Source organism: Cervus elaphus, chromosome 22, assembly GCF_910594005.1.
Source record: "Cervus elaphus chromosome 22, mCerEla1.1, whole genome shotgun sequence".
NCBI classification, from domain to species: Eukaryota; Metazoa; Chordata; class Mammalia; order Artiodactyla; family Cervidae; genus Cervus; species Cervus elaphus.
Window position 1 is genome coordinate 63,450,169 of NC_057836.1, and position 72,089 is coordinate 63,522,257.

A 72,089-nucleotide genomic window follows, 5' to 3' on the forward strand; every position below is an offset into this window, starting at 1 on the left:
AGAGGAATACGACCTTACCACAAGCACCTCAAGAGGAGGCTTCTCTCAGCTCTAGATATGTGAGAGGGACCCTGAGTTTGCGGGCTCAAGTGGAATGGACACCGCGACGCCCTGACTCGAAATAAGGCCGGATATCCCTGCAGTGACTTGAATGCAGGCTCGTCTTGCCTCTCCCAAGATGAAAGGATGACTGAATCCCCTGTGGAGACCACAGAGAAAGACCTAGTTCCCCACCTCATCTCGACCGGAAGCCTTACATCCTTTGAAAACTCCAGAGGTACGCGGAGATCAGTGCCTCCAAAGGAGACGATGCCTGCCTCCTCGTGAAACTTGATAGGAGTCCCAGGATTCCTGTGGCACGTGGAAAGGGACCCTTGGTCTCCCGCCTCAGCTGGAGAGGCGTCCCAATTGCCCTGCTAAGCCTCGAGGAGAATCCCGAGTTGTCCCTCGCAACTAGGCAGTAGTGCTCACGTCGCTGAACAAAAAAGTGGGTGGAAGGGCCATCCCCGTCGTAACTCGAGAATATACCCCATGTTCCCGCCGCAACTCGAGAAAAACCATGAGACTTCCCCCTCGCCGCGAGATGAGGCCCGATTCCCCTGCACTGCCTGCAGAGCAATTCCGTGTTGCACATCACACATGAAAGGAGCCTTGATTTCCTTGATGGCACTCCAGAGAAACCCCAAGAACACTGTTTCAAGGCTAGAGGGATCCTGAGGTCACTCTAGCAACACGAAAAAGCTCCGTGGACCACAAATCAACTCGAGATGAGAGGTTAGTCCCTGGCTTCGACTCCAGAGGAATACCACCTTACCACAAGCACCTCAAGAGGAGGCTTCTCTCAGCTCTAGCTATGTGAGAGGGACCCTGAGTTTGCGGCCTCAAGTGGAATGGAAACCACGATGCCCTCACTCGAAATAATGCCGGATATCCCTGCAGTGACTTGAATGCAGGCTCGTCTTGTATCTCCCAAGATGAAAGGATGTCTGAATCACCTGTGTAGACCACAGAGAAAGACCTAGTTCCCCACCTCATCGCGACCGGAGGCCTCATATCCTTTGACAACTCCAGAGGTACGCGGAGATCAGTGCCTCCAAAGGAGACGATGCCTGACTCCTCGTGAAACTTGATAGGAGTCCCAGGATTCCTGTCGCACGTGGATAGGGACACTTGGTCTCCCGCCTCAGCTGGAGAGGCGTCCCAATTGCCCTGCCAAGCCTCGAGGAGAATCCCGAGTTGTCCCTCGCAACTAGGCAGGAGTCCTGCCGTCGCTGAACAAACACGTGGGTGGAAGGGCCATCCCCGTCGTAACTCGAGAATATACCCCAGGTTCCCGCCGCAACTCGAGAAAAACCATGAGACTTCCCCCTCGCAGCGAGATGAGGCCCGATTCCCCTGCACTGTGTGCAGAGCAATTCCGTGTTGCACATCACACATGAAAGGAGCCTTGATTTCCTTGATGGCACTCCAGAGAAACCCCAAGAACACTGTTTCAAGGCTAGAGGGATCCTGAGGTCACTGTAGCAACACGAAAGAGCTCCGTGGACCAAAAATCAACTCGAGATGAGAGGTTAGTCGCTGGCTTCAACTCCAGAGGAATACCACCTTACCACAAGCACCTCAAGAGGAGGCTTCTCTCAGCTCTAGGTATGTGAGAGGGACCCTGAGTTTGCGGCCTCAAGTGGAATGGACACCGCGATGCCCTGACTCGAAATAAGGCCGGATATCCCTGCAGTGACTTGAATGCAGGCTCGTCTTGCATCTCCCAAGATGAAAGGATGTCTGAATCCCCTGTGGAGGCCACAGAGAAGACTTAGTTCCCCACCTCATGGCGACCGGAGGCCTCACATCCTTTGAAAACTCCAGAGGTACGCGGAGATCAGTGCCTCCAAAGGTGACGATGCCTCACTCCTCGTGAATCTTGATAGGAGTCCCAGGATTCCTGTGGCACGTGGAAAGGGACCCTTGGTCTCCCGCCTCAGCTGGAGAGGCGTCCCAATTGCCCTGCCAAGCCTCGAGGAGAATCCCGAGTTGTCCCTCGCAACTAGGCAGGAGTCCTGATGTCGCTGAACTAACACGTGTGTGGAAGGGCCATCCCCGTCGTAACTCGAGAATATACCCCAGGTTCCCGCCGCAACTCGAGAAAAACCATGAGACTTCCCCCTCGCCGCGAGATGAGGCCCGATTCCCCTGCACTGCATGCAGAGCAATTCCGTGTTTCACATCAAACATGAAAGGAGCCTTGATTTCCTTGATGGCACTCCAGAGAAACCCCAAGAACACTGTTTCAAGGTTGAGGGATCCTGAGGTCACTGTAGCAACGCGAAAGAGATCCGTGGACCAAAAATCAACTCGAGATGAGAGGTTAGTCCCTGGCTTCGACTCCAGAGGAATACCACCTTACCACAAGCACCTCAAGAGGAGGCTTCTCTCAGCTCTAGCTATGTGAGAGGGACCCTGAATTTGTGGCCTCAAGTGGAATGGACACCGCGACGCCCTGACTCAAAATAAGGCCAGATATCCCTGCAGTGACTTGAATGCAGGCTCGTCTTGCATCTCCCAAGACGAAAGGGTGTTTGATTCCCCTGTGGAGACCACAGAGAAAGACCTAGCTCCCCACCTCATCGCGACCGGAGGCCTCACATCCTTTGAAAACTCCAGAGGTACGCGGAGATCAGTGCCTCCAAAGGAGACGATGCCTGACTCCTCGTGAAACTTGATAGGAGTCCCAGGATTCCTGTGGCACGTGGAAAGGGACCCTTGGTCTCCCGCCTCAGCTGGAGAGGCGTCCCAATTGCCCTGCCAAGCCTCGAGGAGAATCCCGAGTTGTCCCTCGCAACTAGGCAGGAGTCCTGACGTCGCTGAACAAACACGTGGGTGGAAGGGCCATCCCCGTCGTAACTCGAGAATATACCCCAGGTTCCCGCCGCAACTCGAGAAAAACCATGAGACTTCCCCCTCGCCGTGAGATGAGGCCCGATTCCCCTGCACTGCGTGCAGAGCAATTCCTTCTTGCACATCACACATGAAAGGAGCCTTGATTTCCTTGATGGCACTCCAGAGAAAACCCAAGAACACTGTTTCAAGGCTAGAGGGATCCTGAGGTCACTGTAGCAAAACGAAAGAGCTCCGTGGACCAAAAATCAACTCGAGATGAGAGGTTATTCCCTGGCTTCGACTCCTGGGGAATACCACCTTACCACAAGCACCTCAAGAGGAGGCTTCTCTCAGCTCTATGTATGTGAGAGGGACCCTGAGTTTGTGGCCTCAGGTGGAATGGAGACCGTGATGCCCTGACTCGAAATAAGGCCTGATATCCCTGCAGTGACTTGAATGCAGGCTCGTCTTGCATTTCCCAAGACGAAAGGATGTCTGAATCCCCTGTGGAGACCACAGAGAAAGACCTAGTTCCCCACCTCATCGCGACCAGAGGCCTCACATTCTTTGAAAACTCCAGAGGTACGCGGAGATCAGTGCCTCCAAAGGAGACGATGCCTGACTCCTCGTGAAACTTGATTGGAGTCCCAGGATTCCTGTGGCACGTGGAAAGGGACCCTTGGTCTCCCGCCTCAGCTGGAGAGGCGTCCCAATTGCCCTGCCAAGCCTCGAGGAGAATCCCGAGTTGTCCCTCGCAACTAGGCAAGAGTCCTGACGTGGCTGAACAAACACGTGTGTAGAAGGGCCATCCCTGTCGTAACTCGAGAATATACCCCAGGTTCCAGCCGCAACTCGAGAAAAACCATGAGACTTCCCCCTCGCCGCGAGATGAGGCCCGATTCCCCTGCACTGCGTGCAAAGCAATTCCGTGTTGCACATCACACATGAAAGGAGCCTTGATTTCCTTGATGGCACTCCAGAGAAACCCCAAGAACACTGTTTCAAGGTTGAGGGATCCTGAGGTCACTGTAGCAACATGAAAGAGCTCCGTGGACCAAAATTCAACTCGAGATGAGAGGTTAGTCCCTGGCTTCGACTCCAGAGGAATACCACCTTACCACAAGCACCTCAAGAGGAGGCTTCTCTCAGCTCTATGTATGTGAGAGGGACCCTGAGATTGCGGCCTCAAGTGGAATGGACACCGCGATGCCCTGACTCGAAATAAGGCCGGATATCCCTGCAGTGACTTGAATGCAGGCTCGTCTTGCATTTCCCAAGACGAAAGGATGTCTGAATCCCCTGTGGAGACCACAGAGAAAGACCTAGTTCCCCACCTCATCGCGACCGGAGGCCTCACATCCTTTGAAAACTCCAGAGGTACGCGGAGATCAGTGCCTCCAAAGGAGACGATGCCTGACTCCTCGTGAAACTTGATAGGAGTCCCAGGATTCCTGTGGCACGTGGAAAGGGACCCTTGGTCTCCCACCTCAGCTGGAGAGGCGTCCCAATTGCCCTGCCAAGCCTCGAGGAGAATCCCGAGTTGTCCCTCCCAACTAGGCAGGAGTCCTGACGTCGCTGAAGAAACACGTGTGTGGAAGGGCCATCCCCGTCGTAACTCGAGAATATACCCCAGGTTCCCGCCGCAACTCGAGAAAAACCATGAGACTTCCCCCTCGCCGCGAGATGAGGCACGATTCCCCTGCACTGCGTGCAGAGCAATTCCGTGTTGCACATCACACTTGAATGGAGCCTTGATTTCCTTGATGGCACTCCAGAGAAAACCCAAGAACACTGTTTCAAGGCTAGAGGGATCCTGAGGTCACTGTAGCAACACGAAAGAGCTCCGTGGACCAAAAATGAGCTCGAGATGAGAGGTTAGTCCCTGGCTTCAATTCCAGAGGAATACCACCTTACCACAGGCACCTCAAGAGGAGGCTTCTCTCAGCTCTAGGTATGTGAGAGGGACCCTGAGTTTGCGGCCTCAAGTGGAATGGAGACCGCGATGCCCTGACTCGAAATAAGGCCGGATATCCCTGCAGTGACTTGAATGCAGGCTGGTCTTGCATCTCCCAAGACGAAAGGATGTCTGAGTCCCCTGTGGAGACCACAGAGAAAGACCTAGTTCACCACCTCATCGCGACCGGAGGCCTCACATCCTTTGAAAACTCCAGAGGTATGCGGAGATCAGTGCCTCCAAAGGAGACGATGCCTGACTCCTCGTGAAACTTGATAGGAGTCCCAGGATTCCTGTGGCACGTGGAAAGGGACCCTTGGTCTCCCACCTCAGCTGTAGAGGCGTCCCAGTTGCCCTGCCAAGCCTCGCGGAGAATCCCGAGTTGTCCCTCGCAACTAGGCAGGAGTCCTGACGTCGCTGAACAAACACGTGGGTGGAAGGGCCATCCCCGTCTTAACTCGAGAATATACCCCAGGTTCCCGCCGCAACTCGAGAAAAACCATGAGAATTCCCCCTCGCCGCGAGATGAGGCCTGATTCCCCTGCACTGCGTGCAGAGCATTTCCGTGTTGCACATCACACATGAAAGGAGCCTTGATTTCCTTGATGGCACTCCAGAGAAACCCCAAGAACACTGTTTCAAGGCTAGAGGGATCCTGAGGTCAATGTAGCACCACGAAAGAGCTCCGTGGACCAAAAATCAACTCGAGATGAGAGGTTAGTCCCTGGCTTCGACTCCAGAGGAATACCACCTTACCACAAGCACCACAAGAGGAGGCTTCTCTCAGCTCTAGCTATGTGAGAGGGACCCTGAGATTGCGGCCTCAAGTGGAATGGACACCGCGATGACCTGACGCGAAATAAGGCCGGATATCCATGCAGTGACTTGAATGCAGGCTCGTCTTGCATCTCCCAAGACCAAAGGATGTCTGAATCCCCTGTGGAGACCACAGAGAAAGACCTAGTTCCCCACCTCATCGCGACCGGAGGCCTCACATCCTTGAAAAGTCCAGAGGTACGCGGAGATCAGGGCCTCCAAAGGAGACGATGCCTGACTCCTCGTGAAACTTGATAGGAGTCCCAGGATTCCTGTGGCACGTGGAAAGGGACCCTTGGTCTCCCGCCTCAGCTGGAGGGGCGTCCCAATTGCCCTGCCAAGCCTCGAGGATATTCCCGAGTTGTCCCTCGCACCTAGGCAGGAGTCCTGACGTGGCTGAACAAACACGTGGGTGGAAGGGCCATCCCCGTCGTAACTCGAGAATATACCCCAGGTTCCCGCCGCAACTCGAGAAAAACCATGAGACTTCCCACTCGCCGTGAGATGAGGCCCGATTCCCCTGCACTGCGTGCAGAGCAATTCTTGTTGCACATCACACATGAAAGGAGCCTTGATTTCCTTGATGGCACTCCAGAGAATCCCCAAGAACACTGTTTCAAGGCTGGAGGGATCCTGAGGTCACTGTAGCAACACGAAAGAGCTCCGTGGACCAAAAATCAACTCGAGATGAGAGGTTATTCCCTGGCTTCGACTCCAGGGGAATACCACCTTACCACAAGCACCTCAAGAGGAGGCTTCTCTCAGCTCTATGTATGTGAGAGGGACCCTGAGTTTGTGGCCTCAAGTGGAATGGAGACCGTGATGCCCTGACTCAAAATAAGGCCGGATATCCCTGCAGTGACTTGAATGCAGGCTCGTCTTGCATCTCCCAAGACGAAAGGATGTCTGAATCCCCTGTGGAGACCACAGAGAAAGACCTAGTTCCCCACCTCATCGCGACCGGAGGCCTCACATCCTTTGAAAACTCCAGAGGTACGGGGACATCAGTGCCTGCAAAGGAGACGATGCCTGACTCCTCGTGAAACTTGACAGGAGTCCCAGGATTCCTGTGGCACGTGGAAATGGACCCTTGGTCTCCCACCTCAGCTGGAGAGGCGTCCCAATTGCCCTGCCAAGCCTCGAGGAGAATCCCGAGTTGTCCCTCGCAAATAGGCAGGAGTCCTGACGTCGCTGAACAAACACGTGGATGGAAGGGCCATCCCCGTCGTAACTCGAGAATATACCCCAGGTTCCAGCCGCAACCCGAGAAAAACCATGAGACTTCCCCCTCGCAGCAAAATGAGGCCCGATTCCCCTGCACTGCGTGCAGAGCAATTCCGTGTTGCACATCACACATGAAAGGAGCCTTGATTTCCTTGATGGCACTCCAGAGAAACCCCAAGAACACTGTTTCAAGGTTGAGGGATCCTGAGGTCACTGTAGCAACACGAAAGAGCTCCGTGGACCAAAAATCAACTCGAGATGAGAGGTTAGTCCCTGGCTTCGACTCCAGAGGAATACCACCTTACCACAAGCACCTCAAGAGGAGGCTTCTCTCAGCTCTAGGTATGTGAGAGGGACCCTGAGTTTGCGGCCTCAAGTGGAATGGAGACCGCGATGCCCTGACTCGAAATAAGGCCGGATATCCCTGCAGTGACTTGAATGCACGCTCGTCTTGCATCTCCCAAGATGAACGGATGTCTGAATCCCCTTTGGAGACCGCAAAGAAAGACCTAGTTCCCCACCTCATCGCGACCGGAGGCCTCACATCCTTTGAAAACTCCAGAGGTACGCGGAGATCAGTGCCTCCAAAGGAGACGATAGCTGACTCCTCGTGAAACTTGATTGGAGTCCCAGGATTCCTGTGGCACGTGGAAAGGGACCCTTGGTCTCCCACCTCAGCTGGAGAGGCGTCCCAATTGCCCTGCCAAGCCTCGAGGAGAATCCCGAGTTGTCCCTCGCAACTAGGCAGGAGTCCTGACGTCGCTGAACAAACACGTGGGTGGAAGGGCCATCCCTGTCATAACTCGAGAATATAGCCAGGTTCCCGCCGCAACTCGAGAAAAACCATGAGACTTCCCCCTCGCCGCGAGATGAGGCTCGATTCGCCTGCACTGCGTGCAGAGCAATTCCGTGTTGCACATCACACATGAAAGGAGCCTTGATTTCCTTGATGGCACTCCAGAGAAACCCCAAGAACACTGTTTCAAGGCTGGAGGGATCCTGCGGTCCCTGTAGCAGCACGAAAGAACTCCGTGGACCATGAATCAACTCGAGATGAGAGGTTAGTCCCTGGCTTCGACTCCAGAGGAATACCACCTTACCACAATCACCTCAAGAGGAGGCTTCTCTCAGCTCTATGTATGTGAGAGGGACCATGAGGTTGCGGCCTCAAGTGGAATGAACACCGCGATGCCCTGACTCGAAATAAGGCCGGATATCCCTGCAGTGACTGGAATGCAGGCTCGTCTTGCATCTCCCAAGACGAAAGGATGTCTGAATCCCCTGTGGAGACCACAGAGAAAGACCTAGTTCCCACTTCATGGCGACCGGAGGCCTCACATGCTTTGAAAACTCCAGAGGTATGCGGAGATCAGTGCCTCCAAAGGAGACGATGCCTGACTCCTCGTGAAACTTGATAGGAGTCCCAGGATTCCTGTGGCACGAGGAAAGGGAACCTTGGTCTCCCGCCTCAGCTGGAGAGGCGTCCCAATTGCCCTGCCAAGCCTCGAGGAGAATCCCGAGTTGTCCCTCCCAACTAGGCAGGAGTCCTGACGTCGCTGAACAAACACGTGGGTGGAAGGGCCATCCCCGGCGTAACTCGAGATTATACCCCAGGTTCCCACCGCACTCGAGAAAAACCATGAGACTTCCCCCTCGCCGCAAGATGAGGCCCGATTCCCCTGCACTGCATTCAAAGCAGTTCCGTATTGCACATCAAACATGAAAGGAGCCTTGATTTCCTTGATGGCACTCCAGAGAAAGCCCAAGAACAGTGTTTCAAGGCTAGAGGGATCCTGAGGTCACTGTAGCAACACGAAAGAGCTTCGTGGACCAAAAATCAACTCGAGATGAGAGGTTAGTCCCTGGCTTCGACACCAGAGGAATACCACGTTTCCACAAGCACCTCAAGAGGAGGCTTCTGTCAGCTCTAGGTATGTGAGAGGGACCCTGAGTTTGCGGCCTCAAGTGGAATGGACACTGCGATGCCCTGACGTGAAATAACGCCGGATATCCCTGAAGTGCCTTGAATGCAGGCTCGTCTTGCATCTCCCAAGACGAAATGATGTCTGAATCCCCTGTGGAGACCACAGAGAAAGACCTAGTTCCCCACCTTATCGCGACCGGAGGCCTCACATCCTTTGAAAATTGCAGAGGTACGCGGAGATCAGTGCCTCCAAAGGAGACGATGCCTGACTCCTCGTGAAACTTGATAGGAGTCCCAGGATTCCTGTGGCACGTGGAAAGGAACCCTTGGTCTCCCGCCTCAGCTGGAGAGGCGTCCCAATTGCCCTGCCAGCCTCGAGGAGAATCCCGAGTTGTCCCTCGCAACTAGGCAGGAGTCCTGACATCGCTGAAGAAACACGTGGGTGGAAGGGCCATCCCCGTTTTAACTCGAGAATATACCCCAGGTTCCCGCCGCAACTCGAGTAAAACCATGAGACTTCCCCCTCGCCGCAAGATGAGGCCCGATTCCCCTGTACTGCATTCAAAGCAATTCCTGGTTGCACATGAAACATGAAAGGAGCCTTGATTTCCTGGATGGCACTCCAGAGAAACCCCAAAAACACTGTTTCAAGGCTAGAGGGACCCTGAGGTCACTGTACCAACACGAAAGAGCTCCGTGGACCAAAAATCAACTCGAGATGAGAGGTTAGTCCCTGGCTTCGACTCCAGAGGAATACCACCTTACCACAAGCACCTCAAGAGGAGGCTTCTCTCAGCTCTAGGTATGTGAGAGGGACCCTGAGTTAGCAGCCTTAAGTGGAATGGACACTGCGATGCCCTGACGTGAAATAAGGCCGGATATCCCTGCAGTGACTGGAATGCAGGCTCGTCTTGCATCTCCGAAGACGAAAGGATGTCTGAATCCCCTGTGGAGACCACAGAGAAACACCTAGTTCCCCACCTCATCGCGTCCGGAGGCCTCACTTCCTTTGAAAACTCCAGATGTACGCGGAGATCAGTGCCTCCAAGGGAGACCATGACTGACTCCTAGTGAAACTTGATAGGAGTCCCAGGATTCCTGTGGCACGTGGAAAGGGACACTTGGTCTCCCGCCTCAGCTAGAGAGGTGTCCCAATTGACCTGCAAAGCCTCGAAGAGAATCCCGAGTTTTCCCTCGCAACTAGGCAGGAGTCCTGACGTCGCTGAACAAACAAGTGGGTGGAAGGGCCATCCCCGTCGTAACTCGAGAATATACCCCAGGTTCCCGCCGCAACTCGAGAAAAACCATGAGACGTCCCCCTCGCCGCGAGATGAGGCCAGATTCCCCTGCAGTGCGTGCAGAGCAATTCCGTGCTGCACAACACACATGAAAGGAGCCTTGATTTCCTTGATGGCACTCCAGAGAAACCCCAAGAACACTGTTTCAAGGCTAGAGGGATCCTGAGGTCACTGTAGCAACAGGAAAGAGCTTCGTGGACCAAAAATCAACTCGAGATGAGAGGTTAGTCCCTGGCTTCGACTCCAGAGGAATACCACCTTACCACAAGCACCTCAAGAGGAGGCTTCTCTCAGCTCTAGGTATATGAGAGGGACCCTGAGTTTGCGGCCTCAAGTGGAATGGACACTGCGATGACCTGATTCGAAATAAGGCCGGATATCCCTGCAGTGACTTGAATGCAGGCTCGTCTTGCATCTCCCAAGACGAAAGCAAGTCTGAATCCCCTGTGGAGACCACAGAGAAAGACCTAGTTCCCCACCTCATCGCGACCGGAGGCCTCACATACTTTGAAAACTGCAGAGGTACACAGAGATCAGTGCCTCCAAAGGAGACGATGCCTGACTCCTCGTGAAACTTGATAGGAGTCCAGGGATTCCTGTGGCAAGTGGAAAGGGACCCTTGGTCTCCTGCCTCAGCTGGAGAGGCGTCCCAATTGCTCAGCCCAGCCTCGAGGAGAATCCCGAGTTGTCCCTCGAAACTAGGCAGGAGTCCTGACGTCGCTGAAAAAACACGTGGGTGGAAGGGCCATCCCCGTCGTAACTCGAGAATATACCCCAGGTTCCCTCCGCAACTCGAGAAAAACCATGAGACTTCCCCGTTGCCGCAAGATGAGGACCGATTCCCCTGCACTGCATTCAAAGCAATTCCGTATTGCACATCACACATGAAAGGAGCCTTGATTTCCTTGATGGCACTCCAGAGAAACCCCAAGAACACTGTATCAAGGCTAGAGGGATCCTGAGGTCACTGTAGCAACACGAAAGAGATCCGAGGACCAAAAATCAACTCGAGATGAGAGGTTAGTCCCTGGCTTCGACTCCAGAGGAATACCACCTTACCACAAGCACCTCAAGAGGAGGCTTCTCTCAGCTCTAGGTATATGAGAGGGACCCTGAGTTTGCGGCCTCAATTGGAATGGACACTGCGATGCCCTGACTCGAAATAAGGCCGGATATCCCTGCAGTGACTTGAATGCAGGCTCGTCTTGCATCTCCCAAGATGAAAGGATGTCTGAATCCCCTGTGGAGACCACAGAGAAAGACCTAGTTCCCCACTTCATCGCGACCGGAGGCCTCACATACTTTGAAAATTCCAGAGGTACACTGAGATCAGTGCCTCCAATGGAGACGAAGCCTGACTCCTCGTGAAATTTGATAGGAGTCCCAGGATTCCTGTGGCACGTGGAAAGGGACCCTTGGTCTCCCGCCTCAGCTGGAGACGCGTCCCAATTGCCCTGCCAGCCTCGAGGAGAATCCCGAGTTGTCCCTCGCAACTAGGCAGGAGTCCTGACGTCGCTGAAGAAACACGTGGGTGGAAGGGCCATCCCCGTCGTAACTCGAGATTATACCCCAGGTTCCCGCCGCAACTTCAGAAAAACCATGAGACTTCCACCTCGCCGCAAGATGAGGCCCGATTCCCCTGCACTGCATTCAAAGCAATTCCGTATTGCACATCAAACATGAAAGGAGCCTTGATTTCCTTGATGGCACTCCAGAGAAAGCCCAAGAACAGTGTTTCAAGGCTAGAGGGATCCTGAGGTCACTCTAGCAACACGAAAGAGCTCCGTGGACCAAAAATCAACTCGAGATGAGAGGTTAGTCCCTGGCTTCGACTCCAGAGGAATACCACCTTACCACAAGCACCTCAAGAGGAGGCTTCTCTCAGGTCTAGGTATGTGAGAGGGACGCTGAGTTTGCGGCCTCAAGTGGAATGGACACCGCGATGCCCTGTTGCGAAATAAGGCCGGATATCCCTGCAGTGACTGGAATGCAGGCTCGTCTTGCATCTCCCAAGACAAAAGGATGTCTGAATCCCCTGTGGAGACCACAGAGAAATACCTAGTTCCCCACCTCATTGCGACCGGAGGCCTCACATCCTTTGAAAACTCCAGAGGTATGCGGAGATCAGTGCCTCCAAAGGAGACGATGCCTGACTCCTCGTGAAACTTGATAGGAGTCCCAGGATTCCTGTGGCACGTGGAAAGGGACCCTTGGTCTCGCACCTCAGCTGCAGAGGCGTCCCAATTGCCCTGCCAAGCCTCGAGGAGAATCCCGAGTTTTCCCTCGCAACTAGGCAGGAGTCCTGACGTGACTGAACAAACACGTGGGTGGAAGGGCCATTCCCGTCGTAACTCGAGAATATACCCCAGGTTCCCGCCGCAACTCGAGAAAAACCATGAGACGTCCCCCTCGCCGCGAGATGAGGCCCGATTCCCCTGCACTGCGTGCAGAGCAATTCCGTGTTGCACATCACACATGAAAGGAGTCTTGATTTCCTTGATGGCACTCCAGAGAAACCCCAAGAACACTGTTTCAAGGCTAGAGGGATCCTGAGGTCACTGTAGCAACACAAAAGAGCTCCGTGGACCAAAAATCAAATCGAGATGAGATGTTAGTCCCTGGATTCGACTCCAGAGGAATACCACCTTACCACAAGCACCTCAAGAGGAGGCTTCTCTCAGCTCTAGGTATGTGAGAGGGACCCTGAGTTTGCGGCCACAAGTGGAATGGACACCGCGATTCCCTGACTCGAAATAAGGCCGGATATCCCTGCAGTAACTTGAATGCAGGCTAGTCTTGCATCTCCCAAGACGAAAGGATGTCTGAATCCCCTGTGGAGACCACAGAGAAAGACCTAGTTCCCCACTTCATCGCGACCGGGGGCCTCACATACTTTGAAAATTCCAGAGGTACACTGAGATCAGTGCCTCCAAAGGAGACGATGCCTGACTCCTCGTGAAACTTGATAGGAGTCCCAGGATTCCTGTGGCACGTGGAAAGGGACCCTTGGTCTCCCGCCTCAGCTGGAGAGGCGTCCCAATTGCCCTGCCAGCCTCGAGGAGAATCCCGAGTTGTCCCTCGCAACTAGGCAGGAGTCCTGTCGTCGCTGAAGAAACACGTGGGTGGAAGGGCCATCCCCGTCGTAACTCGAGATTGTACCCCAGGTTCCCGCCGCAACTCGAGAAAAACCATGAGACTTCCCCTTCGCCGCAAGATGAGGACCGATTCCCCTGCACTGCATTCAAAGCAATTCCGTGTTGCACATCACACATGAAAGGAGCCTTGATTTCCTTGATGGCACTCCAGAGGAACCCCAAGAACACTGTTGCAAGGCTAGAGGGATCCTGAGGTCACTGTAGCAACACGAAAGAGCTCCGTGGACCAAAAATCAACTCGAGATGAGAGGTTAGTCCCTGGCTTCGACTCCAGAGGAATACCACCTTACCACAAGCACCTCAAGAGGAGGCTTCTCTCAGCTCTAGGTATGTGAGAGGGACGCTGAGTTTGCGGCCTCAAATGGAATAAACACCGCGATGCTCTGACGCGAAATAAGGCCGGATATCCCTGCAGCGACTGGAATGCAGGCTCGTCTTGCATCTCCCAAGATGAAAGGATGTCTGAATCCCCTGTGGAGACCACAGAGAAAGACCTAGTTCCCCACCTCATCGCGACCGGAGGCCTCACATCCTTTGAAAACTCCAGAGGTACGCGGAGATCAGTGCCTCCAAACGAACGATGCCTGACTCCTCGTGAAACTTGCTAGGAGTCCCAGGATTCCTGTGGCACGTGGAAAGGGACCCTTGGTATCCCGCCTCAGCTGGAGAGGCGTCCCAATTGCCCTGCCAAGCCTCAAGGAGAATCCCGAGTTGTCCCTTGCAACTAGGCAGAAGACCTGACGTGGCTGAACAAACACGTGTGTGGAAGGGCCATCCCCGTCGTAACTCGAGAATATACCCCAGGTTCCCGCCGCAACTCGAGAAAAACCATGAGACTTCCCGCTCGCCGAGAGATGAGGCCCGATTCCCCTGCACTGCGTGCAGAGCAATTCCGTGTTGCACATCACACATGAAAGGAGCCTTGATTTCCTTGATGGCACTCCAGAGAAACCCCAAGAACACTGTTTCAAGGCTAGAGGGATTCTGAGGTCACTGTAGCAACACGAAAGAGCTCCGTGGACCAAAAATCAACTCGAGATGAGAGGTTAGTCCCTGGCTTCGACTCCAAAGGAATTCCACCTTACCACAAGTACCTCAAGAGAAAGCTTCTCTCAGCTCTAGGTATGTGAGAGGGACCCTGATTGTGCGGCCTCAAGTGGAATGAACACCGCGATGCCCTGACTCGAAATAAGGCCGGATATCCCTGCAGTGACTTGAATGCAGGCTCGTCTTGCATCTCCCAAGTCGAAAGGATGTCTGAATCCCCTGTGGAGACCACAGAGAAAGACCTAGTTCCCCACCTCATCGCGACCGGAGGCCTCACATGCTTTGAAAACTCCAGAGGTACGCGGAGATCAGTGCCTCCAAAGGAGACGATGCCTGACTCCTCGTGAAACTTGCTAGGAGTCCCAGGATTCCTGTGGCACGTGGAAAGGGACCCTTGGTCTCCCGCCTCAGCTGGAGAGGCGTTCCAATTGCCCTGCCAAGCCTCGAGGAGAATCCCGAGTTGTCCCTCGGAAATAGGCAGGAGTCCTGACGTGGCTAAACAAACATGTGGGTGGAAGGGCCATCCCCGTCGTAACTCGAGAATAAACTCCAGGTTCCCGCCGCAACTCGAGAAAAACCAAGAGACTTCCCCCTCGCCGCGAGATGAGGCCCGATTCCCCTGCACTGCATGCAGAGCAATTCTGTGTTGCACATCACACATGAAAGGAGCCTTGATTTCCTTGATGGCACTCCAGAGAAACCCCAAGAACACTGTTTCAAGGCTCGAGGGATCCTGAGGTCACTGTAGCAACACGAAAGAGCTCCGTGGACCAAAAATCAACTCGAGATGAGAGGTTAGTCCCTGGCTTCGACTCCAGAGGAATACCACCTTACCACAAGCACATCAAGAGAAGGCTTCTCTCAGCTCTAGGTATGTGAGAGGGACCCTGAATTTGCGGCCTCAAGTGGAATGGACGCGGCGATGCCCTGACGCGAGATAAGGCTGCATATCCCTGCAGTGACTTGAATGCAGGCTCGTCTTGCATCTCCCAAGATGAAAGGATGTCTGAATCCCCGGTGGAGACCACAGAGAGAGACCTAGTTCCCCACCTCATCGCGACCGGAGGCCTCACATCCTTTGAAAACTCCAGAGGTACACGGAGATCAGTGCCTCCAAAGGAGATGATGCCTGACTCTTCGTGAAACTTGATAGGAGTCCCAGGATTTCTGTGGCACGTGGAAAGGGACCCTTGGTCTCCCGCCTCAGCTGGAGAGGCGTCCCAATTGCCCTGCCAAGCCTCGAGGAGAATCCCGAGTTGTCCCTCGCAACTATGCAGGAGTCCTCACGTCGCTGAACAAACACGTGGGTGGAAGGGCCATCCCCGTCGTAACTCGAGAATATAACCCAGGTTCCCTCCGCAACTCCAGAAAAACCATGAGACTTCCCCCTCGCCTCGAGATGAGGCCCGATTCCCCTGCACTGCGTGCAGTGCAATTATGTGTTGCACATCACACATGAAAGGAGCCTTGATTTCCTTGATGACACTCCAGAGAAACCCCAAGAACACTGTTTCAAGGCTCGAGGGATCCTGAGGTCACTGTAGCAACACGAAAGAGCTTCGTGGCCCAAAAATCAACTCGAGATGAGAGGTTAGTCCCAGGCTTCGACTCCAGAGGAAAACCACCATACCACAAGTACCTCAAGAGGAGGCTTCTCTCAGCTCTAGGTATGTGAGAGGGACCCTGAGTTTGCGGCCTCAAGTGGAATGAACACCGCGATGCCCTGACTCAAAATAAGGCCGGATATCCCTGCAGTGACTTGAATGCAGGCTCGTCTTGCATCTCCCAAGACGAAAGGATGTCTGAATCATCTGTGGAGACCACAGAGAAAGATTTAGTTTCCCACATCATTGCGACCGGAGGCCTCAAATCCTTTGAAAACTCCAGAGGTACGCGGAGATCAGTGCCTCCAAAGGAGACGGTGCCTGACTCCTCGTGAAACTTCTTAGGAGTCCCAGGATTCCTGTGGCACGTGGAAAGGGACACTTGGTCTCCCGCCTCAGCTGGAGAGGCGTCCCAATTGCCCTGCCAGGCCTGGAGAAGAAACCCAAGTTGTCCCTTGCAACTAGGAAGGAGTCCTGACGTCGCGGAACAAACACGTGGGTGGAAGGGCCATCCCCATCGTAACTCGAGAATATACCCCAGGTTCCCGCTGCAACTCGAGAGAAACCATTAGACTTCCTCCTCGCCACGAGATGAGGCCCATTTCCCCTGCACTGCGTGCAGAGCAATTCCGTGTTGCACATCACACATGAAAGGAGCCTTGATTTCCTTGATGGCACTCCAGAAAACCCCAAGAACTCTGTTTCAAGGCTAGAGGGATCCTGAGGTCACTGTAGCAACATGAAAGAGCTCCGTGGACCAAAAATCAACTCGAGATGAGAGGTTAGTCCCTGGCTTCGACTCCAGAGGAATACCACCTTACCACAAGCACCTCAAGAGGAGGCTTCTCTCAGATCTAGGTATGTGAGAGGGAACCTGAGTTTGCAGCCTCAAGTCGAATGGACACCGCGATGCCCTGACTCGAAATAAGGCCGGATATCCCTGCAGTGACTTGAATGCAGGCTCATCTTGCATCTCCCAAGACGAAAGGATGTTTGAATCCCCTGTGGAGACCACAGAGAAAGACCTAATTCCCCACCGCATCACGACCAGAGGCCTCACATCCTTTGAAAACTCCAGAGGTATGCGGAGATCAGTGCCTCCAACGGAGACGATGCCTGACACCTCGTGAAACTTGATAGGAGTCCCAGGATTCCTGTGGCACGTGGAAAGGGACACTTTGTCTCCCGCCTCACCTGGAGAGGAATCCCAATTGCCCTGCAAATAATCGAGGAGATTCCCGAGTTGTCCATCGCAACTAGGCAGGAGTCCTGACGTCGCTGAACAAACACGTGTGTGGCAGGGCCATCCCCGTCGTAACTCGAGAATATACCCCAGGTTCCCGCCGCAACTCGAGAAAAACCATGAGACTTCCCCCTCGCCGTGAGATGAGGCCCGATTCCCCTGCACTGCGTGCAGAGCAATTCCATGTTGCACATCACACATGAAAGGAGTCTTGATTTCCTTGATGGCACTCCAGAGAAACCCCAAGAACACTGTTTCAAGGCTAGAGGGATCCTGAGGTCACTGTAGCAACACAAAAGAGTTCCGTGGACCAAAAATCGACTCGAGATGAGAGGTTAGTGCCTGGTTTCGACTCCAGAGTAATACCACCTTAACACAAGCACCTCAAGAGGAGGCTTCTCTCAGCTCTAGGTATGTGAGAGGGACCCTGAGTTTGCGGCCTAAAGTGGAATGGACACTGCGATGCCCTGACGCGAAATAGCGCCGGATATCCCTGCAGTGACTTGAATGCAGGCTCGTCTTGCATCTCCCAAGACGAAAGGATGTCTGAATCCCCTGTGGGGACCACAGAGAAAGAACTAGTTCCCCACCTCATCGCGACCGGAGGCCTCACATCCTTTGAAAACTCCGGACGTACGCGGAGATCAGTGCCTCCAAGGGAGACGATGCCTGACTCCTCGTGAAGCTTGATAGGAGTCCCAGGATTCCTGCGGCACGTGGAAAGGGACCCTTGGTCTTCCGCCTCAGCTGGAGAGGCATCCCAATTGCCCTGCCAAGCCTCGAGGAGAATCCCGAGTTGTCCCTCGCAACTAGGCAGGAGTCTTGACGTCGCTGAAGAAACACGAGGGTGGAAGAGCCATCCCCGTCGTAAGTCGAGAATATACCCCAGGTACCCACTGTAACTCGAGAAAAACCATGAGACTTTCCCCTCGCCGTGAGATGAGGCCCGATTCCCCTGCACTGCGTGCAGAGCAATTCAGTGTTGCACATCTCACATGAAAGGAGCCTTGATTTCCTTGATGGCACTCCAGAGAAACCCCAAGAACACTGTTTCAAGGCTAGGGGGATCCTGAGGTCACTGTAGCAACAGGAAAGAGCTTCGTGGACCAAAAATCGACTCGAGATGAGAGGTTAGTCCCTGGCTTCGACTCCAGAGGAATACCACCTTACCACAAGCACCTCAAGAGGAGGCTTCTCTCAGCTCTAGGTATGTGAGAGGGACCCTGAGTTTGCGGCCTCAAGTGGAATGGACACCGCGATGCCCTGACTCGAAATAAGGCCAGATATCTCTGCAGTGACTTGAATGCCGGCTCCTCTTGCATCTACCAAGATGAAAGAGTGTTTGAATCCCCTGTGGAGACCAGAGAGAAAGACCTAGTTCCCCACCTCATCGCGACCGGAGGCCTCACATCCTTTGAAAACTCCAGAGGTACGCGGAGATCAGTGCCTCCTAAAGGGACAATGCCTGACTCCTCGTGAAACTTGCTAGGAGTCCCAGGATTCCTGTGGCACGTGGAAAGGAACCCTTGGTCTCCTGCCTCAGCTGGAGAGGCGTCCCAATTGCCCTGCCAAGCCTCAAGGAGAATCCCGAGTTGTCCCTCGCAACTAGGCAGAAGACCTGACGCGGCTGAACAAACACGTGTGTGGAAGGGCCATCCCCGTCGTAACTCGAGAATATACCCCAGGTTCCCGCCGCAACTCGAGAAAAACCATGAGACTTCCCGCTTGCCGAGAGATGAGGCCCGATTCCCCTGCACTGCGTGCAGAGCAATTCCGTGTTGCACATCACACATGAAAGGAGCCTTGATTTCCTTGATGGCACTCCAGAGAAACCCCAAGAACACTGTTTCAAGGCTAGAGGGATTCTGAGGTCACTGTAGCAACACGAAAGAGCTCCGTGGACCAAAAATCAACTCGAGATGAGAGGTTAGTCCCTGGCTTCGACTCCAGAGGAATACCACCTTACCACAAGCACCTCAAGAGGAGGCTTCTCTCAGCTCTAGGTATGTGAGAGGGACCCTCAGTTTGCAGCCTCACGTGGAATGGACACCGCGATGCCCTGACTCGAATTAAGGCCGCATATCCCTGCAGTGATTGAATGCAGGCTCGTCTTGCATCTCCCAAGTCGAAAGGATGTCTGAATCCCGTGTGGAGACCACAGAGAAAGACCTAGTTCCCCACCTCATCGCGACCGGAGGCCTCACATGCTTTGAAAACTCCAGAGGTACGCGGAGATCAGTGCCTCCAAAGGAGACGATGCCTGACTCCTCGTGAAACTTGCTAGGAGTCCCAGGATTCCTGTGGCACGTGGAAAGGGACCCTTGGTCTCCCGCCTCAGCTGGAGAGGCGTCCCAATTGCCTTGCCAAGCCTCGAGGAGAAACCCGAGTTGTCCCTCGCAACTAGGCAGGAGTCCTGACGTGGCTGAACAAACACGTGGGTGAAAGGGACATCCCCGTCATAACTCGAGAATATACCCCAGGTTCCCGCCTCAACTCGAGAAAAACCATGAGACTTCCCGCTCGCCGCGAAATGAGGCCCGATTGCCCTGCACTGCGAGCACAGCAATTCCGTGATGCACATCACACATGAAAGGAGCCTTGATTTCCTTGATGGCACTCCAGAGAAACCCCAAGAACACTGTTTCAAGGCTCGAGGGATCCTGAGGTCACTGTAGCAACACGAAAGAGCTCCGTGGCCCAAAAATCAACTCGAGATGAGAGGTTTGTCCCTGGCTTCGACTCCAGAGGAATACCACCTTACCACAAGCATCTCAAGAGGAGGCTTCTCTCAGCACTAGGTAAGTGAGAGGGACACTGAGTTTGCGGCCTCAAGTGGAATGGACACTGCGATGCCCTGACGCGAAATAAGGCCGGATATCCATGCAGTGACCTGAATGCAGGCTCGTCTTGGATTTCCCAAGACGAAAGGATGTCTGAATCCCCTGTGGAGACCACAGAGAAAGACCTAGTTCCCCACCTCATCGCGACCGGAGGCCTCACATCCTTTGAAAACTCCAGAGGTACGCAGAGATCAGTGCCTCCAAAAGGGACGATACCTGACTTCTCATGAAACTTGATAGAAGTCCCAGGATTCCTGTGGCACGTGGAAAGGGACCCTTGGTCTCCCGCCTCAGCTGGAGAGGCGTCCCAATTGCCCTGCCAAGCCTCGAGGAGAATCTCGAGTTGTCCCTCGCAACTAGGCAGGAGTCCTGGCGTCGCTGAACAAACACGTGGGTGGAAGGGCCATCCCCGTCGTAACTCGAGAATATACCCTAGGTTCCCGCCGCAACTCGAGAAAAACCATGAGACTTCCCCCTCGCGCGAGATGAGACCCGATTCCCCTGCACTGCGTGCAGAGCAATTCCGTGTTGCACTCACACTTGAAAGGAGACTTGATTTCCTTGATGGCACTCCAGAGAAACCCCAAGAACACTGTTTCAAGGCTAGAGGGATCCTGAGGTCACTGTAGCAACACGAAAGAGCTCCGTGGACCAAAAATCAACTCGAGATGAGAGGTTAGACCCTGGCTTCGACTCCAGAGGAATACCACCTTACCACAAGCACCTCAAGAGGAGGCTTCTCTGAGCTCTAGGTATGTGAGAGGGACCCTGATTTTGCGGCCTCAAGTGGAATGGACACTGCGATGCCCTGACGCGAAATAAGGCCGTATATCCCTGCAGTGACTTGAATGCAGGCTCGTCTTGCATCTCCCAAGATGAAAGGATGTCTGAATCCCCTGTGGAGACCACAGAGAAAGACCTAGTTCCCCACCTCATCGCGACCGGAGGCCTCACATCGTTTGAAAATTCCAGAGGTACACGGAGATCAGTGCCTCCAAAGGAGACGATGCCTGACTCCTCGTGAAACTTGATAGGAGTCCCAGGATTCCTGTGGCAAGTGGAAAGGGGCCCTTGGTCTCCCGCCTCATCTGGAGAGGCGTCCCAATTGCCCTGCCAAGCCTCGAGGAGAATCCCGAGTTGTCCCTCGCAACTAAGTAGGAGTCCTGACGTCGCTGAAGAAACACGTGGGTGGAAGGGCCATCCCCGTCATAACTCGAGAATATACCCCAGAATCCCGCCGCAACTAGAGAAAAACCATGAGACTTCCCCCTCGCCATGAGATGAGGCCCGATTCCCCTGCACTGCGTGCAGAGCAATTCCGTGTTGCACATCACACATGAAAGGAGCCTTAATTTCCTTGATGGCACTCCAGAGAAACCCCAAGAACACTGTTTCAAGGCTAGAGGGATCCTGAGGTCACTATAGCAACACGAAAGAGCTCCGTGGACCAAAAATCAACTCGAGATGAGAGGTTAGTCCCTGGCTTCGACTCCAGAGGAATACCACATTACCACAAGCACCTCAAGAGGAGGCTTCTCTCAGCTCTAGGTAAGTGAGAGGGACCCTGAGTTTGCGGCCTCAAGTGGAATGGACACTGCGATGCCCTGACGCGAAATAAGGCCGGATATCCCTGCAGTGACTTGAATGCAGGCTCTTCTTGCATCTCCCAAGACGAAAGGATGTCTGAATCCCCTCTGGAGACCGCAGAGAAAGACGTAGTTCCCCACCTCATCGCGACCGGAGGCCTCACATCCTTTGAAAACTCCAGAGGTAAGCGGCGATCAGTGCCTCCAAAAGGGACGATGACTGACTCCTCGTGAAACTTGATAGGAGACCCAGGATTCCTGTGGCACTTGGAAAGGGACTCTTGGTCTCCCGCCTCAGCTGGAGAGGCGTCCCAATTGCCCTGCCAAGCCTCGAGGAGAATCCCGAGTGGTCCCTCGCAACTAGGCAGGAGTCCTGACGTCGCTGAACAAACACGTGTGTGGAAGGGCCATCCCCATCGTAACTCGAGAATAAACCCCAGGTTCCCATCGCAACTCGAGAAAAACCATGAGACTTGCCCCTCACCGCAAAATGAGGCCCGATACCCTGCCCTGCGTGCAGAGCAATTCCGTGTTGCACATCACACATGAAAGGAGCCTTGATTTCCTTGATGGCACTCCAGAGAAAACCCAAGAACACTGTTTCAAGGCTAGAGGGATCCTGAGGTCACTGTAGCAACACGAAAGAGCTCTGTGGACCAAAAATCAACTCGAGATGAGAGGTTAGTCCCTGGCTTCGACTCCAGAGGAATACCACCTTACCACAAGCACCTTAAGAGGAGGCTTTTCTCAGCTCTAGCTATGTGAGAGGGACGCTGAGTTTGCGGCCTCAAGTGGAATGGACACCGCGATGCCCTGACTCGAAATAAGGCCAGATATCTCTGCAGTGACTTGAATGCCGGCTCGTCTTGCATCTACCAAGACGAAAGGATGTCTGAATCCCCTGTGGAGACCAAAGAGAAAGACCTAGTTCCCCAACTCATCAAGACCGGAGGCCTCAAATCCTTTGAAAACTCCAGAGGTACGCGGAGATCAGTTCCTCCAAAAGGGACGATGCCTGACTCCTCATGAAACTTGATAGGAGTCCCAGGATTCCTGTGGCACATGGAAAGGGACCCTTGGTCTCCCGCTTCAGCTGGAGAGGCGTCCCAATTGCCCTGCCAAGCCTCGAGGAGAATCCCGAGTTGTCCTTCGCAACTAGAAAGGAGTCCTGGCGTCGCTGAAAAGACACGTGAGTGGAAGGGCCATCCCCGTCTTAACTCGAGAATATACCCCAGGTTCCAACCGCAACTCGAGAAAAACCATGAGACTTCCCCCTCGCCGCGAGATGAGACCCGATTTCCCTGTACTGCGTGCAGAGCAATTCCGTGTTGCACATCACACATGAAAGAAGCCTTGATTTCCTTGATGGCACTCGAGAGAAACCCCAAGAACACTGTTTCAAGGCTAGAGGGATCCTGAGGTCACTGTAGCAACAGGAAAGAGCTCCTTGGACCAAAAATCAACTCGAGATGAGAGTTTAGTCCCTGGCTTCGACTCGAGAGGAATACCACCTTACCACAAGCACCTCAAGAGGAGGCTTCTCTCAGCTCTATGTATGTGAGAGGGACCCTGAGTTTGCGGCCTCAAGTGGAATGGACACTGCGATGCCCTGACGCGAAATAAGTCCGGATATCCCTGCAGTGACTTGAATGCAGGCTCGTCTTGCATCTCCCAAGATGAAAGGATGTCTGAATCCCCTGTGGAGACCACAGAGAAAGACCTAGTTCCCCACTTCATGGCGACCGGAGGCCTCACATCCTTTGAAAACTCCAGAGGTATGCGGAGATCAGTGCCTCCAAAGGAGAAGATGCCTGACTCCTCGTGAAACTGGATAGGAGTCCCAGGATTCCTGTGGCACGTGGAAAGGGACCCTTGGTCTCCCGCCTCAGCTGGAGAGGCGTCCCAATTGCCCTGCCAAGCCTCGAGGAGAATCCCGAGTTGTCCCTCGCAACTAGGCAGGAGTCCTGACATCACTGAACAAACACGTGTGTGGAAGGGCCATCCCCGTCGTTACTCGAGAATATACCCCAGGTTCCCGCCGCAACTCGAGAAAAACCATGAGACTTCCCCCTCACCGCGAGATGAGGCCCAATTCCGCTGCACTGCGTGCAGAGTAATTCCGTGTTGCACATCACACATGAAAGGAGCCTTGATTTCCTTGATGGCACTCGAGAGAAACCCCAAGAACACTGTTTCAAGGCTAGAGGGATCCTGATGTCACTGTAGCAACACGAAAGAGCTCAGTGGACCAAAATTCAACTCGAGATGAGAGGGTAGTCCCTGGCTCGACTCCAGAGGAATAACACCTTACCACAAGCACCTCAAGAGGAGGCTTCTCTCAGCTCTAGCTATGTGAGAGGGACCCTGAGTTTGTGGCCTCAAGTGAAATGGACACCGCGACGCACTGAATCGAAATAAGGCCGGATATCCCTGCAGTGACTTGAATGCAGGCTCGTCTTGCATCTCCCAAGACGAAAGGATGTCTGAATCCCCTGTGGAGACCACAGAGAACGACCTAGTTCCCCACCTCATCGCGACTGGAGCTCTCACATCCTTTGAAAACTCCAGAGGTACGCGGAGATCAGTGCCTCCAAAGGAGACGATGCCTGACTCCTCGTGAAATTTGATAGGAGTCCCAGGATTCCTGTGGCACGTGGAAAGGGACTCATGGTCTCCCGCCTGAGCTGGAGAGGCGTCCCAATTGCCCTGCCAAGCCTCGAGGAGAATCCCGAGTTGTCCCTCGTAACTAGGCAGGAGTCCTGACGTCGCTGAAGAAACACGTGGGTGGAAGGGCCATCCACGTCGGAACTCGAGAATATACCCCAGGTTCCCACCGCAACTCGAGAAAAACCATGAGACTTCCCCCTCGCCGCGAGATGAGGCCCGATTCCCCTGCACGGCGTGCAGAGCAATTCCGTGTTGCACATCACACATGAAAGGAGCCTTGATTTCCTTGATGGCACTCCAGAGAAACCCCAAGAACACTGTTTCAAGGCTAGAGGGATCCTGAGGTCACTGTAGCCACACGAAAGTGCTCCGTGGACTAAAAATCAACTCGAGATGAGAGGTTAGTCCCTGGCTTCGACTCCAGAGGAATACCACCTTACCACAAGCACCTCAAAAGGAGGCTTCTCTCAGCTCTAGGTATGTGAGAGGGACCCTGAGTTTGCAGCCTCAAGTGGAATGGACACCGCGATGCCCTGACTCGAAATAAGGCCGGATATCTCTGCAGTGACCTGAATGCAGGCTCGTCTTGGATTTCCCAAGACGAAAGGATGTCTGAATCCCCTGTGGAGACCACAGAGAAAGACCTAGTTCCCCACTTCATGGCGACCGGAGGCCCCACATCCTTTGAAAACTCCAGAGGTATGCGGAGATCAGTGCCTCCAAAGGAGAAGATGCCTGACTCCTCGTGAAACTGGATAGGAGTCCCAGGATTCCTGTGGCACGTGGAAAGGGACCCTTGGTCTCCCGCCTCAGCTGGAGAGGCGTCCCAATTGCCCTGCCAAGCCTCGAGGAGAATCCCGAGTTGTCCCTCGCAACTAGGCAGGAGTCCTGACATCACTGAACAAACACGTGTGTGGAAGTGCCATCCCCGTCGTTACTCGAGAATATACCCCAGGTTCCCGCCGCAACTCGAGGAAAACCATGAGACTTCCCCCTCACCGCGAGATGAGGCCCGATTCCCCTGCACTGCGTGCAGAGCAATTCCGTGTTGCACATCACACATGAAAGGAGCCTTGATTTCCTTGATGGCACTCCAGAGAAACCCCAAAAACACTGTTTCAAGGCTAGAGGGATCCTGAGGTCACTGTAGCAACACGAAAGAGCTCCGTGGACGAAAAATCAACTCGAGATGACAGGTTAGTCCCTGGCTTCGATTCCAGAGGAATACCACCTTACCACAAGCACCTCAAGAGGAGGCTTCTCTCAGCTCTAGGTATGTGAGAGGGACGCTGAGTTTGCGGCCTCAAGTGGAATGGACACTGCGATGCCCTGACGCGAAATAAGGCCGGATATCCCTGCAGTGACTTGAATGCAGGCTCGTCTTGCATCTCCCAAGATGAAAGGATGTCTGAATCCCCTGTGGAGACCACAGAGAAAGACCTAGTTCCCCACTTCATGGCGACCGGAGGCCTCACATCCTTTGAAAACTCCAGAGCTACACGGAGATCAGTGCCTCCAATGGAGACGATGCCTGACTCCTCGTGAAAGTTGATAGGAGTCCCAGGATTCCTGTGGCACGTGGAAAGGGACCCTTGGTCTCCCGCCTCAGCTGATGGGGTGTCCCAATTGCCCTGCCAAGCCTCGAGGAGAATCCCGAGTTGTCCCTCGAAACTAGGCAGGAGTCCTGACGTCGCTGAACAAACACGTGGGTGGAAGGATCATCCCCGTCGTAACTCGAGAATATACCCCAGGTTCCCGCCGCAACTCGAGAAAAACCATGAGACTTAGCCCTCGCCGCGAGATGAGGCCCGATTCCCCTGCACTGTGTGCAGAGCAATTCCGTGTTGCACATCACACATGAAAGGAGCCTTGATTTCCTTGATGGCACTCGAGAGAAACCCCAAGAACACTGTTTCAAGGCTAGAGGGATCCTGATGTCACTGTAGCAACACGAAAGAGCTCCGTGGACCAAAATTCAACTCGAGATGAGACGGTAGTCCCTGGCTTGGACTCCAGAGGAATAACACCTTACCACAAGCACCTCAAGAGGAGGCTTCTCTCAGCTCTAGCTATGTGAGAGGGACCCTGAGTTTGTGGCCTCAAGTGAAATGGACACCGCGACGCACTGAATCGAAATAAGGCCGGATATCCCTGCAGTGACTTGAATGCAGGCTCGTCTTGCATCTCCCAAGACGAAAGGATGTCTGAATCCCCTGTGGAGACCACAGAGAACGACCTAGTTCCCCACCTCATCGCGACTGGAGCTCTCACATCCTTTGAAAACTCCAGAGGTACGCGGAGATCACTGCCTCCAAAGGAGACGATGCCTGACTCCTCGTGAAATTTGATAGGAGTCCCAGGATTCCTGTGGCACGTGGAAAGGGACTCATGGTCTCCCGCCTGAGCTGGAGAGGCGTCCCAATTGCCCTGCCAAGCCTCGAGGAGAATCCCGAGTTGTCCCTCGTAACTAGGCAGGAGTCCTGACGTCGCTGAACAAACACGTGGGTGGAAGGGCCATCCCCGTCGGAACTCGAGAATATACCCCAGGTTCCCACCGCAACTCGAGAAAAACCATGAGACTTCCCCCTCGCCGCGAGATGAGGCCTGATTCCCCTGCACTGCGTGCAGAGCAATTCCGTGTTGCACATCACACATGAAAGGAGCCTTGATTTCCTTGATGGCACTCCAGAGAAACCCCAAGAACACTGTTTCAAGGCTAGAGGGATCCTGAGGTCACTGTAGCCACACGAAAGTGCTCCGTGGACTAAAAATCAACTCGAGATGAGAGGTTAGTCCCTGGCTTCGACTCCAGAGGAATACCACCTTACCACAAGCACCTCAAAAGGAGGCTTCTCTCAGCTCTAGGTATGTGAGAGGGACCCTGAGTTTGCAGCCTCAAGTGGAATGGACACCGCGATGCCCTGACTCGAAATAAGGCCGGATATCTCTGCAGTGACCTGAATGCAGGCTCGTCTTGGATTTCCCAAGACGAAAGGATGTCTGAATCCCCTGTGGAGACCACAGAGAAAGACCTAGTTCCCCACCTCATCGCGACCGGAGGCCTCACATCCTTTGACAACTCCAGAGGTACGCGGAGATCAGTGCCTCCAAAGGAGACGATGCCTGACTCCTCGTGAAACTTGATAGGAGTCCCAGGATTCCTGTGGCACGTGGAAAGGGACCCTTGGTCTGCCGCCTCAGCTGGAGAGGCGTCCCAATTGCCCTGCCAAGCCTCGAGGAGAATCCCGAGTTGTCCCTCGCAACTAGGCAGGAGTCCTGACATCACTGATCAAACACGTGTGTGGAAGGGCCATTCCCGTCGTTACTCGAGAATATACCCCAGGTTCCCGCCGCAACTCGAGAAAAACCATGAGACTTCCCCCTCACCGCGAGATGAGGCCCGATTCCCCTGCACTGCGTGCAGAGCAATTCCGTGTTGCACATCACACATGAAAGGAGCCTTGATTTCCTTGATGGCACTGCAGAGAAACCCCAAGAACACTGTTTCAAGGCTAGAGGGATCCTGAGGTCACTGTAGCAACACAAAAGAGCTCCGTGGACCAAAAATCAATTCGAGATGAGAGGTTAGTCCCTGGCTTCGACTCCAGAGGAATACCACCTTACCACAAGCACCTCAAGAGGAGGCTTCTCTCAGCTCTAGGTATGTGAGAGGGACCCTGAGTTTGCGGCCTCAAGTGAAATGGACACCGCGATGCCCTGACTCGAAATAAGGCCTGATATCCCTGCTGTGACTTGAATGCAGGCTCGTCTTGCATCTCCCAAGACGAAAGGATGTGTGAATCCCCTGTGGAGACCACAGAGAAAGCCTAGTTCCCCACCTCATCGCGACCGGAGGCCTCACATCCTTTGAAAACTCCAGAGGTACACTGAGATCAGTGCCTCCAAAGGAGACGATGCCTGACTCCTCGTGAAACTTGATAGGAGTCCCAGGATTCCTGTGGCACGTGGAAAGGGACCCTTGGTCTCCCGCCTCAGCTGGAGAGGCGTCCCAATTGCCCTGCCAAGCCTCGAGGAGAATCCCGAGTTGTCCCTCGCAACTAGGCAGGAGTCCTGACATCACTGAACAAACACGTGTGTGGAAGGGCCATCCCCGTCGTTACTCGAGAATATACCCCAGGTTCCCGCCGCAACTCGAGAAAAACCATGAGACTTCCCCCTCACCGCGAGATGAGGCCCGATTCCGCTGCACTGCGTGCAGAGCAATTCCGTGTTGCACATCACACATGAAAGGAGCCTTGATTTCCTTGATGGCACTCCAGAGAAACCCCAAAAACACTGTTTCAAGGCTAGAGGGATCCTGAGGTCACTGTAGCAACACGAAAGAGCTCCGTGGACGAAAAATCAACTCGAGATGACAGGTTAGTCCCTGGCTTCGACTCCAGAGGAATACCACCTTACCACAAGCACCTCAAGAGGAGGCTTCTCTCAGCTCTAGGTATGTGAGAGGGACGCTGAGTTTGCGGCCTCAAGTGGAATGGACACTGCGATGCCCTGACGCGAAATAAGGCCGGATATCTCTACAGTGACTTGAATGCAGGCTCGTCTTGCATCTCCCAAGATGAAAGGATGTCTGAATCCCCTGTGGAGACCACAGAGAAAGACCTAGTTCCCCACTTTATGGCGACCGGAGGCCTCACATCCTTTGAAAACTCCAGAGGTACGTGGAGATCAGTGCCTCCAAAGGAGATGATGCCTGACTCCTCGTGAAAGTTGATAGGAGTCCCAGGATTCCTGTGGCACGTGGAAAGGGACACTTGGTCTCCCGCCTCAGCTGATGGGGTGTCCCAATTGCCCTGCCAAGCCTCGAGGAGAATCCCGAGTTGTCCCTCGAAACTAGGCAGGAGTCCTGACGTCGCTGAACAAACACGTGGGTGGAAGGATCATCCCCGTCGTAACTCGAGAATATACCCCAGGTTCCCGCCGCAACTCGAGAAAAACCATGAGACTTAGCCCTCGCCGCGAGATGAGGCCCGATTCCCCTGCACTGTGTGCAGAGCAATTCCGTGTTGCACATCACACATGAAAGGAGCCTTGATTTCCTTGATGGCACTCGAGAGAAACCCCAAGAACACTGTTTCAAGGCTAGAGGGATCCTGATGTCACTGTAGCAACACGAAAGAGCTCAGTGGACCAAAATTCAACTCGAGATGAGAGGGTAGTCCCTGGCTTGGACTCCAGAGGAATAACACCTTACCACAAGCACCTCAAGAGGAGGCTTCTCTCAGCTCTAGCTATGTGAGAGGGACCCTGAGTTTGTGGCCTCAAGTGAAATGGACACCGCGACGCACTGAATCGAAATAAGGCCGGATATCCCTGCAGTGACTTGAATGCAGGCTCGTCTTGCATCTCCCAAGACGAAAGGATGTCTGAATCCCCTGTGGAGACCACAGAGAACGACCTAGTTCCCCACCTCATCGCGACTGGAGCTCTCACATCCTTTGAAAACTCCAGAGGTACGCGGAGATCAGTGCCTCCAAAGGAGACGATGCCTGACTCCTCGTGAAATTTGATAGGAGTCCCAGGATTCCTGTGGCACGTGGAAAGGGACTCATGGTCTCCCGCCTGAGCTGGAGATGCGTGCCAATTGCCCTGCCAAGCCTCGAGGAGAATCCCGAGTTGTCCCTCGTAACTAGGCAGGAGTCCTGACGTCGCTGAACAAACACGTGGGTGGAAGGGCCATTCCCGTCGGAACTCGAGAATATACCCCAGGTTCCCACCGCAACTCGAGAAAAACCATGAGACTTCCCCCTCGCCGCGAGATGAGGCCCGATTCCCCTGCACGGCATGCAGAGCAATTCCGTGTTGCACATCACACATGAAAGGAGCCTTGATTTCCTTGATGGCACTCCAGAGAAACCCCAAGAACACTGTTTCAAGGCTAGAGGGATCCTGAGGTCACTGTAGCCACACGAAAGTGCTCCGTGGACTAAAAATCAACTCGAGATGAGAGGTTAGTCCCTGGCTTCGACTCCAGAGGAATACCACCTTACCACAAGCACCTCAAAAGGAGGCTTCTCTCAGCTCTAGGTATGTGAGAGGGACCCTGAGTTTGCAGCCTCAAGTGGAATGGACACCGCGATGCCCTGACTCGAAATAAGGCCGGATATCTCTGCAGTGACCTGAATGCAGGCTCGTCTTGGATTTCCCAAGACGAAAGGATGTCTGAATCCCCTGTGGAGACCACAGAGAAAGACCTAGTTCCCCACTTCATGGCGACCGGAGGCCTCACATCCTTTGAAAACTCCAGAGGTATGCGGAGATCAGTGCCTCCAAAGGAGAAGATGCCTGACTCCTCGTGAAACTTGATAGGAGTCCCAGGATTCCTGTGGCACGTGGAAAGGGACCCTTGGTCTCCCGCCTCAGCTGGAGAGGCGTCCCAATTGCCCTGCCAAGCCTCGAGGAGAATCCCGAGTTGTCCCTCGCAACTAGGCAGGAGTCCTGACATCACTGAACAAACACGTGTGTGGAAGTGCCATCCCCGTCGTTACTCGAGAATATACCCCAGGTTCCCGCCGCAACTCGAGAAAAAACATGAGACATCCCCCTCACCGCGAGATGAGGCCCGATTCCCCTGCACTGCGTGCAGAGCAATTCCGTGTTGCACATCACACATGAAAGGAGCCTTGATTTCCTTGATGGCACTCCAGAGAAACCCCAAAAACACTGTTTCAAGGCTAGAGGGATCCTGAGGTCACTGTAGCAACACGAAAGAGCTCCGTGGACGAAAAATCAACTCGAGATGACAGGTTAGTCCCTGGCTTCGACTCCAGAGGAATACCACCTTACCACAAGCACCTCAAGAGGAGGCTTCTCTCAGCTCTAGGTATGTGAGAGGGACGCTGAGTTTGTGGCCTCAAGTGGAATGGACACTGCGATGCCCTGACGCGAAATAAGGCCGGATATCTCTACAGTGACTTGAATGCAGGCTCGTCTTGCATCTCCCAAGATGAAAGGATGTCTGAATCCCCTGTGGAGACCACAGAGAAAGACCTAGTTCCCCACTTCATGGCGACCGGAGGCCTCACATCCTTTGAAAACTCCAGAGGTACGTGGAGATCAGTGCCTCCAAAGGAGATGATGCCTGACTCCTCGTGAAAGTTGATAGGAGTCCCAGGATTCCTGTGGCACGTGGAAAGGGACCCTTGGTCTCCCGCCTCAGCTGATGGGGTGTCCCAATTGCCCTGCCAAGCCTCGAGGAGAATCCCGAGTTGTCCCTCGAAACTAGGCAGGAGTCCTGACGTCGCTGAACAAACACGTGGGTGGAAGGATCATCCCCGTCGTAACTCGAGAATATACCCCAGGTTCCCGCCGCAACTCGAGAAAAACCATGAGACTTAGCCCTCGCCGCGAGATGAGGCCCGATTCCCCTGCACTGTGTGCAGAGCAATTCCGTGTTGCACATCACACATGAAAGGAGCCTTGATTTCCTTGATGGCACTCGAGAGAAACCCCAAGAACACTGTTTCAAGGCTAGAGGGATCCTGATGTCACTGTAGCAACACGAAAGAGCTCCGTGGACCAAAATTCAACTCGAGATGAGAGGGTAGTCCCTGGATTGGACTCCAGAGGAATAACACCTTACCACAAGCACCTCAAGAGGAGGCTTCTCTCAGCTCTAGCTATGTGAGAGGGACCCTGAGTTTGTGGCCCCAAGTGAAATGGACACCGCGACGCACTGAATCGAAATAAGGCCGGATATCCCTGCAGTGACTTGAATGCAGGCTCGTCTTGCATCTCCCAAGACGAAAGGATGTCTGAATCCCCTGTGGAAACCACAGAGAAAGACCTAGTTCCCCACCTCATCGCGACCGGAGGCCTCACATCCTTTGACAACTCCAGAGGTACGCGGAGATCAGTGCCTCCAAAGGAGACGATGCCTGACTCCTCGTGAAACTTGATAGGAGTCCCAGGATTCCTGTGGCACGTGGAAAGGGACCCTTGGTCTGCCGCCTCAGCTGGATAGGCGTCCCAATTGCCCTGCCAAGCCTCGAGGAGAATCCCGTGTTGTCCCTCGCAACTAGGCAGGAGTCCTGACATCACTGAACAAACACGTGTGTGGAAGGGCCATTCCCGTCGTTACTCGAGAATATACCCCAGGTTCCCGCCGCAACTCGAGAAAAACCATGAGACTTCCCCCTCACCGCGAGATGAGGCCCGATTCCCCTGCACTGCGTGCAGAGCAATTCCGTGTTGCACATCACACATGAAAGGAGCCTTGATTTCCTTGATGGCACTGCAGAGAAACCCCAAGAAAACTGTTTGAAGGCTAGAAGGATCCTGAGGTCACTGTAGCAACACAAAAGAGCTCCGTGGACCAAAAATCAATTCGAGATGAGAGGTTAGTCCCTGGCTTCGACTCCAGAGGAATACCACCTTACCACAAGCACCTCAAGAGGAGGCTTCTCTCAGCTCTAGGTATGTGAGAGGGACCCTGAGTTTGCGGCCTCAAGTGGAATGGACACCGCGATGCCCTGACTCGAAATAAGGCCTGATATCCCTGCTGTGACTTGAATGCAGGCTCGTCTTGCATCTCCCAAGACGAAAGGATGTGTGAATCCCCTGTGGAGACCACAGAGAAAGCCTAGTTTCCCACCTCATCGCGACCGGAGGCCTCACATCCTTTGAAAACTCCAGAGGTACACTGAGATCAGTGCCTCCAAAGGAGACGATGCCTGACTCCTCGTGAAACTTGATAGGAGTCCCAGGATTCCTGTGGCACGTGGAAAGGGACCCTTGGTCTCCCGCCTCAGCTGGAGAGGCGTCCCAATTTCCCTGCCAAGCCTCGAGGAGAATCCCGAGTTGTCCATCGCAACTAGGCAGGAGTCCTGACGTCGCTGAACAAACACGTGTGTGGAAGGGCCATCCCCGTCGTAACTCGAGAATATACCCCAGGATCCCGCCGCAACTCGAGAAAAACCATGAGACTTCCCCCTCGCCGCAAAATGAGGCCCGATTCCCCTGCACTGCATTCAAAGCAATTCCGTGTTGCACATCAAACATGAAAGGAGCCTTGATTTCCTTGATGGCATTCCAGAGAAACCCCAAGAACACTGTTTCAAGGCTAGAGGGATCCTGAGGTCACTGTAGCAACACGAAAGAGCTCCGTGGACCAACAATCAACTCGAGATGAGAGGTTAGTCCCTGGCTTCGACTCCAGAGGAATACCACCTTACCACAAGCATCTCAAGAGGAGGCTTCTCTCAGCTCTAGGTATGTGAGAGGGACCGTGATTTTGCGGCCTCACGTGGAATGGACACTGCGATGCCCTGACGCCAAATAACGCCGGATATCCCTGCAGTGACTTGAATGCAGGCTCGTCTTGCATCTCCCAAGACGAAAGGATGTCTGAATCCCCTGTGGAGACCACAGAGAAAGACCTAGTTCCCCACCTCATCGCGACCGGAGGCCTCACATCCTTTGAAAACTCCAGAGGTACGCGGAGATCAGTGCCTCCAAAGGAGACGATGCCTGACTCCTCGTGAAACTTCTTAGGAGTCCCAGGATTCCTGTGGCACGTGGAAAGGGACCCTTGGTCTCCCGCCTCAGCTGGAGAGGCGTCCCAATTGCCCTGCCAAGCCTCGAGGAGAATCCCGAGTTGTCCCTCGCAACTAGGCAGGAGTCCTGACTTCGCTGAACAAACACGTGTGTGGAAGGGCCAGCCCCGTCGTAACTCGAGAATATACCCCAGGTTCCCGCCGCAACTCGAGAAAAACAATGAGACTTCCCCCTCGCCGCGAGATGAGGCCCGATTCCCCTGCACTGCGTGCAGAGCAATTCCGTGTTGCACATCACACATGAAAGGAGCCTTGATTTCCTTGATGGCACTCCAGAGAAACCCCAAGAACACTGTTTCAAGGCTAGAGGGATCCTGATGTCACTGTAGCAACACGAAAGAGCTCCGTGGACCATAAATCAACTGGAGATTAGAGGTTAGTCACTGGCTTCGACTCCAGAGGAATACCACCTTACCACAAGCACCTCAAGAGGAGGCTTCTCAAAGCTCTAGGTATGTGAGAGGGACCCTGAGTTTGCGGCCACAAGTGGAATGGACACCGCGATGCCCTGCCGGGAAATAATGCCAGATATCCCTGCAGTGACTTGAATGCATGCTCGTCTTGCATCTCCCAAGATGAAAGGATGTCTGAATCCCCTGTGGAGACCACAGAGAAAGAACTAGTTCCCCACCTCATCATGACCGGAGGCCTCACATCCTTTGAAAATGCCAGAGGTACGCGGAGATCAGTCCCTCCAAAGGAGACGATGCCTGATTGTTCGTGAAACTTGATAGGACTCCCAGGATTCCTGTGGCACGTGGAAAGGGACACTTGGTCTCCCGCCTCAGCTGGAGAGGCGTCCCAATTGCCCTGCCAAGCCTCGAAGAGAATCCCGAGTTGTCCCTCGCAACTAGGCAGGAGTCCTGACGTCGCTGAACAAACACGTGTGTGGAAGGGCCATCCCCGTCGTAACTCGATAATATACCCCAGGTTCCCGCCGCAACTCGATAAAAACCATGAGACTTCCCCCTCGCCGCGAGATGAGGCCCGATTCCCCTGCACTGCGTGCAGAGCAATTCCGTGTTGCACATCACACATGAAAGGAGCCTTGATTTCCTTGATGGCACTCCAGAGAAACCCCAAGAACACTGTTTCAAGGCTAGAGGGATCCTGAGGTCACTGTAGCAACAAGAAAGAGCTCCGTGGACCAAAAATCAACTCGAGATGAGAGGTTAGTCCCTGGCTTCCACTCCAGAGGAATACCACCTTACCACAAGCACCTCAAGAGGAGGCTTCTCTCAGCTCTAGGTATGTGAGAGGGACCCTGAGTTTGCGGCCTCAAGTGGAATGGACACCGCGATGCCCTGACTCGAAATAAGGCCGGATATCCCTACAGTGACTTGAATGCAGGCTCGTCTTGCATCTCCCAAGACGAAAGGATGTCTGAATCCCCTGTGGAGACCACAGAGAACGACCTAGTTCCCCACCTCATCGCGACTGGAGGCCTCACATCCTTTGAAAACTCCAGAGGTACGCGGAGATCAGTGCCTCCAAAGGAGACGATGCCTGACTCCTCGTGAAACTTCTTAGGAGTCCCAGGATTCCTGTGGCACGTGGAAAGGGACCCTTGGTCTCCCGCCTCAGCTGGAGAGGCGTCCCAATTGCCCTGCCAAGCCTCGAGGAGAATCCCGAGTTGTCCCTCGCAACTAGGCAGGAGTCCTGACTTCGCTGAACAAACACGTGTGTGGAAGGGCCAGCCCCGTCGTAACTCGAGAATATACCCCAGGTTCCCGCCGCAACTCGAGAAAAACAATGAGACTTCCCCCTCGCCGCGAGATGAGGCCCGATTCCCCTGCACTGCGTGCAGAGCAATTCCGTGTTGCAAATCACACATGAAAGGAGCCTTGATTTCCTTGATGGCACTCCAGAGAAACCCCAAGAACACTGTTTCAAGGCCAGAGGGATCCTGATGTCACTGTAGCAACACGAAAGAGCTCCGTGGACCATAAATCAACTGGAGATTAGAGGTTAGTCACTGGCTTCGACTCCAGAGGAATACCACCTTACCACAAGCACCTCAAGAGGAGGCTTCTCAAAGCTCTAGGTATGTGAGAGGGACCCTGAGTTTGCGGCCACAAGTGGAATGGACACCGCGATGCCCTGCCGGGAAATAATGCCAGATATCCCTGCAGTGACTTGAATGCAGGCTCGTCTTGCATCTCCCAAGATGAAAGGATGTCTGAATCCCCTGTGGAGACCACAGAGAAAGAACTAGTTCCCCACCTCATCATGACCGGAGGCCTCACATCCTTTGAAAACTCCAGAGGTACGCGGAGATCAGTGCCTCCAAAGGAGACGATGCCTGACTCCTCGTGAAACTTGATAGGAGTCCCAGGATTCCTGTGGCACGTGGAAAGGGACCCTTGGTCTCCCGCCTAAGCTGGAGAGGCGTCCCAATTGCCCTGCCAAGCCTCGAGGAGAATCCCGAGTTGTCCCCCGCAACTAGGCAGGAGTCCTGACGTCGTTGAGGAAACACGTGGGTGTAAGGCCCATCCCCGTCGTAACTCGAGAATATACCCCAGGTTCCCGCCGCAACTCGAGAAAAAACATGAGACTTCCCCCTCGCCGCGAGATGAGGCCCGAATCCCCGGCACTGCGTGCAGAGCAATTCCGTGTTTCACATCACACATGAAAGGAGCCTTGATTTCCTTGATGGCACTCCAGAGAAACCCCAAGAACACTGATTCAAGGCTAGAGGGATCCTGAGGTCACTGGAGCAACACGAAAGAGCTCCATGGACGAAAAATCAACTCGAGATGAGAGGTTAGTCCCTGGCTTCGACTCCAGAGGAATACCACCTTACCACAAGCACCTCAAGAGGAGGCTTCTCTCAGCTCTAGGTATGTGTGAGGGACCCTGAGTTTGCAGCCTCAAGTGGAATGGACACCGCGATGCCCTGACTCTAAATAAGGCCGGATATCCCTGCAGTGACTTGAATGCAGGCTCGTCTTGCATCTCCCAAGATGAAAGGATGTCTGAATCCCCTGTGGAGACCACAGAAAAAGACCTAGTTCCCCACCTCATTGCGACCGGAGGCCTCACATCCTTTGAAAATGCCAGAGGTACGCGGAGATCAGTCCCTCCAAAGGAGACGATGCCTGATTCTTCGTGAAACTTGATAGGACTCCCAGGATTCCTGTGGCACGTGGAAAGGGACACTTGGTCTCCCGCCTCAGCTGGAGAGGCGTCCCAATTGCCCTGCCAAGCCTCGAAGAGAATCCCGAGTTGTCCCTCGCAACTAGGCAGGAGTCCTGACGTCGCTGAACAAACACGTGTGTGGAAGGGCCATCCCCGTCGTAACTCGATAATATACCCCAGGTTCCCGCCTCAACTCGATAAAAACCATGAGACTTCCCCCTCGCCGCGAGATGAGGCCCGATTCCCCTGCACTGCGTGCAGAGCAATTCCGTGTTGCACATCACACATGAAAGGAGCCTTGATTTCCTTGATGGCACTCCAGAGAAACCCCAAGAACACTGTTTCAAGGCTAGAGGGATCCTGAGGTCACTGTAGCAACAAGAAAGAGCTCCGTGGACCAAAAATCAACTCGAGATGAGAGGTTAGTCCCTGGCTTCCACTCCAGAGGAATACCACCTTACCACAAGCACCTCAAGAGGAGGCTTCTCTCAGCTCTAGGTATGTGAGAGGGACCCTGAGTTTGCGGCCTCAAGTGGAATGGACACCGCGATGCCCTGACTCGAAATAAGGCCGGATATCCCTGCAGTGACTTGAACGTAGGCTCGTCTTGCATCTCCCAAGACGGAAGGATGTCTGAATCCCCTGTGGAGACCACAGAGAAAGACCTAGTTCCCCACCTCATCGCGACCGGAGGCCTCACATCCTTTGAAAACTCCAGAGGGACGCGGAGATCACTGCCTCCAAAGGAGACGATGCCTGATTCTTCGTGAAACTTGAAAGGAGTCCCAGGATTCCTGTGGCACGTGGAAAGGGACCCTTGGTCTCCCGCCTCAGCTGGAGAGGCGTCCCAATTGCCCTGCCAAGCCTCGAGGAGAATCCCGAGTTGTCCCTCGCAACTAGCAGGAGTCCTGACGTCGCTGAACAAACACGTGGGTGGAAGGGCCATCCCCGTCGTAACTCGAGAATATACCCCAGGTTCCCGCCGCAACTCGAGAAAAACCATGAGACTTCCCCCTCGCCGCGAGATGAGGCCCGATTCCCCTGCACTGCGTGCATAGCAATTCCGTGTTGCACATCACACATGAAAGGAGCCTTGATTTCCTTGATGGCACTCCAGAGAAACCCCAAGAACACTGTTTCAAGGCTAGAGGGATCCTGAGGTCACTGTAGCAACACGAAAGAGCTCCATAGACCAAAAATCAACTCGAGATGAGAGGTTAGTCCCTGGCTTCGACTCCAGAGGAATACCACCTTAACACAAGCACCTCAAGAGGAGGCTTCTCTCAGCTCTATGTATGAAGAGGGACCCTGAGTTTGCGGACTCAAGTGGAATGGACACCGCGATGCCCTGACTCGAAATAAGACCGGATATCCCTGCAGTGACTTGAATGCAGGCTCGTCTTGCATCTCCCAAGATGAAAGGATGTCTGAATCCCCTGTGGAGACCACAGAGGAAGACCTAGTTCCCCACCTCATCGCGACCGGAGGCCTCACATCCTTTGAAAACTTCAGAGGTAAGCGGAGATCAGTGCCTCCAAAGGAGACGATGCCTGACTCCTCGTGAAACTTGATAGGAGTCCCAGGATTCCTGTGGCACGTGGAAAGGGACCCTTGGTCTCCCGCCTCAGCTGGAGAGGCGTCCCAATTGCCCTGCCAAGCCTCGAGGAGAATCCCGAGTTGTCCCTCACAACTAGGCAGGAGTCCTGACGTCGCTGAACAAACACGTGGGTGGAAGGGCCATCCCCGTCATAACTCGAGAATATACCCCTGGTTCCCGCCGCAACTCGAGAAAAACCATGAGACTTCCCCCTCGCCACGAGATGAGGCCCGATTCCCCTGCACTGCGTGCAGAGCAATTCCGTGTTGCACATCACACATGAAAGGAGGCTTGATTTCCATGATGGCACTCCAGAGAACCCCCTAGAACACTGTTTCAAGGCTAGAGGGATCCTGAGGTCACTGTAGCAACACGAAAGAGCTCCGTGGACCAAAAATCAACTCGAGATGAGAGGTTAGTCCCTGGCTTCGACTCCAGAGGAATACCACCTTACCACAAGCACCTCAAGAGGAGGCTTCTCTCAGCTCTAGGTATGTGAGAGGGACCCTGAGTTTGCGGCCTCAAGTGGAATGGACACCGCGATTCCCTGACTCGAAATAAGGCCGGATATCCCTGCAGTGACTTGAATGCAGGCTCGTCTTGCATCTCCCAAGACGAAAGGAAGTCTGAATCCCCTGTGGAGACCACAGAGAAAGACCTAGTTCCCCACCTCATCGCGACCGGAGGCCTCACATCCTTTGAAAACTCCAGAGGTACGCGGAGATCAGTGCCTCCAAAGGAGACGATGCCTGACTCCTCGTGAAACTTGATAGGAGTCCCAGGATTCCTGTGGCACGTGGAAAGGGACCCTTGGTCTCCCGCCTCAGCTGGAGAGGCGTCCGAATTGCCCTGCCAAGCCTCGAGTAGAATCCTGAGTTGTCCCTCGCAACTAGGCAGGAGTCCTGACGTCGCTGAAGAAACACGTGAGTGGAAGGGCCATCCCCGTCGTAACTCGAGAATATACCCCAGCTTCCCGCCGCAACTCGAGAAAAACCATGAGACTTCCCCCTCGCCGCGAGATGAGGCCCGATTCCCCTGCACTGCGTGCAGAGCAATTCCGTGTTGCACATCACACATGAAAGGAGCCTTGATTTCCTTGATGGCACTCCAGAGAAAACCCAAGAACACTGTTTCAAGGCTAGAGGGATCCTGAGGTCACTGTAGCAACACGAAAGAGCTCCGTGGACCATGAATCCACTCGAGATGAGAGGTTAGCCCCTGGCTTCGACTCCAGAGGAATACCACCTTACCACAAGCACCTCAAGAGGAGGCTTCTCTCAGCTTTAGCTATGTGAGAGGGACCCTGAGTTTGCGGCCTCAAGTGGAAGGACACCGCGATGCCCTGACTCGAAATAAGGCAGGATAAACCTGCAGTGACTCGAATCCAGGCTCGTTTTGCATCTCCCAAGACGAAAGGATGTCTGAAACCCCTGTGGAGACAACAGAGAAAGACCTAGTTCCCCACCTCATCGCGACCGGAGGCCTCACATCCTTTGAAAACTCCAGAGGTACGCGGAGATCAGTGCCTCCAAAGGAGACGATGCTTGACTTCTCGTGAAACCTTATGGGAGTCCCAGTATTTCTGTGGCACTTGGAAAGGGACCCTTGGTCTCCCGCTTCAGCTGGAGAGGCGTTCCAATTGCCCTGCCAAGCCTCGAGGAGAATCCCGAGTTGTCCCTCGCAACTAGGCAGGAGTACTGACGTCGCTGAAGAAACACGTCGGTGGAAGGGCCATCCCCTTCGTAACTCGAGAATATACCCCAGGTTACCGCCGCAACTCGAGTAAAACCATGAGACGTCCCCCTCGCCGCGAGATGAGGCCCGATTCCCCTGCACTGCGTGCAGAGCAATTCCGTGTTGCACATCACACATGAAAGGAGCCTTGATTTCCTTGATGGCACTCCAGAGAAACCCCAAGAAAACTGTTTCAAGGCTAGAGGGATCCTGAGGTCACTGTAGCAACATGAAAGAGCTCCGTGGACCAAAAATCAACTCGAGATGAGAGGTTAGTCCCTGGCTTCGACTCCAGAGGAATACCACCTTACCACAAACACCTCAAGACGAGGCTTCTCTCAGCTCTAGGTATGTGAGAGGGACCCTGATTTTGCAGCCTCAAGTGGAATGGACACCGCGATGCCCTGACTCGAAATAAGGCCGGATATTCCTGCAGTGACTTGAATGCAGGCTCGTCTTGTATCTCCCAAGACGAAAGGATGTCTGAATCCCCTGTGGAGACCACAGAGAAAGACCTAGTTCCCCACCTCATCGCGACCGGAGGCCTCACATCCTTTGAAAACTCCAGAGGTACTCGGAGATCAGTGCCTCCAAAGGAGACGATGCCTGACACCTCGTGAAATTTGATAGGAGTCCCAGGATTCCTGTCGCACGTGGAAAGTTACCCTTGGTCTCCCGCCTCAGCTGGAGAGGCGTCCCAATTGCCCTGCCAAGCCTCGAGGAGAATCCCGAGTTGTCCCTCGCAACTAGGCAGGAGTCCTGACGTCGCTGAAGAAACACGTGGGTGGAATGTCCATCCCCGTCATAACTCGAGAATATACCCCAGGTTCCCGCCGCAACTCGCGAAAAACAATGAGACTTCCCCCTCGCCGCGAGATGAGGCCCGATTCCGCTGCACTGCGTGCAGAGCAATTCCGTGTTGCACATCACACATGAAAGGAGCCTTGATTTCCTTGGTGCCACTCCAGAGAAACCCCAAGAACACTGTTTGATGGCTAGAAGGATCCTAAGGTCACTGTAGCAACAGGAAAGAGCTCCGTGGACCAAAAATCAACTCGAGATGAGAGGTTAGTTCCTGGCTTCGACTCCAGAGGAATACCACCTTACCACAAGCACCTCAAGAGGAGGCTTCTCTCAGCTCTAGGTATGTGAGAGGGACCCTTAGTCTGCGGCCTCAAGTGGAATGGACACCGCGATGCCCTGGCTCGAAATAAGGCCGGATATCCCTGCAGTGACTTGAATGCAGGCTCGTCTTGCATCTCCCAAGGCGAAAGGATGTCTGAGTCCCCTGTGGAGACCACAGAGAAAGACCTAGTTCCCCACCTCATCAAGACCGGAGGCCTCACATCCTTTGAAAACTCCAAAGGTACTCGGAGATCAGTGCCTCCAAAGGAGACGATGCCTGACTCCTCGTGAAATTTGATAGGAGTCCCAGGATTCCTGTAGCACGTGGAAAGTTACCCTTGGTCTCCCGCCTCAGCTGGAGAGGCGTCCCAATTGCCCTGCCAAGCCTCGAGGAGAATCCCGAGTTGTCCCTCGCAACTAGGCAGGAGTCCTGACGTCGCTGAAGAAACACGTGGGTGGAAGGTCCATCCCCGTCGTAACTCGAGAATATACCCCAGGTTCCCGCCGCAACTCGCGAAAAACCATGAGACTTCCCCCTCGCCGCGAGATGAGGCCCGATTCCCCTGCACTGCGTGCAGAGCAATTCCGTGTTGCACATCACACATGAATGGAGCCTTGATTACTTGGTGGCACTCCAGAGAAACCCCAAGAACACTGTTTGAAGGCTAGAAGGATCCTGAGGTCACTGTAGCAACACGAAAGAGCTCCGTGGACCATGAATCCACTCGAGATGAGAGGTTAGCCCCTGGCTTCGACTCCAGAGGAATACCACCTTACCACAAGCACCTCAAGAGGAGGCTTCTCTCAGCTTTAGCTATGTGAGAGGGACCCTGAGTTTGCGGCCTCAAGTGGCAAGGACACCGCGATGCCCTGACTCGAAATAAGGCAGGATATACCTGCAGTGACTCGAATCCAGGCTCGTTTTGCATCTCCCAAGACGAAAGGATGTCTGAAACCCCTGTGGAGACAACAGAGAAAGACCTAGTTCCCCACCTCATCGCGACCGGAGGCCTCACATCCTTTGAAAACTCCAGAGGTACGCGGAGATCAGTGCCTCCAAAGGAGACGATGCTTGACTCCTCGTGAAACCTTATGGGAGTCCCAGTATTTCTGTGGCACTTGGAAAGGGACCCTTGGTCTCCCGCTTCAGCTGGAGAGGCGTCCCAATTGCCCTGCCAAGCCTCGAGGAGAATCCCGAGTTGTCCCTCGCAACTAGGCAGGAGTCCTGACGTCGCTGAACAAACACGTGGGTGGAAGGGCCATCCCCTTCGTAACTCGAGAATATACCCCAGGTTACCGCCGCAACTCGAGTAAAACCAGGAGACGTCCCCCTCGCCGCGAGATGAGGCCCGATTCCCCTGCACTGCGTGCAGAGCAATTCCGTGTTGCACATCACACATGAAAGGAGCCTTGATTTCCTTGATGGCACTCCAGAGAAACCCCAAGAAAACTGTTTCAAGGCTAGAGGGATCCTGAGGTCACTGTAGCAACATGAAAGAGCTCCGTGGACCAAAAATCAACTCGAGATGAGAGGTTAGTCCCTGGCTTCGACTCCAGAGGAATACCACCTTACCACAAACACCTCAAGACGAGGCTTCTCTCAGCTCTAGGTATGTGAGAGGCACCCTGATTTTGCAGCCTCAAGTGGAATGGACACCGCGATGCCCTGACTCGAAATAAGGCCGGATATTCCTGCAGTGACTTGAATGCAGGCTCGTCTTGCATCTCCCAAGATGAAAGGATGTCTGAATCCCCTGTGGAGACCACAGAGAAAGACCTAGTTCCCCACCTCATCGCGACCGGAGGCCTCACATCCTTTGAAAACTCCAGAGGTACTCGGAGATCAGTTCCTCCAAAGGAGACGATGCCTGACTCCTCGTGAAATTTGATAGGAGTCCCAGGATTCCTGTCGCACGTGGAAAGTTACCCTTGGTCTCCCGCCTCAGCTGGAGAGGCGTCCCAATTGCCCTGCCAAGCCTCGAGGAGAATCCCGAGTTGTCCCTCGCAACTAGGCAGGAGTCCTGACGTCGCTGAAGAAACACGTGGGTGGAATGTCCATCCCCGTCATAACTCGAGAATATACCCCAGGTTCCCGCCGCAACTCGCGAAAAACCATGAGACTTCCTCCTCGCCGCAGGATGAGGCCCGATTCCGCTGCACTGCGTGCAGAGCAATTCCGTGTTGCACATCACACATGAAAGGAGCCTTGATTTCCTTGGTGCCACTCCAGAGAAACCCCAAGAACACTGTTTGAAGGCTAGAAGGATCCTGAGGTCACTGTAGCAACAGGAAAGAGCTCCGTGGACCAAAAATCAACTCGAGATGAGAGGTTAGTTCCTGGCTTCGACTCCAGAGGAATACCACCTTACCACAAGCACCTCAAGAGGAGGCTTCTCTCAGCTCTAGGTATGTGAGAGGGACCCTGAGTTTGCGGCCTCAAGTGGAATGGACACCGCGATGCCCTGGCTCGAAATAAGGCCGGATATCCCTGCAGTGACTTGAATGCAGGCTCGTCTTGCATCTCCCAAGACGAAAGGATGTCTGAATCCCCTGTGGAGACCACAGAGAAAGACCTAGTTCCCCACCTCATCAAGACCGGAGGCCTCACATCCTTTGAAAACTCCAAAGGTACTCGGAGATCAGTGCCTCCAAAGGAGACGATGCCTGACTCCTCGTGAAATTTGATAGGAGTCCCAGGATTCCTGTAGCACGTGGAAAGTTACCCTTGGTCTCCCGCCTCAGCTGGAGAGGCGTCCCAATTGCCCTGCCAAGCCACGAGGAGAATCCCGAGTTGTCCCTCGCAACTAGGAAGGAGTCCTGACGTCGCTGAAGAAACACGTGGGTGGAAGGTCCATCCCCGTCGTAACTCGAGAATATACCCCAGGTTCCCGCCGCAACTCGCGAAAAACCATGAGACTTCCCCCTCGCCGCGAGATGAGGCCCGATTCCCCTGCACTGCGTGCAGAGCAATTCCGTGTTGCACATCACACATGAATGGAGCCTTGATTACTTGGTGGCACTCCAGAGAAACCCCAAGAACACTGTTTGAAGGCTAGAAGGATCCTGAGGTCACTGTAGCAACACGAAAGAGCTCCGTGGACCAAAAATCAACTCGAGATGAGAGGTTAGTTCCTGGATTCGACTCCAGAGGAATACCACCTTACCACAAGCACCTCAAGAGGAGGCTTCTCTCAGCTCTAGGTATGTGAGAGGGACCCTGAGTTTGCGGCCTCAAGTGGAATGGACACCGCGATGCCCTGGCTCGAAATAAGGCTGGATATCCCTGCAGTGACTTGAATGCAGGCTCGTCTTGCATCTCCCAAGACGAAAGGATGTCTGAATCCCCTGTGGAGACCACAGAGAAAGACCTACTTCCCCACCTCATCGCGACCGGAGGCCTCACATCCTTTGAAAACTCCAGAGGTACGCGGAGATCAGTGCCTCCAAAGGAGATGATGCCTGACTCCTCGCGAAACTTGATAGGAGTCCCAGGATTCCTGTGGCACATGGAAAGGGACCCTTGGTCTCCCGCCTCAGCTGGAGAGGCGTCCCAATTGCCCTGCCAATCCTCGAGGAGAATCCGGAGTTGTCCCTCGCAACTAGGCAGGAGTCCTGACGTCGCTGAACAAACACGTGGGTGGAAGGGCCATCCCCGTCGTAACTCGAGAATATACCCCAGGTTCCCGCCGCAACTCGAGAAAAACCATGAGACTTCCCCCTCGCCGTGATATGAGGCCCGATTCCCCTTCACTGCGTGCAGAGCAATTCCGTGTTGCACATCACACATAAAAGGAGCCTTGATTTCCTTGATGGCACTCCAGAGAAACCCCAAGAACACTGTTTCAAGGCTATCGGGATCCTGAGGTCACTGTAGCAACACGAAAGAGCTCCGTGGACCAAAAATCAACTCGAGATGAGAGGTTTGTCCCTGGCTTCGACTCCAGAGGAATACCACCTTACCACAAGCACCTCAAGAGGAGGCTTCTCTCAGCTCTAGGTATGTGAGAGGGAACCTGAGTTTGCGGCCTCAAGTGGAATGGACACCGCGATGCCCTGACTCGAAATAAGGCCGGATATCCCTGCAGTGACTTGAATGCAGGCTCGTCTTGCATCTCCCAAGATGAAAGGATGTCTGAATCCCCTGTGGAGACCACAGAGAAAGACCTAGTTCCCCACTTCATGGCGACCGGAGGCCTCACATCCTTTGAAAACTCCAGAGGTACGCGGAGATCAGTGCGTCCAAAGGAGACGATGCCTGACTCCTCGTGAAACTTGATACGAGTCCCAGGATTCCTGTGGCACGTGGAAAGGGACCCTTGGTCTCCCGGCTCAGCTGGAGAAGAGTCCCAATTGCCCTGCCAAGCCTCCAGGAAAATCCCGAGTTGTCCCTCGCATCTAGGCAGGAGTCCTGACGTCGCTGAACAAACACGTGGGTGGAAGGACCATCCCCGTCGTAACTCGAGAATATACCCCAGGTTCCCGCCGCAACTCGAGAAAAATCATGAGACTTCCCCCTCGCCGCGAGATGAGGCCCGATTCACCTGCACTGCGTGCAGAGCATTTCCGTGTTGTACATCACACATGAAAGGAGCCTTGATTTCCTTGATGGCACTCGAGAGAACCCCAAGAACACTGTTTCAAGGCTAGAGGGATACTGAGGTCACTGTAGCAACACGAAAGAGCTCCGTGGACCAAAAATCAACTCGAGTGAGAGGTTAGTCCCTGGCTTCGACTCCAGAGGAATACCACCTTACCACAAACACCTCAAGACGAGGCTTCTCTCAGCTCTAGGTATGTGAGAGGGACCCTGATTTTGCAGCCTCAAGTGGAATGGACACCGCGATGCCCTGACTCGAAATAAGGCCGGATATTCCTGCAGTGACTTGAATGCAGGCTCGTCTTGCATCTCCCAAGACGTAAGGATGTCTGAATCCCCTGTGGAGACCACAGAGAAAGACCTAGTTCCCCACCTCATCGCGACCGGAGGCCTCACATCCTTTGAAAACTCCAGAGGTACTCGGAGATCAGTGCCTCCAAAGGAGACGATGCCTGACTCCTCGTGAAATTTGATAGGAGTCCCAGGATTCCTGTCGCACGTGGAAAGTTACCCTTGGTTTCCCGCCTCAGCTGGAGAGGCGTCCCAATTGCCCTGCCAAGCCTCGAGGAGAATCCCGAGTTGTCCCTCGCAACTAGGCAGGTGTCCTGACGTCACTGAAGAAACACGTGGGTGGAATGTCCATCCCCGTCGTAACTCGAGAATATACCCCAGGTTCCCGCCGCAACTCGCGAAAAACCATGAGACTTCCCCCTCGCCGCGAGATGAGGCCCGATTCCGCTGCCCTGCGTGCAGAGCAATTCCATGTTGCACATCACACATGAAAGGAGCCTTGATTTCCTTGATGGCACTCCAGAGAAACCCCAAGAACACTGTTTGAAGGCTAGAAGGATCCTGAGGTCACTGTAGCAACAGGAAAGAGCTCCGTGGACCAAAAATCAACTCGAGATGAGAGGTTAGTCCCTGGCTTCGACTCCAGAGGAATACCACCTTACCACAAGCACCTCAAGAGGAGGCTTCTCTCAGCTCTAGGTATGTGAGAGGGACCCTGAGTTTGCGGCCTCAAGTGGAATGGACACCGCGATGCCCTGGCTCGAAATAAGGCCGGATATCCCTGCAGTGACTTGAATGCAGGCTCGTCTTGCATCTCCCAAGACGAAAGGATGTCTGAATCCCCTGTGGAGACCACAGAGAAAGACCTAGTTCCCCACCTCATCAAGACCGGAGGCCTCACATCCTTTGAAAACTCCAAAGGTACTCGGAGATCAGTGCCTCCAAAGGAGACGATGCCTGACTCCTCGTGAAATTTGATAGGAGTCCCAGGATTCCTGTAGCACGTGGAAAGTTACCCTTGGTCTCCCGCCTCAGCTAGAGAGGCGTCCCAATTGCCCTGCCAAGCCACGAGGAGAATCCCGAGTTGTCCCTCGCAACTAGGCAGGAGTCCTGACGTCGCTGAAAAAACACGTGGGTGGAAGGTCCATCCCCGTCGTAACTCGAGAATATACCCCAGGTTCCCGCCGCAACTCGCGAAAAACCATGAGACTTCCCCCTCGCCGCGAGATGAGGCCCGATTCCCCTGCACTGCGTGCAGAGCAATTCCGTGTTGCACATCACACATGAATGGAGCCTTGATTACTTGGTGGCACTCCAGAGAAACCCCAAGAACACTGTTTGAAGGCTAGAAGGATCCTGAGGTCACTGTAGCAACACGAAAGAACTCCGTGAACCAAAAATCAACTCGAGATGAGAGGTTAGTTCCTGGCTTCGACTCCAGAGGAATACCACCTTACCACAAGCACCTCAAGAGGAGGCTTCTCTCAGCTCTAGGTATGTGAGAGGGACCCTGAGTTTGCGGCCTCAAGTGGAATGGACACCGCGATGCCCTGGCTCGAAATAAGGCCGGATATCCCTGCAGTGACTTGAATGCAGGCTCGTCTTGCATCTCCCAAGACGAAAGGATGTCTGAATCCCCTGTGGAGACCACAGAGAACGACCTACTTCCCCACCTCATTGCGACCGGAGGCCTCACATCCTTTGAAAACTCCAGAGGTACGCGGAGATCAGTGCCTCCAAAGGAGATGATGCCTGACTCCTCGTGAAACTTGATAGGAGTCCCAGGATTCCTGTGGCACTTGGAAAGGGACCCTTGGTCTCCCGCCTCAGCTGGAGAGGCGTCCCAATTGCCCTGCCAAGCCTCGAGGAGAATCCGGAGTTGTCCCTCGCAACTAGGCAGGAGTCCTGACGTCGCTGAACAAACACGTGGGTGGAAGGGCCATCCCCGTCGTAATTCGAGAATATACCCCAGGTTCCCGCTGCACCTCGAGAAAAACCATCAGACTTCCCCCTCGCCGTGATATGAGGCCCGATTCCCCTTCACTGCGTGCAGAGCAATTCCGTGTTGCACATCACACATAAAAGGAGCCTTGATTTCCTTGATGGCACTCCAGAGAAACCCCAAGAACACTGTTTCAAGGCTAGCGGGATCCTGAGGTCACTGTAGCAACACGAAAGAGCTCCGTGGACCAAAAATCAACTCGAGATGAGAGGTTTGTCCCTGGCTTCGACTCCAGAGGAATACCACCTTACCACAAGCACCTCAAGAGGAGGCTTCTCTCAGCTCTAGGTATGTGAGAGGGACCCTGAGTTTGTGGCCTCAAGTGGAATGGACACTGCGATGCCCTGACGCGAAATAAGTCCGGATATCCCTGCAGTGACTTGAATGCAGGCTCGTCTTGCATCTCCCAAGATGAAAGGATGTCTGAATCCCCTGTGGAGACCACAGAGAAAGACCTAGTTCCCCACTTCATGGCGACCGGAGGCCTCACATTCTTTGAAAACTCCAGAGGTACGCGGAGATCAGTGCGTCCAAAGGAGACGATGCCTGACTCCTCGTGAAACTTGATACGAGTCCCAGGATTACTGTGGCACGTGGAAAGGGACCCTTGGTCTCCGGGCTCAGCTGGAGAAGAGTCCCAATTTCCCTGCCAAGCCTCCAGGAGAATCCCGAGTTGTCCCTCGCATCTAGGCAGGAGTCCTGACGTCGCTGAACAAACACGTGGGTGGAAGGACCATCCCCGTCGTAACTCGAGAATATAGCCCAGGTTCCCGCCGCAACTCGAGAAAAATCATGAGACTTCCCCCTCGCCGCGAGATGAGGCCCGATTCACCTGTACTGCGTGCAGAGCAATTCGTGTTGCACATCACACATGAAAGGAGCCTTGATTTCCTTGATGGCACTCGAGAGAAACCCCAAGAACACTGTTTCAAGGCTAGAGGGATCCTGAGGTCACTGTAGCAGCACGAAAGAGCTCCGTGGACCAAAAATCAACTCGAGATGAGAGGTTAGTCCCTGGCTTCGACTCCAGAGGAATACCTCCTTACCACAAGCACCTCAAGAGGAGGCTTCTCTCAGCTCTAGCTATGTGAGAGAGACCCTGAGTTTGTGGCCTCAAGTGAAATGGACACCGCGACGCTCTGACTCGAAATAAGGCCGGATATCCCTGCAGTGACTTGAATGCAGGCTCGTCTTGCATCTCCCAAGATGAAAGGATGTCTGAATCCCCTGTGGAGACCACAGAAAAAGACCTAGTTCCCCACCTCATTGCGACCGGAGGCCTCACATCCTTTGAAAATTCCAGAGGTACGCGGAGATCAGTCCCTCCAAAGGAGACGATGCCTGACTCTTCGTGAAACTTGATAGGACTCCCAGGATTCCTGTGGCACGTGGAAATGGACACTTGGTCTCCCGCCTCAGCTGGAGAGGCGTCCCAATTGCCCTGCCAAGCCTCGAGCAGAATCCCGAGCTGTCCCTCGCAACTAGGAAGGAGTCCTGACGTCGCTGAACAAACACGTGTGTGGAAGGGCCATCCCCGTCGTAACTCGAGAATATACCCCAGGTTCCCGCCGCTACTCGAGAAAAACCATGAGACTTCCCCCTCACCGCGAGATGAGGCCCGATTCCCCTGCACTGCGTGCAGAGCAATACCGTGTTGCACATCACACATGAAAGGAGCCTTGATTTCCTTGATGGCACTGCAGAGAAACCCCAAGAACACTGTTTCAAGGCTAGAGGGATCCTGAGGTCACTGCAGCAACACGAAAGAGCTCCGTGAACCAAGAATCAACTCGAGATGAGAGGTTAGTCCCTGGCTTCGACTCCAGAGGAATACCACCTTACCACAAGCACCTCAAGAGGAGGCTTCTCTCAGCGCTAGGTATGAGACAGGGACACTGAGTTTGGGGCCTCAAGTGGAATGGACACCGCGATTCCCTGACTCGAAATAAGGCCGGATATCCCTGCAGTGACTTGAATGCCGGCTCGTCTTGCATCTCCCAAGACGAAAGGATGTTTGAATCCCCTGTGGAGACCACAGAGAAAGACCTAGTTCCCCACCTCTTCGCGACCCGAGGCCTCACATCCTTTGAAAACTCCAAAGGTACACGGGGATCAGTGCCTCCAAAGGGGACGATGCCTGACTCCTCGTGAAACTTGATAGGAGTCCCAGGATTCCTGTGGCACGTGGAAAGGGACCCTTGATCTCCCGCCTCAGCTGGAGAGGCGTCCCAATGGCCCTGCCAAGCCTCGAGGAGAATCCCGAGTTGTCCCTCTCGACTAGGCAGGAGTCTTGACGTCGCTGAACAAACACGTGTGTGAAAGGGCCATCCCCGTTGTAACTCGAGAATATACCCCAGGTTCCCGCCGCAACTCGAGCAAAACCATGAGACTTCCCCCTCGACGCGAGATGAGGCCCGATTCCCCTGCACTGCGTGCAGAGCAATTCCTTGTTGCACATCACACATGAAAGGAGCCTTGATTTCCTTGATGGCACTCCAGAGAAACCCCAAGAACACTCTTTCAAGGCTAGAGGGATCCTGAGGTAACTTTAGCAACACGAAAGAGCTCAGTGGACCAAAAATCAACTCAAGATGAAAGGTTAGTCCCTGGCTTCAACTCCAGAGGAATACCACCTTACTACAAGCACCTCAAGAGAAGGCTTCTCTCAGCTCTAGCTATGTGAGAGGGACCCTGAGTTTGCGGCCTCAAGTGGAATGGACACCGCGATGCCCTGACTCGAAATAAGGCCGGATATCCCTGCAGTGACTTGAATGCAGGCTCGTCTTGCATCTCCCAAGACGAAAGTATGTCTGAATCCCCTGTGGAGACCACAGAGAAAGACCTAGTTCCCCACCTCATCGCGACCGGAGGCCTCACATACTTTGAAAAATTCAGAGGTATGCGGAGATCAGTGCCTCCAAAGGAGATGATGCCTGACTCCTCGAGAAACTTGATAGGAGTCCCAGGATTCCTGTGGCACGTGGAAAGGGACCCTGGGTCTCCCGCCTCAGCTGGAGAGGCATTCCAATTGCCCTGCCAAGCCTCGAGGAGAATCCCGAGTTGTCCCTCGCAACTAGGCAGGAGTCCTGACGTCACTGAACAAACACGTGTGTGGAAGGGCCATCCCCGTCGTAACTCGAGTATATACCCCAGGTTCCCGCCGCAACTCGAGAAAATCCATGAGACTTCGCCCTCGCCACGTGATGAGGCTCGATTCCCCTGCACTGCGTGCAGAGCAATTCCGGGTTGCACATCACACATGAAAGGAGCCTTGATTTCCTTGATGGCACCCCAAGAACACTGTTTCAAGGCCAGAGGGATCCTGAGGTCACTGTAGCCACAGGAAAGAGCTCCGTGGACCAAAAATCAACTCGAGATGAGAGGTTAGTCTCTGGCTTCGACTCCACAGGAATACCACCTTACCACAAGCACCTCAAGAGGAGGCTTCTCTCAGCTCTAGGTATGTGAGAGGGACCCTGAGTTTGCGGCCTCAAGTGGAATGGACACCGCGATGCCCTGACTCGAAATAAGGCCGGATATCCCTGCAGTGACTTGAATGCAGGCTCGTCTTGCATCTCCCAAGACGAAAGGATGTCTGAATCCCCTGTGGAGACCACAGAAAAAGACCTAGTTCCCCACCTCATCAGTACCGGAGGCCTCACATCCTTTGAAAACTCCAGAGGTACGCGGAGATCAATGCCTCCAAAGGAGACGATGCCTGACTCCTCCTGAAACTTGATAGGAGTCCCACGATTCCTGTGGCACATGGAAAGGGACCCTTGGTCTCCCACCTCAGCTGGAGAGGCGTCCCAATTGCCCTGCCAAGCCTCGATGAGAATCCCGAGTTGTCCCTCGCAACTAGGCAGGAGTCTTGACGTCGCTGAATAAACACGTGGGTGGAAGGGCCATCCCCGTCGTAACTCGAGAATATACCCCAGGTTCCCGCCGCAACTCGCGAAAATCCATGAGACTTCCCCCTCGCCGCGAGATGAGGCTCGATTCCCCTGTACTGCGTGCAGAGCAATTCCGAGTTGCCCATCACACATGAAAGGAGCCTTGATTTCCTTGATGGCACTCCAGAGAAACCCCAAGAACACTGTTTCAAGGCTAGAGGGATCCTGAGGTCACTGTACGAACACAAAAGAGCTCCGTGGACCAAAAATCAACTCGAGATGAGAGGTCAGTCCCTGGCTTCGACTCCAGAGGAATACCACCTTACCACAAGCACCTCAAGAGGAGGCTTCTCTCAGCTCTAGGTATGTGAGAGGGACCCTGAGTTTGGGGCCTCAAGTGGAATGGACAAAGCGATGCCCTGACGCGAAATAAGGCCGGATATCCCTGCAGTGACTTGAATGCAGGCTCGTCTTGCATCTCCCAAGACGAAAGGATGTCTGAATCCTCTGTAGAGACCACAGAGAAAGACCTAGTTCCCCACCTCATGGCAACTGGAGGCCTCACATCCTTTGAAAACTCCAGAGGTACGCGGAGATCAGTGTCTCCAAAGGAGACGATGCCTGACTCCTCGTGAAACTTGATAGGAGTCCTAGGATTCCTGTGGCACGTGGAAAGGGACACTTGGTCTCCCGAGTCAGCTGGAGAGGCGTCCCAATTGCCCTGGCAAGCCTCGAGGAGAATCCCGAGTTGTCCCTCGCGACTAGGCAGGAGTCCTGACGTCGCTGAACAAACACGTGTGTGAAAGCGCCATCCCCGTCGTAACTCGAGAATATACCCCAGGTTCCCGCCGCAACTCGAGAAAAACCATGAGACTTCCCCTTCGCCGGGAGATGAGGCTCGATTCCCCTGCACTGCGTGCAGAGCAATTCCGTGTTGCACATCACACATGAAAGGAGCCTTGATTTCCTTAATGGCACTCCAGAGAAACCCCAAGAACACTGTTTCAAGGCTAGAGGAATCCTGAGGTAACTTTAGCAACACGAAAGAGCTCCGTGGACCAAAAATCAACTCGAGATGAGAGGTTAGTCCCCGGCTTCGACTCCACAGGAATACCATCTTACCACAAGCACCTCAAGAGGAGGCTTCTCTCAGCTCTAGCTATGTGAGAGGGACCCTGAGTTTGCGGCATCAAGTGGAATGGACACCGCGATGCCCTGACTCTAAATAAGGCCGGATATCCCTGCAGTGACTTGAATGCAGGCTCGTCTTGCATCTCCCAAGATGAAAGGATGTCTGAATCCCCTGTGGAGACCACAGAGAAAGACCTAGTTCCCCACCTCATCGCGACTTGAGGCCTCACATCCTTTGAAAACTCCAGAGGTACGCGGAGTTCAGTGCCTCCAAAGGAGACGATGCCTGACTCCTCGTGAAACTTGATAGGAGTCCGAGGATTCCTGTGGCATGTGGAAAGGGACACTTGGTCTCCCGCCTCAGCTGGAGAGGCGTCCCAATTGCCCTGCCAAGCCTCGAGGAGATTCCCGAGTAGTCCCTCGCAACTAGGCAGGAGTCCTGACGTCAGTGAACAAACAGGTGTGTGGAAGGGCCATCCCCGTTGTAACACGAGAATATACAACAGATTCCCGCCGCAACTCGAGAAAAACCAAGAGACTTCCCCCTCGCCGTGAGATGAGGCCCGATTCCCCTGCACTGCGTGAAGAGCAATTCCGTGTTGCACATCACACATGAAAAAGCCTTGATTTCCTTGATGGCACTCCAGAGCAACCCCAAGAACACTGTTTCACGGCTAGAGGGATCCTGAAGTCACTGTACCAACACGAAAGAGCTCCGTGGACCAAGAATCAACTCGAGATGAGAGGTTAGTCCCTGGCTTCGACTCCAGAGGGATACCACCTTACCACAAGCACCTCAAGAGGAGGCTTCTCTCAGCTCTATGTATGTGAGAGGGACCCTGAGTTTGCGGCCTCAAGTGGAATGGACACCGCGATGCCCTGACTCAAAATAAGGCCGGATATCCCTGCAGTGACTTGAATGCAGGCTCATCTTGCATCTCCCAAGACGAAAGGATGTCTGAATCCCCTGTGGAAACCAAAGAGAAAGACCTAGTTTCCCACCTCATCAAGACCGGAGGCCTCACATCCTTTGAAATCTCCAGAGGTACGCGTTGATCAGTGCCTCCAAAGGAGACGATGCCTGACTCGTGAAACTTGATAGGCGTCCCAGGATTCCTGTGGCACGTGGAAAGGGACGCTTGGTCTCCCGCCTCAGCTGAAGAGGCGTCCCAATTGCCCTGCCAAGCCTCGAGGAGAATCCCGAGTTGTCCCTCGCAACTAGGCAGGAGTCCTGACGTGGCTGAACAAACACGTGGGTGGAAGGGCCATCCCCGTCATAACTCGAAAATATACACCAGGTTCCAGCCGCAACTCGAGAAAAACCATGAGACTTCCCCGTCGCCGCGAGATGAGGCTAGATTCTCCTGCACTGCATGCAGAGCAATTCCGTGTTGCACATCAAACATGAAAGGAGCCTTGATTTTCTTGATGGCACTCCAGAGAAATCCCAAGAACACTGTTTCCAGGCTAGAGGGATCCTGAGGTCACTGTAGCAACACGAAAGTTCTCCATGGACCAAAAATCAACTCGAGATGAGAGGTTAGTCCCTGGCTTCGACTCCAGAGGAATACCACCTTACCACAAGCACCTCAAGAGGAGGCTTCTCTCAGCTCTAGGTATGTGAGAGGGACGCTGAGTTTGCGGCCTGAAATGAAATGGACACCGCGATGCCCTGGCTCAAAGTAAGGCCGGATATCCCTGCAGTGACTTGAATGCAGGCTCGTCTTGCATCTCCCAAGATGAAAGGATGTCTGAATCCCCTGTGGAGACCACAGAGAAAGACCTAGTTCCCCACCTCATCGCGACAGGAGGCCTCACATCCTTTTAAAATTCAAGAGGTACGCGGAGATCAGTGCCTCCAAAGGAGACGATGCCTGACTCCTCGTGAAACTTGATAGGAGTCCCAGGATTCCTGTGACACGTTGAAAGGGTCCATTGGTCTACCGCCACAGATGGAGAGGCGTTCCAATTGCCCTGCCAAGCCTCGAGGAGAATCCCGAGTTGTCCCTCGCAACTAGGCAGGAGTCCTGACGTGGCTGAACAAACACGTGGGTGGAAGGGCCATCCCCGTCGTAACTCGAGAATATACCCCAGGTTCCCGCCGCAACTCGAGAAAAACAATGACACTTCCCCCTTGCCGCGAGATGAGGCCCGATTCCCCTACACTGCGTGCAGAGCAATACCGTGTTGCACATCACACATGAAAGGAGCCTTGATTTCCTTGATGGCACTCCAGAGAAACCCCAAGAACACGGTTTCAAGGCTAGAGCGATCCTGAGGTCACTGTAGCAAAATGAAAGAGCTCTGTGGACCAGGAATCAACTCGAGATGAGAGGTTAGTCCCTGGCTTCGACTTCAGAGGAATACCACCTTACCACAAGCACCTCAAGAGGAGGCTTCTCTCAGCTCTAGGTATGTGAGAGGGACCTTGAGTTTGCGGCCTCAAGTGGAATGTACACTGTGAAGCCCTGACTCGAAATAAGGCCGAATATCCCTGCAGTGACTTGAATGCAGGCTCGTCTTGCATTTCCCAAGACGAAAGGATGTCTGAATCCCCTGTGGAGACCACAGAGAAAGACCTAGTTCCCCACCTCATGGCAACTGGAGGCCTCACATTCTTTGAAAACTCCAGAGGTACGCGGAGATCAGTGCCTCCAAAGGAGACGATGCCTGACTCCTCGTGAAACTTGATAGGCGTCCCAGGATTCCTGTGGCACGTGGAAAGGGACGCTTGATCTCCCGCCTCAGCTGAAGAGGCGTCCCAATTGCCCTGCGAAGCCTCGAGGAGAATCCCGAGTTGTCCCTCGCAACTAGGCAGGAGTCCTGACGTCGCTGAAGAAACACGTGGGTGGAATGTCCATCCCCGTCGTAACTCGAGAATATACCCCAGGTTCCCGCCGCAACTCGAGAAAAACCATGAGACTTCCCCCTCGCCGCGAGATGAGGCTAGATTCTCCTGCACTGCTTGCAGGGCAATTCCGTGTTGCACATCAAACATGAAAGGAGCCTTGATTTTCTTGATGGCACTCCAGAGAAACCCCAAGAACACTGTTTCCAGGCTAGAGGGATCCTGAGGTCCCTGTAGCAACACGAAAGTGCTGCGTGGACCAAAAATCAACTCGAGATGAGAGGTTAGTCCCTGGCTTCCACTCCAGAGGAATACCACCTTACCACAAGCACCTCAAGAGGAGGCTTCTCTCAGCTCTAGGTATGTGAGAGGGACCCTGAGTTTGCAGCCTCAAGTGGAATGGACACCGCGATGCCCTGACTCGAAATAAGGCCGGATATCCCTGCAGTGACTTGAATGCAGGCTCGTTTTCCATCTCCCAAGACGGAAGGATGTCTGAATCCCCTGTGGAGACCACAGAGAAAGACCTAGTTCCCCACCTCATCGCGACCGGAGGCCTCACATCCTTTGAAAACTCCACAGGTACGGGGAGATCAGTGCCTCCAAAGGAGACGATGCCTGACTCCTCGTGAAACTTGATAGGAGTCCCAGGATTCTGTGGCACGTGGAAACAGACCCTTGGTCTACCGCCACAGATGGAGAGGCGTCCCAATTGCCCTGCGAAGCCTCGAGGAGAATCCCGAGTTGTCCCTCGCAACTAGGCAGGAGTCCTGACGTCGCTGAACAAACACGTGGGTGGAAGGGCCATCCCCGTCGTAACTCGAGAATATACCCCAGGTTAACGCCGCATCTCGGGAAAAACCATAAGACTTCCCCCTCGCCACGAGATGAGGCCCGATTCCCCTGCACTGCATGCAGAGCAATTCCGTGTTGCACATCACACATGAAAGGAGCCTTGATTTCCTTGATGACACTCCAGAGAAACCCCAAGAACACTGTTTCAAGGCTAGAGGGATCCTGAGGTCACTGTAGCAGCACGAAAGAGCTCCGTGGACCAAAAATTAACTCGAGATGAGAGGTTAGTCACTGGCTTCGACTCCAGAGGAATACCACCTTACCACAAGCACCTCAAGAGGAGGCTTCTCTCAGCTCTAGCTATGTGAGAGGGACCCTGAGTTTGCGGCCTCAAGTGGAATGGACACCGCGATGCCCTGAGTCGAAATAAGGCCGGATATCCCTGCAGTGACTTGAATGCAGGCTCGTCTTGCATCTCCCAAGACGAAAGGATGTCTGAATCCCCTGTGGAGACCACAGAGAAACACCTAGTTCCCCACCTCATCGCGACCAGAGGCCTCACACCCTTTGAAAAGTCCAGAGGTATGCGGAGATCAGTGCCTCCAAAGGAGACGATGCCTGACTCCTCGTGAAACTTCTTAGGAGTCCCAGGATTCCTGTGGCACGTGGAAAGGGACCCTTGGTCTCCCGCCTCAGCTGGAGAGGCGTCCCAATTGCCCTGCCAAGCCTCGATGAGAATCCCGAGTTGTCCCTCGCAACTAGGCAGGAGTCCTGCCATCGCTGAACAAAAACGTGTGTGGCAGGGCCATCCCCGTCGTAACTCGAGAATATACCCCCGGTTCCCGCCGCAACTCGAGAAAAACCAAGAGACTTCCCCCTCGCCGCAAGATGAGGCCCGATTCCCCTGCACTGCATTCAAAGCAATTCCGTCTTGCACATCACACATGAAAAGAGCCTTGATTTCCCTGATGGCACTCCAGAGAAACCCCAAGAACACTCTTTCAAGGCTAGAGGGATTCTGAGGTCGCTGTAGCAACACGAAAGAGCTCCGTGGACCACAAATCAACCGGAGATGAGAGGTTAGTCCCTGGCTTCGACTCCAGAGGAATACCACCTTACCACAAGCACCTCAAGAGGAGGCTTCTCTCAGCTCTAGCTATGTGAGAGGGACCCTGAGTTTGCGGCCTCAAGTGGAATGGACACCGCGATGCCCTGACTCGAAATAAGGCCGGATATCCCTGCAGTGACATGAATGCAGGATAGTCTTGCATCTCCCAAGACGAAAGGATGTCTGAATCCCCTGTGCAGACCACAGAGAAAGACCTAGTTCCCCACCTCATCGCGACCGGAGGCCTCACATCCTTTGAAAACTCCAGAGGTACGCGGAGATCAGTGCCTCCAAAGGAGTCGATGCCTGACTCCTCTGAAACTTGATAGGAGTCCCAGGATTCCTGTGGCACGTGGAAAGGGACCCTTGGTCTCGCACCTCAGCTGGAGAGGCGTCCCAATTGCCCTGCCAAGCCTCGAGGAGAATCCCGAGTTCTTCCTCGAAACTAGGCAGGAGTCCTGACGTCGCTGAACAAACACGTGGGTGGAAGGGCCATCCCCGTCGTAACTCGAGAATATAACGCAGGTTCCCACCGCAACTCGAGAAAAACCATGAGACGTTCCCCTCGCCGCGAGATGAGGCCCGATTCCCCTGCACTGCGTGCAGAGCAATTCCGTGTTGCACATCACACATGAAAAGAGCCTTGATTTCCTTGATGGCACTCCAGAGAAACCCCAAGAACACTGTTTCAAGGCTAGAGGGATCCTGAGGTCACTGTAGCAACACGAAAGAGCTCCGAGGACAAAGAATCAACTCGAGATGAGAGGTTAGTCCCTGGCTTCGACTCCAGAGGAATACCACCTTACCACAAGCACCTCAAGAGGAGGCTTCTCTCAGCTCTATGTATGTGAGAGGGACCCTGAGTTTGCGGGCTCAAGTGGAATGGACACCGCGACGCCCTGACTCGAAATAAGGCCGGATATCCCTGCAGTGACTTGAATGCAGGCTCGTCTTGCATCTCCCAAGACGAAAGGATGTCTGAATCCCCTGTGGAGACCACAGAGAAAGACCTAGTTCCCCACCTCTTCGCGACCGGAGGCCTCACATCCTTTGAAAACTTCAGAGGTACGCGGAGATCAGTGCCTCAAAAGGAGACGATGCTTGACTCGTGAAACTTGATAGGCGTCCCAGGATTCCTGTGGCACGTGGAAAGGGACTCTTGGTCTCCCGCCTCAGCTGGAGAGGCGTCCCAATTTCCCTGCGAAGCCTCGAGGAGAATCCCGAGTTGTCCCTCGCAACTAGGCAGGAGTCCTGACGTCGCTGAACAAACACGTGTGTTTAAGGGCCATCCCCGTCGTAACTCGAGAATATACCCCAGGTTAACGCCGCATCTCGAGAAAAACCATGAGACTTCCCCCTCGCCGCGAGATGAGGCCCGATTCCCCTGCACTGCGTGCAGAGCAATTCCGTGTTGCACATCACACATGAAAGGAGCCTTGATTTCCTTGATGGCACTCCAGAGAAACCCCAAGAACACTGTTTCTAGGCTAGAGGGATCCTGAGGTCACTGTAGCAGCAAGAAAGAGCTCCGTGGACCAAAAATCAACTCGAGATGAGAGGTTAGTCCCTGGCTTCGACTCCAGAGGAATACCACCTTACCACAAGCACCTCAAGAGGAGGCTTCTCTCAGCTCTAGCTATGTGAGAGGGACCCTGAGTTTGCGGCCTCAAGTGGAATGGACACCGCGATGCCCTGACTCGAAATAAGGCCCGATATCCCTGCAGTGACTTGAATGCAGGCTCGTCTTTCATCTCCCAAGACGAAAGGATGTCTGAATCCCCTGTGGAGACCACAGAGAAACACCTAGTTCCCCACCTCATCGCGACCAGAGGCCTCACATCCTTTGAAAAGTCCAGAGGTATGCGGAGATCAGTGCCTCCAAAGGAGACGATGCCTGACTCCTCGTGAAACTTCTTAGGAGTCCCAGGATTCCTGTGGCACGTGGAAAGGGACCCTTGGTCTCCCGCCTCAGCTGGGGAGGCGTCCCAATTGCCCTGCCAAGCCTCGAGGAGAATCCCGAGTTGTCCCTCGCAACTAGGCAGGAGTCCTGCCGTCGCTAAACAAAAACGTGTGTGGCAGGGCCATCCCCATCGTAACTCGAGAATATACCCCAGGTTCCCGCCGCAACTCGAGAAAAACCATGAGACTTCCCCCTCGCCGCAAGATGAGGCCCGATTCCCCTGCACTGCATTCAAAGCAATTCCGTGTTGCACATCACACATGAAAAGAGCCTTGATTTCCCTGATGGCACTCCAGAGAAACCCCAAGAACACTGTTTCAAGGCTAGAGGGATCCTGAGGTCGCTGTAGCAACACGAAAGAGCTCCGTGGACCACAAATCAACCGGAGATGAGAGGTTCGTCCCTGGCTTCGACTCCAGAGGAATACCACCTTACCACAAGCACCTCAAGAAGAGGCTTCTCTCAGCTCTTGGTATGTGAGAGGGACCCTGAGTTTGCGGCCTCAAGTGGAATGGACACCGCGACGCCCTGACGGGAAATAACGCCAGATATCCCTGCAGTGACCTGAATGCAGGCTCGTCTTGCATCTCCGAAGACGAAAGGATGTCTGAATCCCCTGTGGAGACCACAGAAAAAGACCTAGTTCCCCACCTCATCGCGACCGGAGGCCTCACATCCTTTGAAAACTCCAGAGGTACGCGGAGATCAGTGCCTCCAAAGGAGACGATGCCTGACTCGTTCTGAAACTTGATAGGAGTCCCAGGATTCCTGTGGCACGTGGAAAGGGACCCTTGGTCTCCCGCCTCAGCTGGAAAGGCGTCCCAATTGCCCTGCCAAGCCTCAAGGAGAATCCCGAGTTGTCCCTCGCAACTAGGCAGGAGTCCTGACGTCGCTGAAGAAACACGTGGGTGGAAGGCCCATCCCCGTCGTAACTCGAGAATATACCCCAGGTTCTCGCCGCAACTCGAGAAAAACAATGAGTCTTCCCCCTCGCCGCGAGATGAGGCCCGATTCCCCTGCACTGCATGCAGAGCAATTCCGTGTTGCACATCAAACATGAAAGGAGCCTTGATTTCCTTGATGGCACTCCAGAGAAACCCCAAGAACACTGTTTCAAGGCTAGAGGGATCCTGAGGTCACTGTAGCAACACGAAAGAGCTCCGTGGACCAAAAATCAACTCGCGTTGAGAGGTTAGTCCCTGGTTTCGACTCCAAAGGAATACCACCTTAACACAAGCACCTCAAGAGGAGGCTTCTCTCAGCTCTAGGTATGTGAGAGAGACCCTGAGTTTGCGGCCTCAAGTGGAATGGACACCGCGATGCCCTGACTCGAAATAAGGCCGGATATCCCTGCAGTGACTTGAATGCAGGCTCGTCTTGCATCTCCCAAGACGAAAGGATGTCTGAATCCCCTGTGGAGCCCACAGAGAAAGACCTAGTTCCCCACTTCATGGCGACCGGAGGCCTCACATCCTTTGAAAACTCCAGAGGTACGCGGAGATAAGTGCCTCCAAAGGAGACGATGCCTGACTCATCGTGAAACTTGATAGGAGTCCCAGCATTCCTGTTGCACGTGGAAAGGGACCCTTGGTCTCCCGCCTCAGCTGGAGAGGCGTCCCAATTGCCCTGCCAAGCCTCGAGGAGAATCCCGAGTTGTCCCTTGCAACTAGGCAGGAGTCCTGATGTGGCTGAACAACCACGTGTGTGGAACGGCCATCCCCGTCGTACTCGAGAATATACCCCAGGTTCCCGCCGCAACTCGAGAAAAATCAAGAGACTTCCCCCTCGCCGCGAGATGAGGCCCGATTCCCCTGCACTGCGTGCAGAGCAATTCCGTGTTGCACATCACACATGAAAAAAGCCTTGATTTCCTTGATGGCACTCCAGAGAAACCCCAAGAACACTGTTTCAAGGCTAGAGGGATCCTGAGGTTACTGTAGCAACAAGAAAGAGCTCCGTGGACCAAGAATCAACTCGAGATGAGAGGTTAGTCCCTGGCTTCGGCTCCAGAGGAATACCACCTTACCACAAGCACCTCAAGAGGAGCCTTCTCTCAGCTCTATGTATGTGAGAGGGACCCTGAGTTTGCGGCCTCAAGTGGAATGGACACCGCGATGCACTGACTCGAAATAAGGCCCGATATCCCTGCAGTGACTTGAATGCAGGCTGGTCTTTCATCTCCCAAGACGAAAGGATGTCTGAATCCCCTGTGGAGACCACAGAGAAACACCTAGTTCCCCACCTCATCGCGACCAGAGGCCTCACATCCTTTTAAAAGTCCAGAGGTATGCGGAGATCAGTGCCTTCAAAGGAGACGATGCCTGACTCCTCGTGAAACTTCTTAGGAGTCCCAGGATTCCTGTGGCACGTGGAAAGGGACCCTTGGTCTCCCGCCTCAGCTGGAGAGGCGTCCCAATTGCCCTGCCAAGCCTCGAGGAGAATCCCGAGTTGTCCCTCGCAACTAGGCAGGAGTCCTGCCGTCGCTAAACAAAAACGTGTGTGGCAGGGCCATCCCCATCGTAACTCGAGAATATACCCCAGGTTCCCGCCGCAACTCGAGAAAAACCATGAGACTTCCCCCTCGCCGCAAGATGAGGCCCGATTCCCCTGCACTGCATTCAAAGCAATTCCGTGTTGCACATCACACATGAAAAGAGCCTTGATTTCCCTGATGGCACTCCAGAGAAACCCCAAGAACACTGTTTCAAGGCTAGAGGGATCCTGAGGTCGCTGTAGCAACACGAAAGAGCTCCGTGGACCACAAATCAACCGGAGATGAGAGGTTAGTCCCTGGCTTCGACTCCAGAGGAATACCACCTTACCACAAGCACCTCAAGAAGAGGCTTCTCTCAGCTCTTGGTATGTGAGAGGGACCCTGAGTTTGCGGCCTCAAGTGGAATGGACACCGCGACGCCCTGACGGGAAATAACGCCAGATATCCCTGCAGTGACTTGAATGCAGGCTCGTCTTGCATCTCCGAAGACGAAAGGATGTCTGAATCCCCTGTGGAGACCACAGAAAAAGACCTAGTTCCCCACCTCATCGCGACCGGAGGCCTCACATCCTTTGAAAACTCCAGAGGTACGCGGAGATCAGTGCCTCCAAAGGAGACGATGCCTGACTCGTTCTGAAACTTGATAGGAGTCCCAGGATTCCTGTGGCACGTGGAAAGGGACCCTTGGTCTCCCGCCTCAGCTGGAGAGGCGTCCCAATTGCCCTGCCAAGCCTCAAGGAGAATCCCGAGTTGTCCCTCGCAACTAGGCAGGAGTCCTGACGTCGCTGAATAAACACGTGGGTGGAAGGCCCATCCCCGTCGTAACTCGAGAATATACCCCAGGTTCTCGCCGCAACTCGAGAAAAACAATGAGTCTTCCCCCTCGCCGCGAGATGAGGCCCGATTCCCCTGCACTGCATGCAGAGCAATTCCGTGTTGCACATCAAACATGAAAGGAGCCTTGATTTCCTTGATGGCACTCCAGAGAAACCCCAAGAACACTGTTTCAAGGCTAGAGGGATCCTGAGGTCACTGTAGCAACACGAAAGAGCTCCGTGGACCAAAAATCAACTCGCGTTGAGAGGTTAGTCCCTGGTTTCGACTCCAAAGGAATACCACCTTAACACAAGCACCTCAAGAGGAGGCTTCTCTCAGCTCAAGGTATGTGAGAGAGACCCTGAGTTTGCGGCCTCAAGTGGAATGGACACCGCGATGCCCTGACTCGAAATAAGGCCGGATATCCCTGCAGTGACTTGAATGCAGGCTCGTCTTGCATCTCCCAAGACGAAAGGATGTCTGAATCCCCTGTGGAGACCACAGAGAAAGACCTAGTTCCCCACTTCATGGCGACCGGAGGCCTCACATCCTTTGAAAACTCCAGAGGTACGCGGAGATAAGTGCCTCCAAAGGAGACGATGCCTGACTCATCGTGAAACTTGATAGGAGTCCCAGGATTCCTGTGGCACGTGGAAAGGGACCCTTGGTCTCCCGCCTCAGCTGGAGAGGCGTCCCAATTGCCCTGCCAAACCCCGAGTAGAATCCCGAGTTGTCCCTTGCAACTAGGCAGGAGTCCTGATGTGGCTGAACAAACACGTGTGTGGAACGGCCATCCCCGTCGTAACTCGAGAATATACCCCAGGTTCCCGCCGCAACTCGAGAAAAATCAAGAGACTTCCCCCTCGCCGCGAGATGAGGCCCGATTCCCCTGCACTGCGTGCAGAGCAATTCCGTGTTGCACATCACACATGAAAAAAGCCTTGATTTCCTTGATGGCACTCCAGAGAAACCCCAAGAACACTGTTTCAAGGCTAGAGGGATCCTGAGGTTACTGTAGCAACACGAAAGAGCTCCGTGGACCAAGAATCAACTCGAGATGAGAGGTTAGTCCCTGGCTTCGGCTCCAGAAGAATACCACCTTACCACAAGCACCTCAAGAGGAGCCTTCTCTCAGCTCTAGGTATGTGAGAGGGAACCCGAGTTTGTGGCTTCAAGTGGAATGGACACCGCGATGCCCTGACTCGAAATAAGGCCGGATATCCCTGCAGTGACTTGAATGCAGGCTCATCTTGCAACTCCCAAGACGAAATGATGTCTGAATCCCCTGTGTAGACCACAGAGAAAGACCTAGTTCCCCACCTCATCGCGACCGGAGGCCCCACATCCTTTGAAAACTCCAGAGGTACGCGGAGATCAGTGCCTCCAAAGGAGATGATGCCTGACTCGTGAAACTTGATAGGTGTCCCAGGATTCCTGTGGCACGTGGAAAGGGACGCTTGGTCTCCCGCCTCAGCTGAAGAGGCGTCCCAATTGCCCTGCCAAGCCTCGAGGAGAATCCCGAGTTGTCCCTCGCAACTAGGCAGGAGTCCTGACGTGGCTGAACAAACACGTAGGTGGAAGGGCCATCCCCGTCATAACTCGAGAATATACCCCAGATTCCCGCCGCAACTCGAGAAAAACCAAGAGACTTCCCCCTCGCCGTGAAATGAGGCCCGATTCCCCTGCACTGCATGCAGAGCAATTCCGTGTTGCACATCACACATGAAAAGAGCCTTGATTTCCTTGATGGCACTCCAGAGAAACCCCAAGAACACTGTTTCAAGGCTAGAGGGATCCTGAGGTCACTTTAGCAACACAAAAGAGCTCCGAGGACCAAAAATCAACTCGAGATGAGAGGTTAGTCCCTGGCTTCGACTCCAGAGGAATACCACCTTACTGCAAGCACCTCAAGAGGAGGCTTCTCTCAGCTCTAGCTATGTGAGAGGGACCCTGAGTTTGCGGCCTCAAGTGGAATGGATACCGCGATGCCCTGACTCGAAATAAGGCCGGATATCCCTGCAGTGACTTGAATGCAGGCTCGTCTTGCATCTCCCAAGACGAAAGGATGTCTGAATCCCCTGTGGAGACCAAAGAGAAAGACCAAGTTCCCCACCTCTTCGCGACATGAGGCCTCACATCCTTTGAAAACTCCAGAGGTATGCGGAGATCAATGCCTCCAAAGGAGACGATGCCTGACTCCTTATGAAACTTGATACGAGTCCCAGAATTCCTGTGGCACGTGGAAAGGGGCACTTGGTCTCCCCCCTCAGCTGGAGAGGCGTCCCAATTGCCCTGCCAAGCCTCGAGGAGAATCCCGAGTTGTCCCTTGCAACTAGGCAGGAGTCCTGACGTCGCTGAACAAACACGTTTGTGGAAGGGCCATCCCCGACGTAACTCGAGAATATACCCCAGGTTCCCGCCGCAACTCGAGAAAAACCATGAGACTTCCCCCTCACCGCGAGATGAGGCCCGATTCCCCTGCACTGCGTGCAGAGCAATTCCGTGTTGCACATCACACATGAAAGGAGCCTTGATTTCCTTGATGGCACTGCAGAGGAACCCCAAGAACACTCTTTCAAGGCTAGAGGGACCCTGAGGTCACTGTAGCCACACGAAAGAGCTCCGTGTACCAAAAATCAACTCGAGATGAGAGGTTAGTCACTGGCTTCGACTCCAGAGGAATACCACCTTACCACAAGCACCTCAAGAGGAGGCTTCTCTCAGCTCTAGCTATGTGAGAGGGACCCTGAGTTTGCGGCCTCAAGTGGAATGGACACCGCGATGCCCTGACTCGAAATAAGGCCGGATATCCCTGCAGTGACTTGAATGCAGGCTCGTCTTGCATCTCCAAGACGAAAGGATGTCTGAATCCCCTGTGGAGACCACAGAGAAACACCTAGTTCCCCACCTCATCGCGACCAGAGGCCTCACACCCTTTGAAAAGTCCAGAGGTATGCGGAGATCAGTGCCTCCAAAGGAGACGATGCCTGACTCCTCGTGAAACTTCTTAGGAGTCCCAGGATTCCTGTGGCACGTGGAAAGGGACCCTTGGTCTCCCGCCTCAGCTGGAGAGGCGTCCCAATTGCCCTGCCAAGCCTCGATGAGAATCCCGAGTTGTCCCTCGCAACTAGGCAGGAGTCCTGCCGTCGCTAAACAAAAACGTGTGTGGCAGGGCCATCCCCGTCGTAACTCGAGAATATACCCCCGGTTCCCGCCGCAACTCGAGAAAAACCAAGAGACTTCCCCCTCGCCGCAAGATGAGGCCCGATTCCCCTGCACTGCATTCAAAGCAATTCCGTGTTGCACATCACACATGAAAAGAGCCTTGATTTCCCTGATGGCACTCCAGAGAAACCCCAAGAACACTGTTTCAAGGCTAGAGGGATCCTGAGGTCGCTGTAGCAACACGAAAGAGCTCCGTGGACCACAAATCAACCGGAGATGAGAGGTTAGTCCCTGGCTTCGACTCCAGAGGAATACCACCTTACCACAAGCACCTCAAGAGGAGGCTTCTCTCAGCTCTAGCTATGTGAGAGGGACCCTGAGTTTGCGGCCTCAAGTGGAATGGACACCGCGATGCCCTGACTCGAAATAAGGCCGGATATCCCTGCAGTGACTTGAATGCAGGCTAGTCTTGCATCTCCCAAGACGAAAGGATGTCTGAATCCCCTGTGCAGACCACAGAGAAAGACCTAGTTCCCCACCTCATCGCGACCGGAGGCCTCACATCCTGTGAAAACTCCAGAGGTACGCGGAGATCAGTGCCTCCAAAGGAGTCGATGCCTGACTCCTCTGAAACTTGATAGGAGTCCCAGGATTCCTGTGGCACGTGGAAAGGGACCCTTGGTCTCGCACCTCAGCTGGAGAGGCGTCCCAATTGCCCTGCCAAGCCTCGAGGAGAATCCCGAGTTCTTCCTCGAAACTAGGCAGGAGTCCTGACGTCGCTGAACAAACACGTGGGTGGAAGGGCCATCCCCGTCGTAACTCGAGAATATAACGCAGGTTCCCACCGCAACTCGAGAAAAACCATGAGACTTTTCCCTCGCCGCGAGATGAGGCCCGATTCCCCTGCACTGCGTGCAGAGCAATTCCGTGTTGCACATTACACATGAAAAGAGCCTTGATTTCCTTGATGGCACTCCAGAGAAACCCCAAGAACACTGTTTCAAGGCTAGAGGGATCCTGAGGTCACTGTAGCAACACGAAAGAGCTCCGAGGACAAAGAATCAACTCGAGATGAGAGGTTAGTCCCTGGCTTCGACTCCAGAGGAATACCACCTTACCACAAGCACCTCAAGAGGAGGCTTCTCTCAGCTCTAGGTATGTGAGAGGGACCCTGAGTTTGCGGGCTCAAGTGGAATGGACACCGCGATGCCCTGACTCGAAATAAGGCCGGATATCCCTGCAGTGACTTGAATGCAGGCTCGTCTTGCATCTCCCAAGACGAAAGGATGTCGGAATCCCCTGTGGAGACTACAGAGAAAGACCTAGTTCCCCACCTCTTCGCGACCGGAGGCCTCACATCCTTTGAAAACTTCAGAGGTACGCGGAGATCAGTGCCTCCAAAGGAGACGATGCTTGACTCGTGAAACTTGATAGGCGTCCCAGGATTCCTGTGGCACGTGGAAAGGGACGCTTGGTCTCCCGCCTCAGCTGGAGAGGCGTCCCAATTGCCCTGCGAAGCCTCGAGGAGAATCCCGAGTTGTCCCTCGCAACTAGGCAGGAGTCCTGACGTCGCTGAATAAACACGTGGGTGGAAGGGCCATCCCCGTCGTAACTCGAGAATATACCCCAGGTTCTCGCCACAACTCGAGAAAAACAATGAGTCTTCCCCCTCGCCGCGAGATGAGGCCCGATTCCCCTGCACTGCATGCAGAGCAATTCCGTGTTGCACATCAAACATGAAAGGAGCCTTGATTTCCTTGATGGCACTCCAGAGAAACCCCAAGAACACTGTTTCAAGGCTAGAGGGATCCTGAGGTCACTGTAGCAACACGAAAGAGCTCCGTGGACCAAAAATCAACTCGCGTTGAGAGGTTAGTCCCTGGCTTCGACTCCAAAGGAATACCACCTTAACACAAGCACCTCAAGAGGAGGCTTCTCTCAGCTCTAGGTATGTGAGAGAGACCCTGAGTTTGCGGCCTCAAGTGGAATGGACACCACGATGCCCTGACTCGAAATAAGGCCGGATATCCCTGCAGTGACTTGAATGCAGGCTCGTCTTGCATCTCCCAAGACGAAAGGATGTCTGAATCCCCTGTGGAGACCACAGAGAAAGACCTAGTTCCCCACTTCATGGCGACCGGAGGCCTCACCTCCTTTGAAAACTCCAGAGGTACGCGGAGATAAGTGCCTCCAAAGGAGACGATGCCTGACTCCTCGTGAAACTTGATAGGAGTCCCAGGATTACTGTGGCACGTGGAAAGGGACCCTTGGTCTCCCGCCTCAGCTGGAGAGGTGTCCCAATTGCCCTGCCAAGCCTCGAGGAGAATCCCGAGTTGTCCCTCACAACTAGGCAGGAGTCCTGATGTGGCTGAACAAACACGTGTGTAGAACGGCCATCCCCGTCGTAACTCGAGAATATACCCCAGGTTCCCGCCGCAACTCGAGAAAAATCAAGAGACTTCCCCCTCGCCTCGAGATGAGGCCCGATTCCCCTGCACTGCGTGCAGAGGAATTCCGTGTTGCACATCACAAATGAAAAAAGCCTTGATTTCCTTGATGGCACTCCAGAGAAACCCCAAGAACACTGTTTCAAGGCTAGAGGGATCCTGAGGTTACTGTAGCAACACGAAAGAGCTCCGTGGACCAAGAATCAACTGGAGATGAGAGGTTAGTCCCTGGCTTCGGCTCCAGAGGAATACCACCTTACCACAAGCACCTCAAGAGGAGGCTTCTCTCAGCTCTAGGTATGTGAGAGGGACCCTGAGTTTGCGGCCTCAAGTGGAATGGACACCGCGATGCCCTGACTCGAAATAAGGCCGGATATCCCTGCAGTGACTTGAATGCAGGCTCGTCTTGCAACTCCCAAGACGGAAGGATGTCTGAATCCCCTGTGGAGACCACAGAGAAAGACCTAGTTCCCCACCTCATCGCGACCGGAGGCCTCACATCCTTTGAAAACTCCAGAGGTACGCGGAGATCAGTGCCTCCAAAGGAGACGATGCCTGACTCGTGAAACTTGATAGGCGTCCCAGGATTCCTGTGGCACGTGGAAAGGGACGCTTGGTCTCCCGCCTCAGCTGAAGAGGCGTCCCAATTGCCCTGCCAAGCCTCGAGGAGAATCCCGAGTTGTCCCTCGCAACTAGGCAGGAGTCCTGACGTGGCTGAACAAACACGTAGGTGGAAGGGCCATCCCCGTCATAACTCGAGAATATACCCCAGGTTCCCGCCGCAACTCGAGAAAAACCATGAGACTTCCCCCTCGCCGTGAAATGAGGCCCGATTCTCCTGCACTGCATGCAGAGCAATTCCGTGTTGCACATCACACATGAAAGGAGCCTTGATTTCCTTGATGGCACTCCAGAGAAACCCCAAGAACACTGTTTCAAGGCTAGAGGGATCCTGAGGTCACTTTAGCAACACGAAAGAGCTCCGTGGACCAAAAATCAACTCGAGATGAGAGGTTAGTCCCTGGCTTCGACTCCAGAGGAATACCACCTTACTGCAAGCACCTCAAGAGGAGGCTTCTCTCAGCTCCAGCTATGTGAGAGGGACCCTGAGTTTGCGGCCTCAAGTGGAATGGATACCGCGATGCCCTGACTCGAAATAAGGCCGGATATCCCTGCAGTGACTTGAATGCAGGCTCGTCTTGCATCTCCCAAGACGAAAGGATGTCTGAATCCCCTGTGGAGACCAAAGAGAAAGACCAAGTCCCCACCTCTTCGCAACATGAGGCCTCACATCCTTTGAAAACTCCAGAGGAATGCGGAGATCAATGCCTCCAAAGGAGACGATGCCTGACTCCTCATGAAACTTGATACGAGTCCCAGGATTCCTGTGGCACGTGGAAAGGGGCCCTTGGTCTCCCCCCTCAGCTGGAGAGGCGTCCCAATTGCCCTGCCAAGCCTCGAGGAGAATCCCGAGTTGTCCCTCGCAACTTGGCAGGAGTCCTGACGTCGCTGAACAAACACGTTTGTGGAAGGGCCATCCCCGACGTAACTCGAGAATATACCCCAGGTTCCTGCCTCTACTCGAGAAAAACCATGAGACTTCCCCCTCACCGCGAGATGAGGCCCGATTCCCCTGCACTGCGTGCAGAGCAATTCCGTGTTGCACATCACACATGAAAGGAGCCTTGATTTCATAGATGGCACTCCAGAGAAACCCCAAGAACTCTGTTTCAAGGCTAGAGGGAACCTGAGGTCACTGTAGCAACAATAAAGAGCTCCGTGGACCAAGAATCAACTCGAGATGAGAGGTTAGTCCCTGGTTTTGACTCCAGAGGAATACCACCTTACCACAAGCACCTCAAGAGGAGGCTTCTCTCAGCTCTAGGTATGTGAGAGGGACCGTGAGTTCGCGGCCTCAAGTGGAATGGACACTGTGATGCCCTGATTCGAAATAAGGCCGGATATCCCTGCAGTGACTTGAATGCAGGCTCGTCTTGCATCTCCCAAGACGAAAGGATGTCTAAATCCCCTGTGGAGACCACAGAGAAAGACCTAGTTCCCCACCTCATCGCGACCGGAGGCCTCACATCCTTTGAAAACTCCAGAGGTACGCGGAGATCAGTGCCGCCAAAGGAAACGATGCCTGACTCCTCGTGAAACTTGATAGGAGTCCCAGGATTCCTGTGGCACGTGGAAAGGGACCCTTGGTCTCCCGCCTCAGCTGGAGAGGCGTCCCAATTGCCCTGCCAAGCCTCGAGGAGAATCCCGAGTTGTCCCTCGCAACTAGGCAGGAGTCCTGACGTCGCTGAACAAACACGTGGGTGGAAGGGCCATCCCCGTCATAACTCGACAATATACCACAGGTTCCCGCCGCAACACGAGAAAAACCATGAGACATCCCCCTCGGCGCAAAATTAGGCCCGATATACTGCACTGCGTGCAGAGCAATTCCGTGTTGCACATCACACATGAAAGGAGCCTTGATTTCCTTGATGGCAATCCAGAGAAACCCCAAGAACACTGTTTCAAGGCTAGAGGGAACCTGAGGTCACTGTAGCAACACGAAAGAGCTACGAGGACCAAGAATCAACTCGAGATTAGAGGTTAGTCCCTGGCTTCGACTCCAGAGGAATACCACCTTACCACAAGCACCTCAAGAGGAGGCTTCTCTCAGCTCTAGGAATGTGAGAGGGACCCTGAGTTTGCGGGCTCAAGTGGAATGGACACCGCAATGCCCTGACTCGAAATAAGGCCGGATATCCCTGCAGTGACTTGAATGCAGGCTCGTCTTGCATCTCCCAAGACGAAAGGATGTCTGAATCCCCTGTGGAGACCACAGAGAAAGACCTAGTTCCCCACCTCTTCTCGACCGGAGGCCTCACATCCTTTGAAAACTTCAGAGGTACGCGGAGATCAGTTCCGCCAAAGGAGACGATGCCTGACTCGTGAAACTTGATAGGCGTCCCACGATTCCTGTGGCACGTGGAAAGGGACGCTTGGTCGCCCGCCTCAGCTGGAGAGGCGTCCCAATTTCCCTGCCGAGCCTCGAGGAGAATCCCGAGTTGTCCCTCGCAACTAGGCAGGAGTCCTGACGTCGCTGAATAAGCACGTGGGTGGAAGGGCCATCCCCGTCGTAAC